This window comes from Cherax quadricarinatus, chromosome 55, assembly GCF_038502225.1.
Source record: "Cherax quadricarinatus isolate ZL_2023a chromosome 55, ASM3850222v1, whole genome shotgun sequence".
NCBI lineage: Eukaryota > Metazoa > Arthropoda > Malacostraca > Decapoda > Parastacidae > Cherax > Cherax quadricarinatus.
Genome location: NC_091346.1, coordinates 18,341,654 through 18,413,742, shown reverse-complemented (window position 1 = coordinate 18,413,742; position 72,089 = coordinate 18,341,654). Strand labels below are relative to the sequence as shown.

At 42.7% G+C, this 72,089-nt stretch overlaps 1 protein-coding gene across 1 annotated transcript; it reads left to right on the top strand.

Moving 5' to 3' along the window:
• The first annotated feature begins 29,282 nt into the window (after nt 1-29,282).
• On the top strand, nt 29,283-64,122 carry LOC128698923 (uncharacterized). Its single transcript, XM_053791334.2, has 7 exons — nt 29,283-29,376; nt 42,896-42,955; nt 53,064-53,123; nt 61,335-61,435; nt 61,582-61,708; nt 62,254-62,366; nt 63,103-64,122. Exons 1-7 carry the CDS (start codon nt 29,350-29,352, stop codon nt 63,203-63,205), a joined length of 591 nt encoding a protein of 196 aa, XP_053647309.1. The 5' UTR covers nt 29,283-29,349; the 3' UTR covers nt 63,206-64,122.
• The last annotated feature ends 7,967 nt before the right edge of the window (nt 64,123-72,089 follow it).

The following is a 72,089-nucleotide window of genomic DNA, read 5'->3' as shown; positions in this document are numbered from 1 at the left end:
CTAGCACGTTAAGAGACCATACAATAAGTGTCAGGGGCCCGAGACTGTTCAACTGCCTCCCAGCACACATAAGGGGGATTACCAACAGACCCCTGGCAGTCTTCAAGCTGGCACTGGACAAGAACCTAAAGTCAGTTCCTGACTCAGCCGGGCTGTGGCTCGTACGTTGGTTTGCGTGCAGCCAGCAGCAACAGCCTGGTTGATCAGGCTCTGATCCACCAGGAGGCCTGGTCACAGACCGGGCCGCGGGGGCGTTGACCCCTGGAACTCTCTCCAGGTAAACTCCAAGTGTATATATATATATATATATATATATATATATATATATATATATATATATATATATATATATATATACAAAAAGATACACACGGCGTATATACACTGACAATATCCTCTTGATGTATAATACACGTTTCATGTATATACTCTCGCTATACTGCCGTGTACTATCAAACTGTGTTCGAGGATATGTCGCAACCATGAAGAAAAACAATATATATATATCGTATACTCGATACAACTTAACAGTACGTGTGTCATCACCCACCAATGTTGTAACTTCCTCTTGCTTTTCGTCTAAAACATTTCGTTATATCAGTTTTTAAAATAATAATGTTTGGAAATATTACCATAGTAATGTACCAAAATTATAAAGTAGTCAAGCTTGTATCGTGTAAATAGAAGAAAGCCATAATGATGTCGAGAAGCGTAGCAAAACTTATTACGCACTTTTAGTGTATATATATATATATATATATATATATATATATATATATATATATATATATATATATATATATATATATATATATATATATATATATATATAATTTTTTTTACTACTAATAATTTTTAAATAAATACAAATACTTCATATATATTATTACATAATATGGTACAGAAGATTTAAGAGATACATTGTTGATATAAAGGTGGCATATACGGTACATGTTGTTACGTGTGTATCACCGATTATAAGGCGAAAATCTCATCCAGCTCCTCAGAGCTGGGGCGTGTGCCCAAAATACAGCAGGCATTACCCCTTTGAACAGCCGCACTGAGCCGCTGGAACAGAAAACTAGCTGTCCTGGGATCCCTAGTTACCCTGATGAGTCTTTTTCCCAGCTCCTTAAGGAATTTAGATGCACTCTTTCCCCATGAGCCAAGGGTCTCTGAGCCTATGGGAACAAACATATAATGATGGGCAAGTTCTCCATATTTTCTAGACTTTTGGGACTCCCTAAAGCTGGCAGCTGCCCCTCCTTCCTCCCTGGTGTATTGGAGATAGGTATCAGCCAAGGTAGATGCACATGTATAGTCCCACACCACCTGCTTCCCATCTGTCCAGGCTTGAAGGGTGATACCATCTGGACGCTTCTGGCTGCCATCAGATCTGCATAGTTGGGGTGGCTTCCTTACTGCTGGGCATCCAGCTATTGTGAGGCTCCTCTTGATAATGTTATTAACCTCCTCATGTCTTGCAATCTTTCCCTCGGATTTACGGCACACAAGACCATGGTACCCGAATCGGTCTGTTGCTTCACTGCCACAAATACACCTGTGTTCAGCGAGAATAGGGGCGGCAAGTCGAAGGGCAACACCGATGCGGATGGTCTGTGGGTCGAGACGTGTGCCAAGGCTGGAGTTGGGAACAGCCAACAGAAAGTCCCCAGCTTGAGGGGCTCTCACTGCCAGCAGGCGGGCTCTATCCTTCCCTGACACACACTGAAGCATTGTTGAGGCTATATTTTCCACTATTGGACCATCCCAGTGCGATTGTTTGTAGTTGTTGGGGGAAGCAGGTCTGGTTTCTGAGCCCGTTAGATTATCCCAGATCATTGCTCCGTCAATGAATTTTTGGTCCTGGACTCCAATCTTGTCCCTAAGATGTTCAGGGAGAATCGCTGCTACAAGCTCTCTGGATGCAATACACGAGGACAAAAAAGCAGGTAGTGCAATCTGTGATGACTTGCGGACACCAATGCCTCCTAGTCTGACTGGAAGTGTAGCTTGGTTCCACTGCCCGTCTTCTAGAGTAAGGTTAAGTACTTTCGTAAAAATCTGCCTCAGAATACTGTCATATTCGTGCAGTATAGGGTTATCATATGAAGGTGCACATCTTAGGAAATATGTTAACCTGGGCAGACTCAAGCACTTTGTGAGAAGGTACAAGGCATCGTGGGTGTCCAGATTGCCTATTCGTTGTTCCATTCTCCTTAACTCTTCCAATTTCTTCTTGAGAATTGTGTCAATGGCATTGCTTCCCAGAGGTGCTCCTAGCAAGACACTATTTGTGGGGGCAATGACTGCTGCTCCTGGTAGTTTTGATCTCACTGCATTTATCACTTGTTGACTGACTGAGATGATTTCACATTTGGATGGATTCAGGACGAGACCCATTTCCTGTCCCCGTGTCATTACCTGTGTAAGGTCATGTAGGAGGGACTCCTTTGTACCTGCTAGTGTGCCATCATCTAGGAACCAGATGTTTAGCTCGCTGGTCAGTCTGACTGTGATTTCCCTAACTGCTATACAGAAGAGAAATGGTGCAAGAGGATCTCCTTGTTGGACACCCTCCGATGATGTGATTTCATGCTCTCCAAAGAGAAGCATTGATTCCTTGCTATACCCAGCTGAAACAAAGGGGAAGAGACCAGGGAAATGTTCTTGTACTGCTGCTAATACCACGTCTCTTTTCAGGAGATTGAACGCATTCTTGAAATCTAATTTTACCACTGCATTGTCCTCAGGCAGGTTGTTGATATACGCCCTTGTTGCATGAACCGCTGCTTCACTTCTTTGAGAGACCCCAAAGCCAAGCTGGTTTGGTTGAAGCATCATGGCTGCCTGTGCACGAATACTTCGGACAGCAGCTTTGGATACGAGGCGGCGTAACGTGTTGCGTACTGCAACTGGCCGAATTCCTCCATCCTTCTTTTTAAGTGCACAAAGTGTTGCACCAAAAAAGAAAGGTCTAATTTCATCAGGAATCAGACCAGCCAAGGAATTGTTGACGAACCTTGTGATCTCTGAAAGCAGTGTCTCTGCAATTTCCCCAATAACTGGATTAACCATTTCCTTTAAATGCTGTGGCCTTATTCCAGTGTAACCCCCAGCAGAGCCAGATGGGAACGACATTATTGCTTTGTAAATGTCTGAGTCTTCCACAATCAATGGTTCCATAGTGGGGACAGAGGTGTTGGAACTGTTGGTGCCACTGGTTTCCCTGGCAGAGTGCTTTCCTCTAAGTGCTTCAGCCGTGTCAGCATCCCTGGGAGCAACTGTATCTTCAATGGTAATAATTCTGATTGCCCCCACTGTGTTGCCCTCTTCAATTTTCTTGCTCACTTGGACACTGTCAGTAGAGTGAGTGGGGGTTCTGCCTCTCCCTTTTTTGTGTTGACGGGGAAGGCGAATGAGGTTATCAACTCTAGGAAAATCTCTTAAGGATTTAATTATCATTGAGGCTAGCCTCTTTCCCCTTCTTTCCGGCACAGCTAAGCAGACATTGCCAAAAAGTAGCAAGTTGTGCCATGCCTTGATGGTTGGTGGAGCATTTAAGATAGTGGAACCATCGTTTACTTTTTTCAGGAGGTCTGTAAGTTTCCCAGCTGCGTGTGGACGGGCTGCGTTGGGAATATGTGTGAGTGTCCTGGTACCTGTTGCTTTAATTGCTTCCAAGAGATTGTCTGATGAGATGAAATCTGTTGGAGAGGGTTCAGGTGCCTGAGGTGGCTCTGGATCATCACTTTCCACAGGAGGACATCCTGAACCAGGGCAACTACCGTGTTTGCGGAGGAAACCATTAGAGTTGAGACAACGAAGCTGTAAGCATGACCGACACTTGCCTCTCCTAGTATTGCCAGCCGTGCCATTTCCCTGGCTGCTTGCTTCCTCCTGGTTGGCATCCATCTGCTAGACTAGACAATAGGAGTGGAATATGACATGCTGGGTAGAAGTAGAAGTTTTATTGTTTTATTGAAATTGCTGTTAACGGTTTCTAGGGGACTTTTTTCTAAGTTTAGAATAGGTTTCAGTATCATCTAAGAGATTATTCATTTTTTGTTGGTAATCATTTACTTTCATAATTACTATTGCAATAGTAATTATGAAAGTAAATGATTACCAACAAAAAATGAATAATCTCTTAGATGATACTGAAACCTATTCTAAACTTAGAAAAAATCCCCTAGAAACCGTTAACAGCAATTTCAATACAACAATAAAACTTCTACTGAAAGGCAAAGATGAATTAGTCAAACAATTTACTTCCACTAATCCATCTTTACCTTACATGTATGGACTAATAAAAACACACAAACCAGGGAATCCAGTCAGACCAATTATTAGCTCCACAGGATCAGTTTCATATAAATTATCCAAATGGCTTGTTGATATTTTGAGTCCTATTGTTGGCAAAATTTCTAACTTTAGTGTTAAAAACAACAGATTTAGTTGATAAATTAAGCTCCTTGACTGACTTAAATGATTTTAACATGGTTAGTTTTGATGTTATTTCCTTGTTTACGAAAGTTCCTGTTGATGATTTATTAAGTTTCTTATCTGAAGAACTCGTTAATTATGATTTACCATTGCCAGTTCCTACTATCATTAAACTTATTAAACTTTGCATTGTTGATGCAAAATTTGTATTTAATATTAAGTTTTACACTCAGAAGTTTGGTATGGCAATGGGAAATCCTCTTTCACCTGTTCTTAGTAACCTATACATAGAATTTTTTGAAACAAGGTTGCTTAACACAATCCTCCCTAATAGAGCTAAATGGTTCAGATATGTTGATGATATTTTGTGTCTTATGCCCCAAAATGTAGATATACACCATTTCCTTGGCAAATTAAATAGCTTAGCCCATTATATAAACTTTACTGTTGAGTTTGAAGAAAATAACTCATTGCCTTTTCTAGATGTTTTAATTATTAAGGGTAATAATGAATTCAAATTTAAAATTTACAGAAAACCTACAAATAACTGTTCCTATGTCCACTATTATTCTTCGCATCAAGATAGAGTTAAACTGTCTGTTTTCTCATCAATGTTTTTGAGAGCTTTACGAATTTGTAGTCCAGAGTTCATAGATGAGGAAATATCCAAAATTTATGAAATAGGTAATGATTTGAAATACCCAAGAAACGTAATTGATGAATCTTTTAAAGTTGCTAAAAATACTTTTTACAATCCAAAAAGGGACAACCAGCCTTATTCAACTAAAAATATGTTGGTTCTCCCTCACCATGAAAACTTGGTTGATATGCCTTATCTTCTTAAGACTTTTAATATTAAAGTTGTATTCAAAAACCTTGATACAGTAAAAAAAACTTTTGATAAAGAATTCCCCCCAAAATGTTGATGGATGTGTCTATAAGATTCCTTGTAAAATTTGCGATTAAGTTTATTACGGTCAAACTGGTAAAAATCTCGAACTAAGATTAAAAGAACATAAATATAGCATTAGAACTGGACAAGATTCCAAAGCTCTATTTATTCATGTAAGAGATTTTAACCATCCAATTGATTTTCAAAAAGTTGAGAAAGTTGTATCAAGCAAGTCCATGGTCGACAGGAATATAATTGAATCTTGTTTCATAAAAAGCAGTTCTGACAATAATATGAATATTTCCTTTGGTTTATATAAATTAGATCCATTTATAATTAACAGAATTTGGGAAAAATTTAATAATACATTGGACAAATAATAATTTTTAAAATTCTTATTTCTTGGGTAGAATAGTTTGTTGGTGGGTTATGTGAAGGACCTGTCTAGTTGGGCCTGCGGGCCTGCTGCAGTGTTCCCTTTCTTATGAGTCGTGCATCAGGTGTTTTCTTTGTTGTGGGATCTGATAGTGAGGTGTGGGTTAGACCCTTATATATACCTTCCTTTGATGCTCTACTTTCATTGTTCCTTGATAATGTGAGTAGTCACGAAAGTGCTTGGAATTTCTCTAGTCTTTCACAGTGGTTGTTTTGCATATTCTAAAATCACCTGTTTACTGTGATCTTATTGCATATATATATATATATATATATATATATATATATATATATATATATATATATATATATATATATATATATATAAGTAGTTAAATTTTCTACAGAGTGGCTCCTTCCGGTTTAGGGCCTTCTACAGGGTGGCTCCTTCCGGTTTAGGGCCTTCCACTGGGCGGTGTATCCGGTCTAGGACCAGGAGCTGGAGGGTCACCTTTCCACACCTCGGTGTTACTTCCGGTTTTGACCATGACCTCGCCCTCGAGACTACCTCACCCTTGACCCCCCCCCCCAACCAATACCCCCGCCACGACCCCCCCCCCCTTCGCGACCTCGCGCCGTCGCCCGCCGCCCGCGCGCCCGCGCGCCCGCCCGCGCGCCCCGCCCGCCCGCGCGCCCGCCCGCGCGCCCGCCCGCGCCCTTCGCCCGCCCGCGCCTTCTGCTGCGCCTTCTGCAGCGTCGTCCGGATCGCCCCCCGCGCCTCGAATTTTTTTTTCTTATGATCTCCTTGGATCCAGGTTTTTGGATTCTCCCCTATGGGGTTTTCGAAATCGAAATCAAATTCTCCATCTCCTTGGATCAAGTTTTTTTGGGTACCCCTCTCACTTTCACCCCCACCCCAAAATTTCTCGATAATACAAGTTTTGGATTCCCCCCTATGGGGGTTTCGAAATTCTCCATCTCCTCGGATCCCCCTCCCACTTTCACCCCCCATGGGGTTTTCAAATTCTCCATCTCCTCGGATCAAAGTCTCCATCTCCTTGGATCAAATTTTTGGATTACCCCTCCCACTTTCACCCCAAATTTTCTCGACAATACCATGACTCCATCTCCTCAGATCAAATTTTTAAGGTTCCCCCTCCCACTTTCACCCCCCCCAATCCCAAAAATTTCTCGATAATACAAGTTTTTGGATTCCCCCCCTATGGGGGTTTTGAATTTCTTATGATCACCTTGGATCAAATTTTTGGATTACCCCTCCCACTTTCACCCCCACCCCAAAATTTCTCGATAATACCAAGTTTTTGGATTCCCTCCTATGGGGTTTTCGAAATTTCCTCGGATCAAAGTTTTTGGAATCCCCCCTCTGGGGGTAAGCATTCAAAATAGACTCCTCCTATGGGGGCATGCTTACTACAGGTCTAAACATCTTCCCCTTATTATTTTAAAATGAACTAAAAGTTTCCTCTCATTAAGTCAAATGAACTAAAAGTTTCCTCTCATTAAGTTAAATGAACTAAAAAAAAGCGTTTACTCGGCGGTCAGTGACGTCACGCGCACACAGGTTGAATCAGGTCGCCCCTATGTCAGTGACGTCACGTGATGACCGCGCACACAGGTTGAATCTTGTCTACCCTTTTACCCACCCTCCCAAACCCTCACACTCCAACCAACACCTCACAATTTTCACTCATAACCCCCAATTTTTCTCGTTTTAACCCTTTTAGTTCATTAAAGTTAATAAGGGGACACATGCATCAGAAAGTCACCACATCGCTTACATCCACTTTCGTTAAATTCACTACTCACAATTTTACATATTACGAAGTTAAATACGCACTTTTACTTTGAACATCTTCAAAACACTCTCATAAATCATTTGAATACTCACAAAAAATACCTTTATACATTTCCAAACAACACTGAAATACTCCAAAATCATCATTCGAACACCCCCAAATCATCTCTGAATACTCCCAGAACACCTTCATAAGTACTCTTGCACATCATTTGAACACCTTCATAAGTACTCTCATAATCATTTGTACACCTTCAAAAAACACCTTTGAATACTCACATAAACACCCTTGAACACCTTCAAAACACCTTTGAATAACCTCAAAACACCTTCGAACACCTTCAAAACACCCTTGAACACCTTCAAAACACCCTTGAACACCTTCAAAAACAACATTTGAACACACTCAAAAACACCTTTGAACATTTCCAAAACACTATTTGAGTACTCCCAAATAAGATTTGACATCTCTAATTTATCTGCACTTACACATTTCATTAAATTACAACTCATCCCCTCAGTCTCCAGACTAGGCATTTTCTCGTTTTTACCCTTTTAGTTCATTAAAGTTATTAAGGGGACACAATACATCAGAAAAAAGTCACAAAAACTAACTCAAACACTTTACTTTGAACACCCCCAAAGTACTCTCATAATCATTTGAATACTCACATAAACACCCTTGAACACCTTCAAAACACCTTTGAATATCGTTTTAAACTAATTTCATCACAACCCACTTATATCATCTTTTTTCGGTAACTCTAATTCGACTACACTACCCTCATCAATTACCAACAAATTTTACTCGTTTTAACTAATGTCATCACTGTAACCAAGATTTTCACAAAAAAAAAAAAAAAAAAAAAAATAAAAAAAAAAAAAAACTCTATGACACCTAACACACACGCACACACACACCCCACAACACCCACAATTTTTCTCGTTTTAACCCTTTTAGTTCATTAAAGTTAATAAGGGGACACATGCATCTGAAAGTCACCACATCGCTTACATCCACTTTCGTTAAATTCACTACTCACAATTTTACATATTACGAAGTTAAATACGCACTTTTACTTTGAACATCTTCAAAACACTCTCATAAATCATTTGAATACTCACAAAAAATACCTTTATACATTTCCAAACATCACTGAAATACTCCAAAAACATCATTCGAACACCCCCAAATCACCTCTGAATACTCCCAGAACACCTTTATAAGTACTCTTGCACATCATTTGAACACCTTCATAAGTACTCTCATAATCATTTGTACACCTTCAAAAAACACCTTTGAATACTCACATAAACACCCTTGAACACCTTCAAAACACCTTTGAATAACCTCAAAACACCTTTGAACACCTTCAAAACACCCTTGAACACCCTTGATCACCTTCAAAAAAAACAACATTTGAACATTTCCAAAACACTATTTTGAGTACTCCCAATTACACCACTGATTACTACTAAAACACCGCTGAATTCAATCAAAACACCCTTCAACACCTTCAAACACCCTGAACACCTTCAAAACACTCTTGAACACTTTTCAAAAACACCTTTGAACATTTCCAATCAACACTGAAACACTTCCAAAAACACCATTTGAGTACTCCCAATTACACCACTGATTACTACTAAAACACCGCTGAATTCAATCAAAACACCCTTCAACACCTTCAAACACCCTTGAACACACTCAAAACACCCTTCAACACCTTCAAAACACCTTTGAACACCTTCAAAACACCTTTGAACACATTCAAAACACTCTCATAATCATTTGAACACACTCAAAACACCTTTGAATAACCTCAAAACACCTTCGAACACCTTCAAAACACCCTTGAACACCCTTGATCACCTTCAAAAAAACAACATTTGAACACACTCAAAACACCTTTGAACACCTTTGAACATTTCCAAACAACACTGAAACACTTCCAAAAACACCATTTGAGTACTCCCAAATACACCACTGAATACTAAAACACCACTGAATACACTCAAAACACCACCAAAATCACCATAAACTAAGATCAACACCCACATCCCACAACACCCACAACCCACAACACCCACAATTTTTTCTCGTTTTATCTAATTTCATCAGAAAGTCACAACACCCACACCCCCCATTTTTTTCTCGTTTTAACCCTTTTAGTTCATTAAAGTTAATAAGGGCACACACTACATCAGAAAAAGTCCCAACAACAACCCACTTATAACATTTTTTTTTTCGGTATCTCTAGTTCGACAACAACACCCACAACACCCACATCCCACAACACCCATGAACATTTCCAAAACACTATTTGAGTACTCCCAATTACACCACTGATTACTACTAAAACACCGCTGAATTCAATCAAAACACCCTTCAACACCTTCAAACACCCTTCAACACCTTCAAACACCCTTGAACACCTTCAAAACACTCTTGAACACTTTTCAAAAACACCTTTGAACATTTCCAATCAACACTGAAACACTTCCAAAAAACACCATTTGAGTACTCCCAATTACACCACTGATTACTACTAAAACACCATTGAATTCAATCAAAACACCCTTCAACACCTTCAAACACCCTTGAACACACTCAAAACACCCTTCAACACCTTCAAAACACCTTTGAACACCTTCAAAACACCTTTGAACACATTCAAAACACTCTCATAATCATTTGAACACACTCAAAACACCTTTGAATAACCTCAAAACACCTTCGAACACCTTCAAAACACCCTTGAACACCCTTGATCACCTTCAAAAAAAACAACATTTGAACACACTCAAAACACCTTAGAACACCTTTGAACATTTCCAAACAACACTGAAACACTTCCAAAAACACCATTTGAGTACTCCCAAATACACCACTGAATACTAAAACACCACTGAATACACTCAAAACACCACCAAAATCACCATAAACTAAGATCAACACCCACATCCCACAACACCCACAACCCACAACACCCACAATTTTTTCTCGTTTTATCTAATTTCATCAGAAAGTCACAACACCCACACCCCCCATTTTTTCTCGTTTTAACCCTTTTAGTTCATTAAAGTTTAATAAGGGGCCACACTACATCAGAAAAAGTCACAAAAACAACCCACTTATAACGTCTTTTCGGTATCTCTAGTTCGACAACAACACCCACATCCCACATCACCCACATCCCACATCCCCCACACACACACACAGACACACACACACACATCCCTAACCTAGCCTAACCTAACCTAACTTATCCTAACATAACCTAACCTAACCTAACCTAACCTAACCTAACCTAACTTATCCTAACCTAGCCTAACCTAACCTAACCTTACCTAAATTATCCTAACCTAACCTAACCTAGCCTAACCTAACCTAACTTAACCTAACCTAACCTAACCTAACCGAACCTACCCTAACCTAACCTTACCTAACCTAACCTAGCCTAACCTAACCTAACTTAACCTAACCCAACCTAACCTAACCTAACCTAGCCTAACCTAACTTAACCTAACCTAACCTAACCTACCCTAACCTAACCTAACCTAACCTATCTTAACCTTACCTAACCTAACCTAGCCGAACCTATCCTAACCTAACCTAAAATATATTGGAACACTTCCAAAATACATTAGAGTACTCCAGAATTACTTTGAACGACTCCATTTTTGGATATTTCCAAATTAGTTTTGAAAACTTTATCGTAAAATCGAACATTATTTTCTTGTTGGTAAAACACACTCAATGGTAGAAATATTTACTCGATTTCCGAATAGAAGCACTGTCCTCGCTCTGAGAGACTCATTGTGGGTCACCCCAACACATGGTGTAATGCGCTTCACACCCAAGGTAGAACATAACACCTGCGCCAACTCAGGACAGACAGGCGCCATGTAATGCGGGTAACATCCAAGGTAGAAAATCATCTCTTTCCAGACCAACTGTCTATCCTAACCTAACCTAACCTAACCTAATTCCTAACCTAACCTAACCTCACCTAACCGAACCTAACCTAACTCCATCAATCACCTCTATCCTAACCTAACCTAACCTAACCTAACCCAACCTAACTCCATCAAACACCTCTATCCTAACCTAACCTAACCTATCCTAACCTAACCTAACTCCATCAAACACCTCGAATACTACCTAACTTAACCTAACCTAACCTTACCTAACCTACCGAACCTAACCTAACCTAACCTAACCTATCCTAACCTGTCCCAACCTAACCTAACCTAACCTATCCTAACCTAACCTAACCTAACCTAACCTAACTTATCCTAAGCTAACCTATCCTAACTTATCCTAACCTAACCTATCCTAACCTAACCTAAACACTGACTAACTTTGAACCAACTCTGAACACCACTGATCTTCTTCAAAAAATGCTCTGCACATCATTTGAACACCTTCAAAAAAACACCATCAAACACCTCCGAATACTCCCAAAAAAACACTACTGATTACTACCAAATCACCACTGAATACTGCCAATCACCGTCAAAATCACCAGAAACTAAGTTTAACATCACCATCTAACATCCTTTTTATAGAAATCCCCTCAAATCACTATAACCAAGAACTCCCTCCCCATTTGGCGCATAAAAAAAAGCATGAACACAAACCTAATACGCAAACACTTAGTACATGATCACCATCAACTGAAAACATATCTTATACACACACATAATATAAGACAATCACCAACTACAATCACCCATGTTCACTTACCTCAAAATCACTAATATCACAGAAAACAATCATTTTTATAAACATTTCACACACACACACACAAAAAAAAAAATCATATTTGACAATATCTAAGCGCACTCACCTCACTACCACCAACACACGATGTCTCACCTCACAGGACCGACGAGCTCACCTCCAGTGACGTCACACTCCCATTGTGTTACTTGGTGGTTGGTAACATCACACCTAACCCCCCTTGTTTCAACCTGTTGTACCCTACATTATCTAAGAACACTATATCCAAGACGATTACCAGATTTTATGATCCCCAACACCAAGATCACAGAAAACACACATTTTTATAATTATTCACACAAAAATCACGATCACCAATTCCATATCATGTTTACCGTCATCTATCAACACTAATCACCAAGATCACCAAAAAAAATCTAAGATCATGCATCTCAAAACTACTATGATCACTGAAAACACTTATTTTTTAAACATTCGCACAAAAATAAGACATACACAAAAATACCACAACACTTCCACCAACATCTATAACATAACATGAGCACTATAACATATCACTATCACAAAAAAAATAATACACAAACACCCACATATTATACATTTCAATTGGAAATTTAAGACATGAGACATACACACCAAATCTAAGACATTCACCTCCAACTAAGACATACACATCACCCCTAAAACTTCCTTCCTTATTCATTCCGTATATCTCCTAGAGCTGTTTTAACCCCGACGGATCCATCACGACGTAGGAGCCAGAGTGTAGTAGGTGGTGTTGGAGTGGTGATGGTTCCTCTGGCTCCTACGTCGTGATGGATCCGTCGGGGTTAAAACAGCTCTAGGAGATATACGGAATGAATAAGGAAGGAAGTTTTAGGGGTGATGTGTATGTCTTAGTTGGAGGTGAATGTCTTAGATTTGGTGTGTATGTCTCATGTCTTAAATTTCCAATTGAAATGTATAATATGTGGGTGTTTGTGTATTATTTTTTTTGTGATAGTGATATGTTATAGTGCTCATGTTATGTTATAGATGTTGGTGGAAGTGTTGTGGTATTTTTGTGTATGTCTTATTTTTGTGCGAATGTTTAAAAAATAAGTGTTTTCAGTGATCATAGTAGTTTTGAGATGCATGATCTTAGATTTTTTTTGGTGATCTTGGTGATTAGTGTTGATAGATGACGGTAAACATGATATGGAATTGGTGATCGTGATTTTTGTGTGAATAATTATAAAAATGTGTGTTTTCTGTGATCTTGGTGTTGGGGATCATAAAATCTGGTAATCGTCTTGGATATAGTGTTCTTAGATAATGTAGGGTACAACAGGTTGAAACAAGGGGGGTTAGGTGTGATGTTACCAACCACCAAGTAACACAATGGGAGTGTGACGTCACTGGAGGTGAGCTCGTCGGTCCTGTGAGGTGAGACATCGTGTGTTGGTGGTAGTGAGGTGAGTGCGCTTAGATATTGTCAAATATGATTTTTTTTTTGTGTGTGTGTGTGTGTGAAATGTTTATAAAAATGATTGTTTTCTGTGATATTAGTGATTTTGAGGTAAGTGAACATGGGTGATTGTAGTTGGTGATTGTCTTATATTATGTGTGTGTATAAGATATGTTTTCAGTTGATGGTGATCATGTACTAAGTGTTTGCGTATTAGGTTTGTGTTCATGCTTTTTTTTATGCGCCAAATGGGGAGGGAGTTCTTGGTTATAGTGATTTGAGGGGATTTCTATAAAAAGGATGTTAGATGGTGATGTTAAACTTAGTTTCTGGTGATTTTGACGGTGATTGGCAGTATTCAGTGGTGATTTGGTAGTAATCAGTAGTGTTTTTTTGGGAGTATTCGGAGGTGTTTGATGGTGTTTTTTTGAAGGTGTTCAAATGATGTGCAGAGCATTTTTTGAAGAAGATCAGTGGTGTTCAGAGTTGGTTCAAAGTTAGTCAGTGTTTAGGTTAGGTTAGGATAGGTTAGGTTAGGATAAGTTAGGATAGGTTAGCTTAGGATAAGTTAGGTTAGGTTAGGTTAGGTTAGGTTAGGATAGGTTAGGTTAGGTTAGGTTGGGACAGGTTAGGATAGGTTAGGTTAGGTTAGGTTAGGTTCGGTAGGTTAGGTAAGGTTAGGTTAGGTTAAGTTAGGTAGTATTCGAGGTGTTTGATGGAGTTAGGTTAGGTTAGGATAGGTTAGGTTAGGTTAGGATAGAGGTGTTTGATGGAGTTAGGTTGGGTTAGGTTAGGTTAGGTTAGGTTAGGATAGAGGTGATTGATGGAGTTAGGTTAGGTTCGGTTAGGTGAGGTTAGGTTAGGTTAGGAATTAGGTTAGGTTAGGTTAGGTTAGGATAGACAGTTGGTCTGGAAAGAGATGATTTTCTACCTTGGATGTTACCCGCATTACATGGCGCCTGTCTGTCCTGAGTTGACGCAGGTGTTATGTTCTACCTTGGGTGTGAAGCGCATTACACCATGTGTTGGGGTGACCCACAATGAGTCTCTCAGAGCGAGGACAGTGCTTCTATTCGGAAATCGAGTAAATATTTCTACCATTGAGTGTGTTTTACCAACAAGAAAATAATGTTCGATTTTACGATAAAGTTTTCAAAACTAATTTGGAAATATCCAAAAATGGAGTCGTTCAAAGTAATTCTGGAGTACTCTAATGTATTTTGGAAGTGTTCCAATATATTTTAGGTTAGGTTAGGATAGGTTCGGCTAGGTTAGGTTAGGTAAGGTTAAGATAGGTTAGGTTAGGTTAGGTTAGGGTAGGTTAGGTTAGGTTAGGTTAAGTTAGGTTAGGCTAGGTTAGGTTAGGTTAGGTTGGGTTAGGTTAAGTTAGGTTAGGTTAGGTTAGGCTAGGTTAGGTTAGGTAAGGTTAGGTTAGGGTAGGTTCGGTTAGGTTAGGTTAGGTTAGGTTAAGTTAGGTTAGGTTAGGCTAGGTTAGGTTAGGTTAGGATAATTTAGGTAAGGTTAGGTTAGGTTAGGCTAGGTTAGGATAAGTTAGGTTAGGTTAGGTTAGGTTAGGTTAGGTTAGGTTATGTTAGGATAAGTTAGGTTAGGTTAGGCTAGGTTAGGGATGTGTGTGTGTGTGTCTGTGTGTGTGTGTGGGGGATGTGGGATGTGGGTGATGTGGGATGTGGGTGTTGTTGTCGAACTAGAGATACCGAAAAGACGTTATAAGTGGGTTGTTTTTGTGACTTTTTCTGATGTAGTGTGGCCCCTTATTAACTTTAATGAACTAAAAGGGTTAAAACGAGAAAAAAATGGGGGGTGTGGGTGTTGTGACTTTCTGATGAAATTAGATAAAACGAGAAAAAATTGTGGGTGTTGTGGGTTGTGGGTGTTGTGGGATGTGGGTGTTGATCTTAGTTTATGGTGATTTTGGTGGTGTTTTGAGTGTATTCAGTGGTGTTTTAGTATTCAGTGGTGTATTTGGGAGTACTCAAATGGTGTTTTTGGAAGTGTTTCAGTGTTGTTTGGAAATGTTCAAAGGTGTTCAAAGGTGTTTTGAGTGTGTTCAAATGTTGTTTTTTTTTTTTGAAGGTGATCAAGGGTGTTCAAGGGTGTTTTGAAGGTGTTCGAAGGTGTTTTGAGGTTATTCAAAGGTGTTTTGAGTGTGTTCAAATGATTATGAGAGTGTTTTGAATGTGTTCAAAGGTGTTTTGAAGGTGTTCAAAGGTGTTTTGAAGGTGTTGAAGGGTGTTTTGAGTGTGTTCAAGGGTGTTTGAAGGTGTTGAAGGGTGTTTTGATTGAATTCAGCGGTGTTTTAGTAGTAATCAGTGGTGTAATTGGGAGTACTCAAATGGTGTTTTTGGAAGTGTTTCAGTGTTGATTGGAAATGTTCAAAGGTGTTTTTGAAAAGTGTTCAAGAGTGTTTTGAAGGTGTTCAAGGGTGTTTGAAGGTGTTGAAGGGTGTTTGAAGGTGTTGAAGGGTGTTTTGATTGAATTCAGCGGTGTTTTAGTAGTAATCAGTGGTGTAATTGGGAGTACTCAAATAGTGTTTTGGAAATGTTCATGGGTGTTGTGGGATGTGGGTGTTGTGGGTGTTGTTGTCGAACTAGAGATACCGAAAAAAAAAATGTTATAAGTGGGTTGTTGTTGGGACTTTTTCTGATGTAGTGTGTCCCCTTATTAACTTTAATGAACTAAAAGGGTTAAAACGAGAAAAAAATGGGGGGTGTGGGTGTTGTGACTTTCTGATGAAATTAGATAAAACGAGAAAAAATTGTGGGTGTTGTGGGTTGTGGGTGTTGTGGGATGTGGGTGTTGATCTTAGTTTATGGTGATTTTGGTGGTGTTTTGAGTGTATTCAGTGGTGTTTTAGTATTCAGTGGTGTATTTGGGAGTACTCAAATGGTGTTTTTGGAAGTGTTTCAGTGTTGTTTGGAAATGTTCAAAGGTGTTCAAAGGTGTTTTGAGTGTGTTCAAATGTTGTTTTTTTGAAGGTGATCAAGGGTGTTCAAGGGTGTTTTGAAGGTGTTGAAGGGTGTTTTGAGGTTATTCAAAGTGTGTTCAAATGATTATGAGAGTGTTTTGAATGTGTTCAAAGGTGTTTTGAAGGTGTTCAAAGGTGTTTTGAAGGTGTTCAAAGGTGTTTTGAGGTTATTCAAGGGTGTTTTGAAGGTGTTGAAGGGTGTTTTGATTGAATTCAGCGGTGTTTTAGTAGTATTCAGTGGTGTAATTGGGAGTACTCAAATGGTGTTTTTGGAAGTGTTTCAGTGTTGATTGGAAATGTTCAAAGGTGTTTTTGAAAAGTGTTCAAGAGTGTTTTGAAGGTGTTCAAGGGTGTTTGAAGGTGTTGAAGGGTGTTTTGATTGAATTCAGCGGTGTTTTAGTAGTAATCAGTGGTGTAATTGGGAGTACTCAAATGGTGTGTTTGGAAGTGTTTCAGTGTTGTTTGGAAATGTTCAAAGGTGTTCAAAGGTGTTTTGAGTGTGTTCAAATGTTGTTTTTTTGAAGGTGATCAAGGGTGTTCAAGGGTGTTTTGAAGGTGTTCGAAGGTGTTTTGAGGTTATTCAAAGGTGTTTTGAGTGTGTTCAAATGATTATGAGAGTGTTTTGAATGTGTTCAAAGGTGTTTTGAAGGTGTTCAAAGGTGTTTTGAAGGTGTTGAAGGGTGTTTTGAGTGTGTTCAAGGGTGTTTGAAGGTGTTGAAGGGTGTTTTGATTGAATTCAGCGGTGTTTTAGTAGTAATCAGTGGTGTAATTGGGAGTACTCAAATGGTGTTTTTGGAAGTGTTTCAGTGTTGATTGGAAATGTTCAAAGGTGTTTTTGAAAAGTGTTCAAGAGTGTTTTGAAGGTGTTCAAGGGTGTTTGAAGGTGTTGAAGGGTGTTTTGATTGAATTCAGCGGTGTTTTAGTAGTAATCAGTGGTGTAATTGGGAGTACTCAAATAGTGTTTTGGAAATGTTCATGGGTGTTGTGGGATGTGGGTGTTGTTGTCGAACTAGAGATACCGAAAAAAAAATGTTATAAGTGGGTTGTTGTTGGGACTTTTTCTGATGTAGTGTGTCCCCTTATTAACTTTAATGAACTAAAAGGGTTAAAACGAGAAAAAAATGGGGGGGTGTGGGTGTTGTGACTTTCTGATGAAATTAGATAAAACGAGAAAAAATTGTGGGTGTTGTGGGTTGTGGGTGTTGTGGGATGTGGGTGTTGATCTTAGTTTATGGTGATTTTGGTGGTGTTTTGAGTGTATTCAGTGGTGTTTTAGTATTCAGTGGTGTATTTGGGAGTACTCAAATGGTGTTTTTGGAAGTGTTTCAGTGTTGTTTGGAAATGTTCAAAGGTGTTCAAAGGTGTTTTGAGTGTGTTCAAATGTTGTTTTTTGAAGGTGTTCAAAGGTGTTCAAAGGTGTTTTGAAGGTGTTGAAGGGTGTTTTGATTGAATTCAGCGGTGTTTTAGTAGTATTCAGTGGTGTAATTGGGAGTACTCAAATTGTGTTTTTTTGGAAGTGTTTCAGTGTTGATTGGAAATGTTCAAAGGTGTTTTTGAAGGTGTTCAAAGGTGTTTTGAAGGTGTTGAAGGGTGTTTTTGGAAATGTTCAAAGGTGTTTTGAAGGTGTTGAAGGGTGTTTTGATTGAATTCAGCGGTGTTTTAGTAGTATTCAGTGGTGTAATTGGGAGTACTCAAATTGTGTTTTTTGGAAGTGTTTCAGTGTTGATTGGAAATGTTCAAAGGTGATTTTGAAGGTGTTCAAGAGTGATTTGAAGGTGTTGTGGGATGTGGGTTTGAAGGTGTTGAAGGGTGTTTTGATTGAATTCAGTGGTGTTTTAGTAGTAATCAGTGGTGTATTTGGGAGTACTCAAATGGTGTTTTTGGAAGTGTTTCAGTGTTGTTTGGAAATGTTCAAAGGTGTTCAAAGGTGTTTTGAGTGTGTTCAAATGTTGTTTTTTTTTTGAAGGTGTTCAAAGGTGTTCAAAGGTGTTTTGAAGGTGTTGAAGGGTGTTTTGATTGAATTCAGCGGTGTTTTAGTAGTATTCAGTGGTGTAATTGGGAGTACTCAAATTGTGTTTTTTTGGAAGTGTTTCAGTGTTGATTGGAAATGTTCAAAGGTGTTTTTGAAGGTGTCAAAGGTGTTTTGAAGGTGTTCAAAGGTGTTTTGAAGGTGTTGAAGGGTGTTTTGATTGAATTCAGCGGTGTTTTAGTAGTATTCAGTGGTGTAATTGGGAGTACTCAAATTGTGTTTTTTGGAAGTGTTTCAGTGTTGATTGGAAATGTTCAAAGGTGATTTTGAAGGTGTTCAAGAGTGTTTTGAAGGTGTTCAAGGGTGTTTGAAGGTGTTGAAGGGTGTTTTGATTGAATTCAGTGGTGTTTTAGTAGTAATCAGTGGTGTAATTGGGAGTACTCAAATAGTGTTTTGGAAATGTTCGTGGGTGTTGTGGGATGTGGGTGTTGTTGTCGAACTAGAGATACCGAAAAAAGATGTTATAAGTGGGTTGTTGTTGGGACTTTTTCTGTAGTGTGTCCCCTTATTAACTTTAAGAACTAAAACGAGAAAAAATTGTGGGTTGTGGATGTTGTTGTTGTGACTTTCTGATGTACTGTGTCCCCTTATTAACTTTAATGAACTAAAAGGGTTAAAACGAGAAAAATTGTGGGTGTTGTGGGGTGTGTGTGTGCGTGTGTGTTAGGTGTCATAGAGTTTTTTTTTTTTTTTTTTTGTGAAAATCTTGGTTACAGTGATGACATTAGTTAAAACGAGTAAAATTTGTTGGTAATTGATGAGGGTAGTGTAGTCGAATTAGAGTTACCGAAAAAAGATGATATAAGTGGGTTGTGATGAAATTAGTTTAAAACGATATTCAAAGGTGTTTTGAAGGTGTTCAAGGGTGTTTATGTGAGTATTCAAATGATTATGAGAGTACTTTGGGGGTGTTCAAAGTAAAGTGTTTGAGTTAGTTTTTGTGACTTTTTTTCTGATGTATTGTGTCCCCTTAATAACTTTAATGAACTAAAAGGGTAAAAACGAGAAAATGCCTAGTCTGGAGACTGAGGGATGAGTTGTAATTTAATGAAATGTGTAAGTGCAGATAAATTAGAGATGTCAAATCTTATTTGGGAGTACTCAAATAGTGTTTTGGAAATGTTCAAAGGTGTTTTGAGTGTGTTCAAATGTTGTTTTTGAAGGTGATCAAGGGTGTTCAAGGGTGTTTTGAAGGTGTTCAAAGGTGTTTTGAGGTTATTCAAAGGTGTTTTGAAGGTGTTCAAGGGTGTTTATGTGAGTATTCAAAGGTGTTTTTTGAAGGTGTACAAATGATGTGCAAGAGTACTTATGAAGGTGTTCTGGGAGTATTCAGAGGTGATTTGGGGGTGTTCGAATGATGTTTTTGGAGTATTTCAGTGTTGTTTGGAAATGTATAAAGGTATTTTTTGTGAGTATTCAAATGATTTATGAGAGTGTTTTGAAGATGTTCAAAGTAAAAGTGCGTATTTAACTTCGTAATATGTAAAATTGTGAGTAGTGAATTTAACGAAAGTGGATGTAAGCGATGTGGTGACTTTCTGATGCATGTGTCCCCTTATTAACTTTAATGAACTAAAAGGGTTAAAACGAGAAAAATTGGGGGTTATGAGTGAAAATTGTGAGGTGTTGGTTGGAGTGTGAGGGTTTGGGAGGGTGGGTAAAAGGGTAGACAAGATTCAACCTGTGTGCGCGGTCATCACGTGACGTCACTGACATAGGGGGCGACCTGATTCAACCTGTGTGCGCGTGACGTCACTGACCGCCGAGTAAACGCTTTTTTTAGTTCATTTAACTTAATGAGAGGAAACTTTTAGTTCATTTGACTTAATGAGAGGAAACTTTTAGTTCATTTTAAAATAATAAGGGGAAGATGTTTAGACCTGTAGTAAGCATGCCCCCATAGGAGGAGTCTATTTTGAATGCTTACCCCCAGAGGGGGGATTCCAAAAACTTTGATCCGAGGAATTTCGAAAACCCCATAGGAGGGAATCCAAAAACTTGGTATTATCGAGAAAAATTTGAGGTTGGGGGTTGGGTGAAAGTGGGAGGGGTAATCCAAAAATTTGATCCAAGGTGATCATAAGAAATTCAAAACCCCCATAGGGGGGGAATCCAAAAACTTGTATTATCGAGAAATTTTTGGGATTGGGGGGGTGAAAGTGGGAGGGGGAACCTTAAAAATTTGATCCGAGGAGATGGAGTCATGGTATTGTCGAGAAAATTTGGGGTGAAAGTGGGAGGGGTAATCCAAAAATTTGATCCAAGGAGATGGAGAATTTCGAAAACCCCATAGGGGGGATCCAAAAAACTTGATCCGAGGAGATGGAGTCATGGTATTGTCGAGGAGATCCGAGGAGAGACTTTCGAAACCCCCATAGGGGGGAGTATCCAAAACTTGTATTATCGAGAAAATTTGGGGTGAAAGGAGGGGTACCCAAAAAAAACTTGATCCAAGGAGATGGAGAATTTCGAAAACCCCCATAGGGGGGAATGCAAAAACTTGTAATATCGAGAAATTTTGGGATGGGGGTGAAAGGAGGGGTACCCAAAAAATTTGATCTGAGGAGATGGAGAATTTCGAAAAACCCCATAGGGGGGAATCCAAAAACCTTGATCCGAGGAGATGGAGAGCACAAGAAAATGAAATTCAAAAAAAATTCGAAACCCCATAGGGGGGAATCCAAAAACCTGGATCCAAGGAGATCATAAAAAAAAAAAATTCGAGGCGCGGGGGCGATCCGGACGACGCTGCAGAAGGCGCAGCAGAAGGCGCGGGCGGGGCTCGCGAAGGGCGCGGGCGGGCGCGCGGGGGCGCGCGCGGCGGGGCGCGAAGGGCGCGGGCGCGCGGGCGCGCGGGCGGGCGCGCGGGCGGGCGGGCGGGGCGGGGTCGCGAAGGGGGGGGCGTGGGCGGGGGTATTGGTTGGGGGGTCAAGGGTGAGGTAGTCTCGAGGGCGAGGTCATGGTCAAAACCGGAAGTAACACCTAGGTGTGAAAAGGTGACCCTCCAGCTGCTGGTCCTAGACCGGTTACCTCGCTCTGTAGAAGGCCTAAACCGGAAGTTCCTCCCCCTGTAGAAGGCCCAAACCGGAAGGGACCGCTCAGTGGAAAGCCCAAACCGGAAGTTCCTCCCCCTGTAGAAAAGTTCACTACTTATATATATATATATAATATAGGGATGTACCACCTCTGGAACTTGTCTGAGGACCCTCGTCATCAGAGAAAAGAATAAACTTACTTCAGGGAAAACATGACTCACGAAATCGTAACGAGACGTTTGCAAACAAACCATACCACGGGTGGGGTTAGAACCCGCGATCAGACTCTCTGATCGCAGGTTCTAACCCCACCCGTGGTATGGTTTAGTTCTTTTTTCCGGGAAAACTCGAGATTCTCCCCGGTGCGTTTGAATATTTTCTTCTGCCTATGTAAACTTTATTTATAAACAAAATACATTAACAAAGATACAATAGAAATGAGAACACAAATAACATCTCAGAGCCTTCATCTGAAAATCTTCATCCATAATCTGTGTCCTAGGCAAGTTTCCTTACCTAGCAAGGTTCGCTGTTAGTGAACACAGTGTCTACCTCTCGGGAGGTAAATAAGCGAGAGGTTAGTGAACACAGTGTCTACCTCTCGGGAGGTAAATAAGCGAGACGTTAGTGAACACAGTGACTATCTCTCGGGAGGTAAATAAGCGAGACGTTAAATCTTTTAACCTCAGTTCAACTCTCCACTTTCCTTTCAATTAAAACTCCTCGCAGCTAGAATATATTTTTGCCAGACTTCGTCAGTGAGTTAATTGTTTTGCTCGTGTTCAGACCAAGTTTGAGACCAAAATAATCCCATTATAACTTTACAGAAAATTGCTCGGAAAATAGGACTTAGTGTGTTTATGACGTAATTTTTTTGTAGTGATCATAAAAAAATGACTTTATAGGTAATCAGTTCTTAGTTATTTATATAGATCACTTGGGAAAAGTATCAATTAACTCTCTCTCTCTCTCTCTCTCTCTCTCTCTCTCTCTAAGAATCTTGATCTACTAAAAGGTGCATGGTGGAGCGATAATACGTATTAATGCGTTTTTCCCTGAGTTAGACACAGAATATAAAAGAAAATTAATATAATAAAAAAAAAAATGAAGGCTTGTAGGGCTGGTTAACCATGGGTTAGAATCCTGTCCCATCCCTGGGTTATTAATAAGTGAAGATCTAAATCCTTAGGAATCATACAGCGCCTTGGGAATGACAAGTGTATTGCACATATGCACGAAATAAATAAATAAAAAAAAAATTATATATGTATATATGTCGTGCCGAATAGGCAGAACTTGCGATCTTGGCTTAAATAGCAACGCTTATCTTGCCATATAGGACAAGTGAAAATTTGTGTATGCAATAATTTCCCCAAAATCATTCTGAACCTAACGAAAAAAATATATTTCATTGTGTTTGTTTAGTATTAAATTATTGTAAACGTATTTAAAATTATTCAGTTGGGTTAGGATAAAATAAATTACTCTTGTTATAATAAGGTTAGGTAAGTTTTCTAAGATTCTTTTGGTGCAAAATTAAAATTTTTATGTTAACATTAATGAAAAAAATATATCTTTAAACATATAAGAGAAAATCTCAGAAAGGATTTAATTTTAAATGAGTTCTTGCTAATTGACCAGTTTTACATATTCGGCACGACATATTTTGCATTTATGTTGATATAAAAATAAATGATTTTGTACCAAAAGAACCTGAGAAAACTTTCTTATTATAACAAGAAATTAAAATTATCATAATCTAACTAAATATAGTTTAGATAAGTTTACAATAATTTAATAATAAACAAACACAATGAAATATATATACATGTATATATTTTTTTTCATTAGATTCGGAATGATTTTCGCGAAATTGTTGCATTTACAAATTTTCGCTTGCCTTATTCGGCAAGAAGAGCGTTGCTATTTAAGCCAAAATCGCAAGTTGCACACACACACACACACATACAACACACCCCACACACAACACAACACACACAACACACCCCACACAACACACACAACACAACACACACAACACAACACACACAACACAACACACACTACACACACAACACAACACACCCCACTCACAGCACACACCCCACTCACAGCACACACCCCACTCACAGCAAACACCCCACTCACAGCAAACACCCCACTCACAGCAAACACCCCACTCACAGCACACACCCCACTCACAGCACACACCCCACTCACAGTACACACCCCACTCACAGCACACACCCCACTCACAGCACACACCCCACTCACAGCACACACCCCACTCACAGCACACACCCCACTCACAGCACACACCCCACTCACAGCACACACCCCACTCACAGCAAACACCCCACTCACAGCACACACCCCACTCACAGCACACACCCCACTCACAGCAAACACCCCACTCACAGCAAACACCCCACTCACAGCACACACCCCACTCACAGCAAACACCCCACTCACAGCACACACCCCACTCACAGCACACACCCCACTCACAGCACACACCCCACTCACAGCACACACCCCACTCACAGCACACACCCCACTCACAGCACACACCCCACTCACAGCACACACCCCACTCACAGCACACACCCCACTCACAACACACACCCCACTCACAGCAAACACCCCACTCACAGCAAACACCCCACTCACAGCACACACCCCACTCACAGCACACACCCCACTCACAGCACACACCCCACTCACAGCACACACCCCACTCACATGTGTACACAGCCCACTCAGATATGCACACAGCCCACTCACATGCACACACACCCCACTCACTAGCACATACACCCCACTCACAACACACACCCCACTCACAACACACACCCCACTCACAGCACACACCCCACTCACAGCACACACCCCACTCACAGCACACACCCCACTCACAGCACACACCCCACTCACAGCACACACCCCACTCACAGCACACACCCCACTCACAGCACACACCCCACTCACAGCACACACCCCACTCACAGCACACACCCCACACACAGCACACACCCCACACACAACACACACCCCACACACAACACACACCCCACACACAACACACACCCCACACACAACACACACCCCACTCACAACACACACCCCACTCACAACACACACCCCACTCACAACACACACCCCACTCACAACACACCCCACTCACAACACACCCCACTCACAGCACACACCCCACTAACAGCACACACCCCACACACAACACAGACACCACACACAGCACACACCCCACTCACAACACACACCCCACTCACAGCACACACCCCACTCACAGCACACACCCCACTCACAGCACACACCCCACTCACAGCACACACCCCACTCACAGCACACACCCCACTCACAGCACACACCCCACTCACAGCACACACCCCACTCACAGCACACACCCCACTCACAGCACACACCCCACTCACAGCACACACCCCACACACAGCACACACCCCACACACAGCACACACCCAGCACACACCCCACACACAGCACACACCCCACACACATACACACGCATGCACATACAACAGGCCTAGTGTCTAATCGACATGTGCCTAGGACCAAATGGTAACTAACTAACACACACACACACACACACACACACATACAAAGGTATGACGAAGCTCAGGGAGCAGAGAGAGAGAGAGAGAGAGAGAGAGAGAGAGAGAGAGAGAGAGAGAGAGAGAGAGAGAGAGGACCTAGTAGCGATCAGTGGGTACAATTAGGCGAGTACAATTAAGCGAGTACATATATAGCCTCGTAGTAAAGGATAAGAAACAATTCCTGAGACAACCGGGCGAATTGCAAAGATTTTATTTCTACTGACACATTGAAAATGAGAAAATTCATGAGAACATAAGACCCTCTTTCCCTGAGATGAACTTGTGTTGTTAAGGTTCAGTATTTACTCTCTGGATTGCAGAAATGAGGCTTTGTTGAGTAGATTTTTTAATTCACCTGTAACTTCGACTGTTTTAGTTTGTAAACGTTATGCATAAATCCCGTTGAAATTCGATCACTGACTTTTTGAATTATCTGCTTTTGGAACAGGTTATCACAATATATGGATATTAGAAAACTTAAAGTGATCAAATTAAAGACGAATTGCGGGGGATCACATTTAATGCACGGCTTCAAGAGCAGATACGATGAGGTAAAAGACTGTTTATCAGCAATGCCGATCAAAAAAAAAAAAATCGTTTACCTGGAGTTTACCTGGAGAGAGTTCCGGGGGTCAACGCCCCCGCGGCCCGGTCTGTGGCCAGGCCTCATGGTGGATCACGGTCTGATCAACCAGGCAGTTACTGCGTAGGCTTGATCAAAAGCCAAATCTTTATCCCTCACATACACGAAGTGTAGAGTACAGCTGGGTGAAAACACACACACACACACACACACACACACACACACACACACACACACACACACACACACATCCTGTTTTATCTTCATGGTGAAGGTCACAAGACCTGCCATCGCACAGTCGAAGAGACAGAGGTCTTGGATCTCATGGTCTGACCTTTCCCAGCGACGCATTAGGACGCTTCCAACTCCGGCTTCACTCTTGAGGCCGGATGTTTGTCCCTGGTGCTTTCTTTTTATACTCTCTGGCTGTACTTTGTGCTTTGTTGGAAGGGTCAGTATTTTGAGAAACTTCCCGTGGCACTTCACTTTTCTTTACGTGCCGAACTTGGCATCAAAACTGTTATTCTGTGCAACAATTTTCTTAAAATAATTTAACATCTGATTTTACGGGTTAAAAGCTGTTATTTAACCTCAGTGCGATACCTGACCTTACCCAAGGTACCCTAACATTATTTCTGAGATGCGACCCACAACAGTCGTGACTAGGGACCTACCGTATTTTCCGGCATATAAGGCGCATGACAGAAGTATCGTAACGGTAAACGAGTAATCACATTTAAGGGCTAATTACCCTCTTACTTTAGGCGAAAGCGTAACCCAGAGTCTACCCTTGACCCTGACCTTGCGCATATAAAGAGCTGGGTGATTTACCAAGTCTTTTTGTGGGGAAAAAGAAGCGCCTTATATGCCGGAAAATACTGCTAGGTGAACAGGGGTAACTAGCGTAAAGAAAAATGCCCAACGTTTTCATTAATCCCTAGTCCTAAACCTAACAAACAACGGCACAAACGTTTTACCGAAACAGAAATGGATAGCTGAGGGCGAAAACCCTTAAATATACTTGAAGCCACCCCTTACTGCGGGCAAAACGTCCCTAAACAAAGTTTTATTCCAGGCAGAAAAGAAAAAAGAACGCAGAAACGTTTCCAGATCCGGATGTTATGAGACTGACAGCTAAGATTATCTTGGGGTTTCTCCACTCATATGCTGATAATATATAAATATTTACGCTTTACGTCAAATGCTAAACTCAAATAAGTAAGCTCAAGGAATAGTGAGAACTCGACCCTCCTTCCGTATGTATGTATATATATATATATATATATATATATATATATATATATATATATATATATATATATATTCTTTTTACCACATTGGTCTTCTCTCACCATGGTAAGGTGACCACCCAAAAAAAAAAAAAAAAAGAAAAATTCACGTGTTTAGAAATGAACAACGAGAAAATGTAAGCAATTCTGAACAGGACTCGAACCTCTGGTTCAAGAAACCTCAGACTGAAGAATGGTATGGTTATACCGACAAGGTGTGGGACAAGATACTTATGTACGGTTCAGGACATTTATTATAGGACACGTTTCGCCCCAATGCTAAGATTATTAACCTAAAACACTGACCACCATGGTAGAAGGGTCACAATTACACATCAACCAGAAACTGTTTAGTGAAAATGATAGAGAATACATAAAAAGGACATAAGAGAATGAAACTTATGACGACGTTTCGGTCCAGATCGGATCATTAAGTCGTCCAGGTGGGACCGAAACGTCGTCGTAAGTTTCTTTCTCCAATGTGCGGGTTATTTGCGTATTGTCCCAATCATGGTATTTTGTGTTTTTGTTATTTATGTTAGAAAAGGCCACAACTGCGACCCAATTACGAATTATCATTTTTTTAAGGATCCCGCATGGGAGCAGCAGCAGCAAGTTAAAGCTCTAGCTCTTGTGCTATCAATGTGCTGATTCACAATTTTTAAGACACGGAAGGATCACAAAAATAATTAATGATAATAACAATAATAATAATAATAATAATTCACTAATTACATATCTGCTAAAGGCTTCTCCACAGAAACTCATGATTGGGTCACAGTAATCATTATAATCAAAACTGAGCGCTAAACCCACAGGGTCATACAGCAATTGGGTCATAGCAATGATCCTGACTGTGTTAATTTAATTTTAAATCGTTATACCAAAAAATATACCATAGTTTCAAAGTTCTTAGTATATACAGCATCTCAGGTGCCACTAACTTGAGAGAGAGAGAGAGAGAGAGAGAGAGAGAGAGAGAGAGAGAGAGAGAGAGAGAGAGAGAGAGAGAGACTCTTACCTTGTCAATAAAGCTAGAGATCCTAAACCTAACCTTGTCAAACCCTGTGTAAAGAGAGAGAGAGAAAAAAACAAAGAGAAAATTATTGTTATTATAAGGAAGCTCTTAACACTCAGGGGCTATACAGTACCTGGAGGATGAAAGGAGATAACGTTTGACACAAGGAAAGTGAGATTAGCTCCAGTTTCTTGGATTAAAAGCCCTCCACCAGCATGAAGACACCCAATATTAGGAGAAAATATATATATATATATATATATATATATATATATATATATATATATATATATATATATATATATATATATATATATATATATATATATATATAATATAAATTTTCAAAATATTTTATGCACCTGTATGTTGTATTAAAAAAATAAAAATTTCGGTATAAATAACGAATTCCTAATAATTATAAATTCTTTAGTTGTTTTGGAAGTGAGAATGATTGGCTTTTTTTTCATAGTGGGTGATTTTTTTTTTCTCCTGACACCAGAGGAACATTTTCCGTCTCTTCCATTTTTCCATTTTTGTTTTCAAATCCGAAATTCACGTGAATATTTTACGAGAATAAATCTGTAAATTCCTAGACTGAGTAGAGAGAATTTCTTCTTTGTTAATGCAAAACAGTACAGCCAAAAAAAATGTTTTTTGGGGAATATGAAACAGTGCATAGCTAATAAAAAATAAATGTTTTTTAACGCTACACACGTCAGCTTGTTACAGAGCAGTGACAGTTGTGCAAGAACACGATACAGAAACAGGAAGCGAAGAAGGGAGACGTTTCGGATCTAGCTTTAGTATTATTAATAACGTTTCGCCTGTGAAGAGTTTGATCAATCCATGGCAAGATAAAGCACTACACTGAGCGAAACATCGCCTCAAAACTGCTCTACTTGTGCCTTCTCATCATTTTCGTCAGTAAGTAATCCAGATGAACAGGAAGGGGGTGTGTGGCATCCCGTGTAGCAGCATGGTATATAAACCATAGCAAGGACCCTTGGTTCTCTGTCTTCCTTGCTGCCCATCATCATCAACACACTCCACGATGAATACTTTCATCCTTCTTCTGGCTGTGAGTATCTTGGTATCAGATTTTTTTACACTTCACATACAACTGAATAACTAACTTGACGAGATGGTAATGATGTGTCAGCTGTGGCGTTAATTCTCCACCAGAATTAAAGTCAAAGAAACTATATTTCTTCAAGCAAGTCACTATATTTCTTACTAAGGATAATTTTCTTTTACTGGCAGATTTACGGTAGTGCAGTGGGAAATCCACTGGGCCTAATCCTTTTTATTTTTTTTTAAATACTTTGAATCCTAATTATTAACATTGATTTTACTTCCTGATCAAATATATATATGTAGAGGATGACTTTTCCGTTTGTTCAGAATGACAATATTTTCAGATCTTCTTGGGTAAATAAAATCTTTTTTAATATTCACAAATTCACGTCATGGCCAGCAAGTGGAAATATTTGTAATATCGTCTACGTGTGTGTGAGAGAGCCATTTAATTTTTATAGATAAAATATGCACTATTTTCAGAGATCAGCATTACCAACAGCAAATTAATTTAGCAGCCTATGAATATACAGACGGGTGGGCGGTCCGACGCTCTACCGTTCTGTTTATTCACTTAGTTGCTTATCACAACTTAAACTTGAGTTAATAGCTTATTTTGCTGCCGGAAAATATTTTTATGCACTTTAGACTCCTATGTGAATAATTCAGTAAATACTTCGTTGTAACCTATTATGGGAAGCTGTAATATAATATCTTCTTTATTTCTACAAGTACATGTACAAAGTATACAGACCATAGTTGACATCAATAACATGCTACTTTACTGAAAGCCGCTTATTATGCAGAGTATTTCGGGCCAATTAGGTCAATTTTGTCCCAAGATGCGACCCACACCAGTCGACTAACACCCATTTGTTAGAGAGATGAGATTGATGCAGCTTACTGATACAATAACACCAATAGATTAGAGGTCAAAAGATAAATCAAGAATAATGCTGAGAAAAGCAGTGTGCTTTCCTCTCTGCGATTAGGGTCAGGAACGTGTGAAAAAAAAATAGGCAAAAGTTTGAATAACATCGTGTATAAGCACATGTTAGAATAGATAATGAAGGAATGAAGGAAGTGATGTGTTCTTGTGTTCACGTCACTGCGACCACAATATAGATTTTTGGAATTTGTACTCTAAATGTGTTCCTGCGTGCACGTCACTGCGACCACAATATAGATTTTTGGAATTTGTACTCTAAATGTGTTCCTGCGTGCACGTCACTGCGACCACAATATAGATTTTTGGAATTTGTACTCTAAATGTGTTCCTGCGTGCACGTCACTGCGACCACAATATAGATTTTTGGAATTTGTACTCTAAATGTGTTCCTGCGTGCACGTCACTGCGACCACAATATAGATTTTTGGAATTTGTACTCTAAATATAATAATTACGTAAAGCAAAGGAAGGTAGAATTAAACTTAGTGTCAGCTCCAAACTTTCATAAACGTATTTCTCGTCCAAGTTACTGGATAACTTAGTATTATGCTTGAATGTAAAAAGCTTGTGAGAAAGGTAACAACTCGGCTGTTTCCCAACAAGGTATCTTAGCCCAGAGGAAGAAACATTTACTGTTAATAAGTCAGTTGCTGTCTTCCCAGAACTACACAGATACCACAATGTCAATGACCCACTAAACCGGAGCAACTCAACCTGAGTGTACTTCCCACCTGAGTGGACTTCCCACCTGAGTACACTTCCCACCTGAGTGTACTTCCCACCTGAGTGTACTTCCCACCTGAGTGTACTTCCCACCTGAGTGGACTTCCCACCTGAGTGGACTTCCCACCTGAGTGGACTTCCCACCTGAGTACACTTCCCACCTGAGTGTACTTCCCACCTGAGTGTACTTCCCACCTGAGTGTACTTCCCACCTGAGTGTACTTCCCACCTGAGTGTACTTCCCACCTGAGTATACTTCCCACCTGAGTATACTTCCCACCTGAGTACACTTCCCACCTGAGTACACTTCCCACCTGAGTGTACTTCCCACCTGAGTGTACTTCCCACCTGAGTATACTTCCCACGTGAGTGTACTTCCCACCTGAGTACTTCCCACCTGAGTGTACTTCCCACCTGAGTGTACTTCCCACCTGAGTATACTTCCCACCTGAGTGTACTTCCCACGTGAGTGTACTTCCCACCTGAGTACACTTTCCACCTGAGTACACTTCCCACCTGAGTGTACTTCCCACCTGAGTGTACTTCCCACCTGAGTGTACTTCCCACCTGAGTACTTCCCACCTGAGTGTACTTCCCACCTGAGTGTACTTCCCACCTGAGTGTACTTCCCACCTGAGTATACTTTCCACCTCCAGTATACAAATTCAGATAAACACTTTCCCTGAATCCCTTCATCTATCTTGTTCACACTCCAACACATCAGTTAGTTTAATATCAATTATGGGCCCCATACCCATCCTGTGGGTGGTAGTCAAAAGATTACAGAGGTACATAATGGGTCCAGGGACTGGGCCCCAAAGTTTTGATAATTGAACAAGTTACAAGGGTAATGAACTCCACGAACAGCACGTCATATACCATTAACCACGTTTCTGCGCTCAACACGCATGCCTGCGGGATGCTCAACACGCATGCCTGCGGGATGCTCAACACGCATGCCTGCGGGATGCTCAACACGCATGCCTGCGGGATGCTCAAATCCTTACCTCTTGTTAAACCTCCTCTTGATCATTTAAGAATGAGACACTTGTGTAACATTCCGGAATCTTTATTGAGGAAACGTTTCGCCAGTCAGTGGTTTCATTCTTCACAGCTGCTTATGTTCCTTTCTATTAGCTGACTTAGGATCGAGCCTCCATCATTCTTTGAGCTGAATGATCTTCACGGGTTTACCGCTTCGCGTAAATAAAATAACGGTTTTCTCTCATACGGAAGAGAGGCGAACATTCGGGTTAACTTAAGAGAGTTCTGACACATACCCTTTTGTAGTTATTATTATTATTATAATCAAAAAGAAGCGCTAAGCCACAAGGGCTATACAGCGCTGCAGGGTAGGGAAGGAAGCAAGGGAATTGGATGGCAGAAGGGAGGGGGGATGATCAGCAGGTTACAGAAAACAGCGGGGCAGGGGATAGTACGGGGGTAGAGGGTAGCAAGAGATACAAGTAGAAAGGGCTGAAAGTATCAGAATTTGTGAAGTAAGTCAGTCGTTGTCAAAAAGTCAATGAGAGAGTCCGGATGAAAGGTGGGTCCATCAGCGAGAAGGGAAGGCAAAGAGAGAGCAGCGGGGCGAAGACGACGACAGAGGTAAATTCTGCGTGCTCGTTGATAAAGTGGGCAGTCCAACAGAATGTGGCTGACTGATAATGGAGCTTGGCAATTCTCACAGAGAGGAGCAAGACGCCTCTCCATGAGATATCCATGAGTAAGACGAGTATGGCCAATGCGAAGACGGGAGAGAGTAGTCTCCCAACCTCGACACTGGTGATAAGAAGACGGCCAGTAACCTATACTCGGTTTAATAGACTGAAGTTTGTTGCCGAGCATAGTAGACCAACGTTGTTGCCAACGGGTGTGAAGGTGGGAAGATATTACAGCAAAATAGTCCGTACATGGAATACCTCTATAAGAAACTGGTAGGTCATGTACTGCTGACCGCGCAGCAGTGTCTGCCTGTTCATTGCCCTGTACGTCAACATGACCAGGGACCCAACAAAAAACAATATCTTTATGCTTAGTAAAGATGCGGCGTAGCCAAAGTTGGATACGGAGGACTAAGGGGTGAGGTGTATCAAATTTTTGTATAGCCTGTAAAGCACTAAGGGAGTCTGAGACAACCACAAATGATGACACAGGCATAGATGCAATACGGATAAGTGCTGTAAGGATGGCATATAATTCAGCAGTAAAAATACTAGCTGAAGATAGTAAATGCCCTTGTACGACGCTGTCCGGAAACACTGCTGCGAATCCTACGCCGTCAGAAGACTTAGAGCCATCTGTGTACACAGCAATGGCATGAGAATGAGAGTGAAAGTGGTCAAGAAAAAGAGAGCGGGAAGCGACCGTAGACAGTTGGGCTTTCGAGCAAGGGAGGGAGAAAGAACAGACTCGAACAGCTGGAACTTCCCAGGGGGGTAGGGAAAAGTGAGATGCTACATGTACATAGAAAGGTGGTAGTTGAAGAGAAGACAAGAGCGAATGAAGGCGAAGAGAGAAGGGACGGAGTAAGCAGGGGCGGCGAACAAATAAAGAATGTCTACTAATATCAGTGACCATTCTATAAATGGAAGGATTGCGGAGATCATGAGAGCGTACATAGTAGCGCAGGCAATGGGCATCACGGCGATCGGATAAGGATGGAACGTTCGCTTCTGCATAGAGGCTTTCGACAGGGGAAGAGCGAAAAGCACCAAGGCATAAACGTAATCCTTGGTGATGAATGGGGTTAAGGCTAGAGAGAGTAGCAGGAGATGCCGCTGAATAGATCTGGTCACCATAATCAAGTTTCGATAAAATAAGGGTGGAATGTAGGTGAAGGAGGGTTCGACGATCAGCTCCCCACGAAAGATGAGCAAGGGTTTTAAGAAGGTTCAGCCGGCTGTGACAAGTTGCCTTCAGAGAGGTAATGTGAGGTTTCCAGGATAACCTACGATCAAAGAGGAGGCCCAGAAACTTGACTGTATCACGTTCAGGGATACGTGAGCCATAGAGGTACAAAGGATGATTAGAGATGACAGAGCGTCTAGTGAAAGTGATTTGGTGGGTTTTAGTGCTGGAAAATTTAAACCCATGTGTGGTGGCCCAATTGGACACACGGTCGACTGCATGCTGGAGAGAAACTGTAAGGAGGTGACAGTCAGCGCCTGCACAGGCAATAGCGAAGTCATCAACATAGAGTGATGACCAAATATTTGATGGAAGACTAGAGGCCAAATCATTAATAGCAAGGAGAAAAAGTGTTGTGCTCAGAACACATCCCTGGGGGACACCTTCAGCTTGGATAAAGTCCGGGGAGAGCACATTATTAACCCGAACACGGAAATGCCTGTCAGTTAAAAAGTTCTTAAGGAAGGATGGTAGATTGCCTCGAAGGCCTAAGGAGTGGGCTTGGGCTAAAATATTATACCTCCAAGTTGTGTCATATGCCTTCTCAAGGTCAAAAAATATGGCAATAACTGAGTGGTTATTCGCAAAGGCATTACGAACATACGTATCCAAGCGCAGTAAGGGGTCTATGGTAGAACGTCCCTTACGAAAGCCATATTGACGAGTGGAGAGACTGTTGTGTGTCTCTAAATACCACACTAAACGTCTATTTACTAGACGTTCCATTACTTTGCAAACTGCACTGGTAAGAGCAATGGGACGATAGTGGGAGGTTTCATGTCCCGTAGTGCCTGGTTTGCGGAAAGGGAGAACAATGGCAGATTTCCACAGCTGTGGAAGAACTCCTTGTGACCAAATAAGATTGTAAAGGCGTAATAGGACTGCAAGGGCTGACTGATGTAAATGTTGTAGCATACGAATATGAATGTCGTCGGGCCCAGCTGCCGATGATCGACAAGCTGAGAGTGTTGCCTCCAGTTCTTGAAGTGTAAAAGGCACATTATACTGTTCTTCTCTGAGAGAAGAAAAGTCCAAGGGTGCTAACTCTCTGGCAGACTTTGAGGAAAGAAATGAGGGGCATAGATGGAGTCCCTGAGAAATACGGACCAGATGATTGCCAATTTCATTGGCAACATCTAGTGGGTTTGCTATATCAACACCGGCAACCCGCAGAACAGGAGCCGGGTCAGGAGAATATTTACCACTCAGTTTTCGTACTTTTTTCCAGACTGCACTCATAGAGGAAGCAGAGGTGATGGTGGAGACATAATCTCGCCAGCAAGTGCGTTTAGCGTCACGGATGACACGGCGAGCGATCGCACGCTTCTGTTTAAAATCAAGGAGTCGCTCTGTGGTTCTATTGTACCGGTACCTGCCCCATGCAGCGCGTTTCAAACGTACTGCACGAGCACAAGCAGGAGACCACCAAGGCACGCATTTCTGAGAATGCCTGCCCGAAGTTTGGGGTATAGAATGAGAAGCTGCAGTGAAAACGGAGGACGAGAAGAGGTGTAAAAGCTCATCGATGGAGGACGAAGAAGGAACCTCTTTAAAAACAGTCAGGTGTGAGTAAAGGTTCCAATTTGCCCGATTAAATTGCCAGCGTGGGGTGCGAAGAGGTGGCGAATATGAAGGGGAAGTAAGAATGATTGGGAAATGATCACTGTCATGTAAGTCCGGGAGAACAGACCAAGTAAAGTCTAATGCGGTGGAGGAAGAGCAAACTGAGAGATCGATGCAAGAGAGAGTATGAGTCCGAGGATCAAAATGGGTGTGAGTACCTGTATTTAAAACATGGAGGGGGTGGGTGGCAAGAAAAGCCTCTAACTGAATTCCTCGGGAATCACAGTGAGACCCTCCCCAGAAGAAATGGTGGGCATTAAAATCACCAAGTAACAGAATCGGTGGCGGTAATGACGAAACAAGGAAGGCAAAATCCGGAATAGATAATGCCCGAGAAGGAGAGAGATATAAAGAACAGAGCGTATACCACCTATGTAAGTGGATACGGGCTGCTGTGTAATGCAGCGAAGTATGAACAAATAGCTGATGGTACGGAATATCAGTGCGGAGAAGAAGGGCACTTTCATTAAAGGTCCCATCAGGAAAAGGATCTGAAGAATACAATAAATTATAGCCTGAGATGTGAGAAATAACAGCAGAGTGTAATTTTGGTTCCTGTAAGCAAACACCAACAGGGGCAAACTGGGAGAGTAACATCTGAAGCTCACCCCGATTACCCCTGAGGCCACGTATATTCCACTGTAAAAAGGCCATGATTGGCAATGATAAAGATACTTGAAATCCGCAGGTAAGGGTTCCTACGGACTAGGAGGGTTAGAAAAGTCCACATGCGGAGGCAGTGGAAAATGTTCAAGCAGCGAAGGAACGGTGCGCTGTGAAGAAAGGAGTTGCGCAGATGGAGCAGAGGAGAGAGAAAGAGCGGAAGGTGGATCAGTGTCCATTGATGGTTTGGTCTCTGCAATATATTCAGAGATTGCTTCAAGTGTTTCGGAATTCAGAGATGTCGTATGGGAGACAATATTGGGAATGGTAGGGGGAGGATGAGTAAAGATTGGAACTGTATTGGACTGTACCAAGGTAGGGGGGGGCGAAAGGGTGGAGGGAACTGGAGAAGCGTGGCAGGGGACAGAAGAGACAGGAACCTGGGAGGTGGCAGAAGAGGAAGAAACTTGGGAGGGAACAGGGGAGGAAGGTACATTACGAGGAGGAGGGTGAACCTCTGCACTTGTAACTGAGCCAGTGAGAGGGGAAGAACTAGGGACAGAGACAGGGAGGGTAAAATGAGGAGGTGGAAGATGGGTAGGAGGTGTTACCGGACCTTTTTTTGACTTTTGAGAAGTAGAGGGACGATTGGGAAGAGGTGTCGTACGAGGTCTCGTCGATACTGAGGCTTGTAAGAGAGAACTCGAAGAAGCGAGATTAGACTGAGGCGTTGAAGTAGGGACGTCTGAGCCGAGGACAGCAAAAGGATTAGATACAGGAGTGATTATGGGAGAGGTAACCACAGAGGTGGGTGTAGAAGATGGGATACCAGAAGTGGGGGGACGTTTTGAAACACGGGAATAAGAAACACGTGGGAGTCTCCCTTGGAGGCGGAGATGAGAAACTGCCATGGCATAAGGGAGACCTTCTGTCTCTTTGAGGTAACGGATTTCCCGCTCGTTTAAATAGACCTGACAACGGCGAGAGTACGAAGGGTGAGCCTCATGACAGTTAAGGCAAGAGGGAGATCGATTGCAAGACGTATTAGAATGGTCATCGGCACCACAGACTGGGCATTCGGCGATAGATCTGCAATATTTCGCTGGATGGCCAAATCGCCAGCAATTTCTACACTGTTGTGGTGTAGGGATCACCTTTCGAACTTGTAACCGATGTCCTGCTATATAAACTGAGGATGGGAGTTCTCGGCTGTCAAAAGTTAAACGAGCCACATTGCTAGGGTATCGTCTCCGCCCACGGGCAGGAAGAACGTAAGTGTCTACCTTGAGGATTGGGAGATCTTGGAGTTCCAGCTGTTCTAGAATGTCGGTGCCACATGTCTGGAAATTTTGTTGAACTATGGTATGGGGCAGAATAACGGTACCACTACAAGAATTGAGGGAATGATGTTTTTCAAGGGCGACAGGAACAGTATCTATATGGGAAAGACGAGAGAGCTCACGAGCCTGGGTAGCATTCTGTACGGTAATGATGCGCGTACCGCTCTTAAGAGCATGAAAAGAAATATCTTTACCAACATGGCGTAGGAGTGCCTTGCCAATACTATGGTCAGAAAGATAGGCAGTAGAGGAAGTTGGTCGTAAAGTGAAGAATTTAGTCCACTGTTCAGTCTGAAACTGAGCGTGGAAAGGTAGTGAAGGACGTGTCGATCTTTTCTGAGAAGAACGAGAAGGTGAAGGTGGAGAAGTATCATCAGCAGGTAATTGTCGTTGACGTTTAGGCGTGGGACCAGAGTTGGTCCGACGTGGAACGGGTCGGCGATTTGAAAATTGCCGCACCGTAGAGGGAGAGGCCGGAAGCATAGTCAGAGGAGAGCGAAGGTCTGATAAATCGAAGGAGTCAGTCGAGGCCTCAGTACCTGAAGCAGGTGAGGAAGCAGCACCGGCAATAGGTACAGAGGCATGAGGAATGTCTGAAGAGTGGTCCAAAGACGAGGCGGGGTCAGAACGGGGTGCGGTATCAAGAAGGGGCCCGGGGGTACCAGGTTCATGGACTAGGGCTGCCATGGTTAGGTTACTTCTTTCTTTTTGTTTTTAAGAAAAAAAAGAAAGAAGAAAAGAAAATAAAAATAAAAAAAAGAAAAAAAAAGGGGGGACCGGGGAGGGATAGTTCCTAGGAGGAATGAAAGGGCCAGAAATCTCCCTCCGCGCCCAAGAGGACTCGACACCGCTAGTAGCGCAGATGCAGCATGGAACCCGTGCCATACCCTACCCTTCATGCCAGTAAACCAGCAATCTGGGATAGCAACCTCACATCTGCCGAGCTACCTCGGTGGACAAAAGAGAGGGCGGCCGGATATCCGCCACAAAGCATACCTCCTTCAGCCACCACCCCCGGAATCCGAAAGGTGGCTTCCAGAGATACACCCGTCGCCCAAAAGACACCCAAAGCTACTCCGGGATACCGGAGAGGGATCGGGACATCCCTAGGCAATCCAGATTCCACGGCAAACTACGCCACCGCCAAGAAACCTCAACGGAATGGGATCGACCCCGGTGTCCTTTCCTCTACCTAGGAACTAGTGTGCCTGTGGGAGAAATCCCAAAGGACAAAAAGAGGAAGGGCAAAAGGGAGGAGTGGGGAGGAGGAGGAGGAAAGGAAAAAGGGGAGGATGGGGAGGATGGGATAGGGGAGGGGAGATTGGGGGGTAATTAGGTTCGGTCTGAGGAAGAAGACCGATAGGTCTAATTCCTCGGACCAAGAGCCTCTTCACCACGCCAAGGAGCCCCCCTTGAAGAGGTTTTGTAGTTATAACCTTAATTTTTAAAGGGGTGGAGGGGTAAGCCAGCTGAAGGGCTCGGTCTGATGACCAAGAGCTCCAGCTGTGGGTTATCACAGAACTAAGACCCGCGTCAGAAAACACTTGTCCTGTTTCCTGATAAATCTTATCTAACATAACCTAACTTTTGACGTCTCCAGACTAAATATAGATGTTTATTTTACGCTTCTCACGAATAAACAAGTTTTTTTAATAAAACGCAAAATATTTCCATGTTCGGCTTGGCGTAGGTTTTTTTTTCAGTAATAACAGTGTCTAGCAATTCGTAATTATTTGAGAAAGTTTATTTAAAAACTCAGTAAAAAAAAAAATCGCCCTAATCGTTTTTCCTTCCATTTTGCTGAGATCAACACAAATTCCATTTTGCAAGAAGAGAATTTGAGATTCTTTTAGTAGTAATTACTGGAACTTTTCCTGCACCCGTCACGGTCATCAAGAAAATGAACTTTATATTTTTCCCCTCTCTCTGAGCATAGAAATATCATCTTAAAGTGCCATTTTGCTCAAAAGTATATTTTTTAGGGGCACTGATTACCAAGTTTACGTTAAATCATCTGGTCTTGAAAACGAATATCGGTAAATTTGATTTTTGTCAAGATTTTACTACGCAACAAATTCCTCATTATATTTTATAACAATTTCATATTTTGCCTTTGATCACCGTCTCCCACTTACCTAAATTATGAAGGATAATACGCTACGAAATTTGGTATGTTCAAGCGACACGTTGTATATATTCTCAAGGGTATACCTCTCCTGATGTGCGCCCATAGCAGCAGCATTGCATAAACAAAAGTAATGTATATTATAGAATATATAACACAGTATAGACGATCATAGGCGTTCCCTGTGATCGTATCTGCTTGGATCTCCTCTTTTCTGCAATATTGCAAGCTCCTGATTTGCTGATTGCAACACGAAAGGCTTAAAGCTATTATTGAATTTACCCCCGTGCTTATTTTGTATAATATATTGTATGTATTATTTTTTTTATTATCACACTGGCCGATTCCCACCAAGGCAGGGTGGCCCGAAAAAGAAAAACTTTCACCATCATTCACTCCATCACTGTCTTGCCAGAAGGGTGCTTTACACTACAGTTTTTAAACTGCAACATTAACACCCCTCCTTCAGAGTGCAGGCACTGTACTTCCCATCTCCAGGACTCAAGTCCGGCCTGCCGGTTTCCCTGAATCCCTTCATAAATGTTACTTTGCTCACACTCCAACAGCACGTCAAGTATTAAAAACCATTTGTCTCCATTCACTCCTATCAAACACGCTCACGCATGCCTGCTGGAAGTCCAAGCCCCTCGCACACAAAACCTCCTTTACCCCCTCCCTCCAACCCTTCCTAGGCCGACCCCTACCCCGCCTTCCTTCCACTACAGACTGATACACTCTTGAAGTCATTCTGTTTCGCTCCATTCTCTCTACATGTCCGAACCACCTCAACAACCCTTCCTCAGCCCTCTGGACAACAGTTTTGGTAATCCCGCACCTCCTCCTAACTTCCAAACTACGAATTCTCTGCATTATATTCACACCACACATTGCCCTCAGACACGACATCTCCACTGCCTCCAGCCTTCTCCTCGCTGCAACATTCATCACCCACGCTTCACACCCATATAAGAGCGTTGGTAAAACTATACTCTCATACATTCCCCTCTTTGCCTCCAAGGACAAAGTTCTTTGTCTCCACAGACTCCTAAGTGCACCACTCACTCTTTTTCCCTCATCAATTCTATGATTCACCTCATCTTTCATAGACCCATCCGCTGACACGTCCACTCCCAAATATCTGAATACGTTCACCTCCTCCATACTCTCTCCCTCCAATCTGATATTCAATCTTTCATCACCTAATCTTTTTGTTATCCTCATAACCTTACTCTTTCCTGTATTCACCTTTAATTTTCTTCTTTTGCACACCCTACCAAATTCATCCACCAATCTCTGCAACTTCTCTTCAGAATCTCCCAAGAGCACAGTGTCATCAGCAAAGAGCAGCTGTGACAACTCCCACTTTGTGTGTGATTCTTTATCTTTTAACTCCACGCCTCTTGCCAAGACCCTCGCATTTACTTCTCTTACAACCCCATCTATAAATATATTAAACAACCACGGTGACATCACACATCCTTGTCTAAGGCCTACTTTTACTGGGAAATAATTTCCCTCTTTCCTACATACTCTAACTTGAGCCTCACTATCCTCGTAAAAACTCTTCACTGCTTTCAGTAACCTACCTCCTACACCATACACTTGCAACATCTGCCACATTGCCCCCCTATCCACCCTGTCATACGCCTTTTCCAAATCCATAAATGCCACAAAGACCTCTTTAGCCTTATCTAAATACTGTTCACTTATATGTTTCACTGTAAACACCTGGTCCACACACCCACTACCTTTCCTAAAGCCTCCTTGTTCATCTGCTATCCTATTCTCCGTCTTACTCTTAATTCTTTCAATTATAACTCTACCATACACTTTACCAGGTACACTCAACAGACTTATCCCCCTATAATTTTTGCACTCTCTTTTGTCCCCTTTGCCTTTATACAAAGGAACTATGCATGCTCTCTGCCAATCCCTAGGTACCTTACCCTCTTCCATACATTTATTAAATAATTGCACCAACCACTCCAAAACTATATCCCCACCTGCTTTTAACATTTCTATCTTTATCCCATCAATCCCGGCTGCCTTACCCCCTTTCATTTTACCTACTGCCTCACGAACTTCCCCCACACTCACAACTGGCTCTTCCTCACTCCTACAAGATGTTATTCCTCCTTGCCCTATACACGAAATCACAGCTTCCCTATCTTCATCAACATTTAACAATTCCTCAAAATATTCCCTCCATCTTCCCAATACCTCTAACTCTCCATTTAATAACTCTCCTCTCCTATTTTTAACTGACAAATCCATTTGTTCTCTAGGCTTTCTTAACTTGTTAATCTCATTCCAAAACTTTTTCTTATTTTCAACAAAATTTGTTGATAACATCTCACCCACTCTCTCATTTGCTCTCTTTTTACATTGCTTCACCACTCTCTTAACTTCTCTCTTTTTCTCCATATACTCTTCCCTCCTTGCATCACTTCTACTTTGTAAAAACTTCTCATATGCTAACTTTTTCTCCCTTACTACTCTCTTTACATCATCATTCCACCAATCGCTCCTCTTCCCTCCTGCACCCACTGTATTGTATGTATATATATATATATATATATATATATATATATATATATATATATATATATATATATATATATATATATACACATATATATTGGAGTTTACCTGGAGAGAGTTTCGGGGGTCAACGCCCCAGCTGCCCGGTCTGTAACCAGGCCTTCTGGTGGATCAGAGCCTGATCAACCAGGCTGTTACTGCTGGCTGCACGCAATCCAACGTACGAGCCACAGCCCGGCTGGTCAGGTACTGACTTTAGGTGTTTGTCCAGTGCCAGCTTGAAGACAGTCAGGGGTCTATTGGTAATCCCCCTTATGCATGCTTAACAATATTATTAACAATTCTTAACAATTCGCAAAAGGGCGACATTATTTACAAACATTATTTCTCGGATTCGAAGTTGCACGATCCGCATCAAAACACGCAGTACATTAGCCACTCAGCCAGAGGCTAAATTACTGGGCACTCTGATGCACTGTATGTAGGTTCGACTCCTGCTGTGAGATAATGTTCGTCTACGATGAACTCATTTATGAGACAATGTCGAATACATATTTCTTTTATGTAAATGAACTATCAAGTCTATGACCCTCTCATATACATATTCAACAGTGCACAGTGTCGTACAGCGTTAATGCTTCTCCATATACTTTAAAATATGTAATATTTTCTTTCATTATTATTCATATTACTATTTCCATTTTTACAGGTTGGTGCAGCCTCAGCCCAGTCTGTTATCAGTCCTCCATCACGAAATTGCCGTGAGCTGGTGAGTAACCTTAATCGTGAGTTTGCATATATATATATATATATATATATATAAACACGCTAAGATAACAGGGATATCTTGCTACTCCTACTTACACTTTGGTCACACTTCACAGACACGCACATGCATATATATATATACATACATCTAGGTTTTTCTCCTTTTTCTAAATAGCTCTTGTTCTTTTTTATTTCTTCTATTGTCCATGGGGAAGTGGAAAAGAATCTTTCCTCCGTAAGCCATGCGTGTCGTATGAGGCGACTAAAATGCCGGGAGCAATGGGCTAGTAACCCCTTCTCCTGTATACAATTACTAAAAAAGAGAAGAAGAAAAACTTTATAAAACTGGGTTGCTTAAATGTGCGTGGATGCAGTGCGGATGACAAGAAACAGATGATTGCTGATGTTATGAATGAAAAGAAGTTGGATGTCCTGGCCCTAAGCGAAACAAAGCTGAAGGGGGTAGGAGAGTTTCAGTGGGGGGAAATAAATGGGATTAAATCTGGAGTATCTGAGAGAGTTAGAGCAAAGGAAGGGGTAGCAGTAATGTTAAATGATCAGTTATGGAAGGAGAAAAGAGAATATGAATGTGTAAATTCAAGAATTATGTGGATTAAAGTAAAGGTTGGATGCGAGAAGTGGGTCATAATAAGCGTGTATGCACCTGGAGAAGAGAGGAATGCAGAGGAGAGAGAGAGATTTTGGGAGATGTTAAGTGAATGTATAGGAGCCTTTGAACCAAGTGAGAGAGTAATTGTGGTAGGGGACTTGAATGCTAAAGTAGGAGAAACTTTTAGAGAGGGTGTGGTAGGTAAGTTTGGGGTGCCAGGTGTAAATGATAATGGGAGCCCTTTGATTGAACTTTGTATAGAAAGGGGTTTAGTTATAGGTAATACATATTTTAAGAAAAAGAGGATAAATAAGTATACACGATATGATGTAGGGCGAAATGACAGTAGTTTGTTGGATTATGTATTGGTAGATAAAAGACTGTTGAGTAGACTTCAGGATGTACATGTTTATAGAGGGGCCACAGATATATCAGATCACTTTCTAGTTGTAGCTACACTGAGAGTAAAAGGTAGATGGGATACAAGGAGAATAGAAGCATCAGGGAAGAGAGAGGTGAAGGTTTATAAACTAAAAGAGGAGGCAGTTAGGGTAAGATATAAACAGCTATTGGAGGATAGATGGGCTAATGAGAGCATAGGCAATGGGGTCGAAGAGGTATGGGGTAGGTTTAAAAATGTAGTGTTAGAGTGTTCAGCAGAAGTTTGTGGTTACAGGAAAGTGGGTGCAGGAGGGAAGAGGAGCGATTGGTGGAATGATGATGTAAAGAGAGTAGTAAGGGAGAAAAAGTTAGCATATGAGAAGTTTTTACAAAGTAGAAGTGATGCAAGGAGGGAAGAGTATATGGAGAAAAAGAGAGAAGTTAAGAGAGTGGTGAAGCAATGTAAAAAGAGAGCAATGAGAGAGTGGGTGAGATGTTATCAACAAATTTTGTTGAAAATAAGAAAAAGTTTTGGAGTGAGATTAACAAGTTAAGAAAGCCTAGAGAACAAATGGATTTGTCAGTTAAAAATAGGAGAGGAGAGTTATTAAATGGAGAGTTAGAGGTATTGGGAAGATGGAAGGAATATTTTGAGGAATTGTTAAATGTTGATGAAGATAGGGAAGCTGTGATTTCGTGTATAGGGCAAGGAGGAATAACATCTTGTAGGAGTGAGGAAGAGCCAGTTGTGAGTGTGGGGGAAGTTCGTGAGGCAGTAGGTAAAATGAAAGGGGGTAAGGCAGCCGGGATTGATGGGATAAAGATAGAAATGTTAAAAGCAGGTGGGGATATAGTTTTGGAGTGGTTGGTGCAATTATTTAATAAATGTATGGAAGAGGGTAAGGTACCTAGGGATTGGCAGAGAGCATGCATAGTTCCTTTGTATAAAGGCAAAGGGGATAAAAGAGAGTGCAAAAATTATAGGGGGATAAGTCTGTTGAGTGTACCTGGTAAAGTGTATGGTAGAGTTATAATTGAAAGAATTAAGAGTAAGACGGAGAATAGGATAGCAGATGAACAAGGAGGCTTTAGGAAAGGTAGGGGGTGTGTGGACCAGGTGTTTACAGTGAAACATATAAGTGAACAGTATTTAGATAAGGCTAAAGAGGTCTTTGTGGCATTTATGGATTTGGAAAAGGCGTATGACAGGGTGGATAGGGGGGCAATGTGGCAGATGTTGCAAGTGTATGGTGTAGGAGGTAGGTTACTGAAAGCAGTGAAGAGTTTTTACGAGGATAGTGAGGCTCAAGTTAGAGTATGTAGGAAAGAGGGAAATTTTTTCCCAGTAAAAGTAGGCCTTAGACAAGGATGTGTGATGTCACCGTGGTTGTTTAATATATTTATAGATGGGGTTGTAAGAGAAGTAAATGCGAGGGTCTTGGCAAGAGGCGTGGAGTTAAAAGATAAAGAATCACACACAAAGTGGGAGTTGTCACAGCTGCTCTTTGCTGATGACACTGTGCTCTTGGGAGATTCTGAAGAGAAGTTGCAGAGATTGGTGGATGAATTTGGTAGGGTGTGCAAAAGAAGAAAATTAAAGGTGAATACAGGAAAGAGTAAGGTTATGAGGATAACAAAAAGATTAGGTGATGAAAGATTGAATATCAGATTGGAGGGAGAGAGTATGGAGGAGGTGAACGTATTCAGATATTTGGGAGTGGACGTGTCAGCGGATGGGTCTATGAAAGATGAGGTGAATCATAGAATTGATGAGGGAAAAAGAGTGAGTGGTGCACTTAGGAGTCTGTGGAGACAAAGAACTTTGTCCTTGGAGGCAAAGAGGGGAATGTATGAGAGTATAGTTTTACCAACGCTCTTATATGGGTGTGAAGCGTGGGTGATGAATGTTGCAGCGAGGAGAAGGCTGGAGGCAGTGGAGATGTCATGTCTGAGAGCAATGTGTGGTGTGAATATAATGCAGAGAATTCGTAGTTTGGAAGTTAGGAGGAGGTGCGGGATTACCAAAACTGTTGTCCAGAGGGCTGAGGAAGGGTTGTTGAGGTGGTTCGGACATGTAGAGAGAATGGAGCGAAACAGAATGACTTCAAGAGTATATCAGTCTGTAGTGGAAGGAAGGCGGGGTAGGGGTCGGCCTAGGAAGGGTTGGAGGGAGGGGGTAAAGGAGGTTTTGTGTGCGAGGGGCTTGGACTTCCAGCAGGCATGCGTGAGCGTGTTTGATAGGAGTGAATGGAGACAAATGGTTTTTAATACTTGACGTGCTGTTGGAGTGTGAGCAAAGTAACATTTATGAAGGGATTCAGGGAAACCGGCAGGCCGGACTTGAGTCCTGGAGATGGGAAGTACAGTGCCTGCACTCTGAAGGAGGGGTGTTAATGTTGCAGTTTAAAAACTGTAGTGTAAAGCACCCTTCTGGCAAGACAGTGATGGAGTGAATGATGGTGAAAGTTTTTCTTTTTCGGGCCACCCTGCCTTGGTGGGAATCGGCCGGTGTGATAATAAAAATAAAAAATATATATATATATACCTGGAGGTTACCTGGAGGTTATTCCGGGGATCAACGCCTCCGCGGCCCGGTCCACGACCAGGCCTCCCGATGGATCAGGGCCTGATCAACTAGGTTGTTACTGCTGGCCGCACGCAGTCCGACGTACGAGCCACAGCCTGGCTGATCCGGCACCGACTTTAGGTATCTGTCCAGCTCTCTCTTGAAGGCAGCCAGGGGTTTATTGGCAATTCCCCTAATGCTTGATGGGAGGCTGTTGAACAGTTTTGGGCCCCGGACACTTATGGTGTTTTCTCTTAGTGTACCAATGGCGCCCCTACTTTTTATTGGTGGCATTTTGCATCGCCTGCCCAGTCTTTTACTTTCGTCGGCCGTCTCCCACCGAGGCAGGGTGACCCAAAACAAGAAAGAAAATCCCAAAAAGAAAATACTTTCATCATCATTCAACACTTTCACCTCACTCACACATTATCACTGTTTTTGCAGAGGTGCTCAGAATACAACAGTTTAGAAGCATATACGTATAAAGATACACAACATATCCCTCCAAACTGCCAATATCCCAAACCCCTCCTTTAAAGTGCAGGCATTGTACTTCCCATTTCCAGGACTCAAGTCCGACTATATGAACATAACCGGTTTCCTTGAATCCCTTCACTAAATATTACCCTGCTCACACTCCAACAGATCGTCAGGTCCCAAGTATCATTCGCCTCCATTCACTCCTATCTAACACGCTCATGCACGCTTGCTGGAAGTCCAAGCCCCTAGCCCACAAAACCTCCTTTACCCCCTCTTTCCAACCCTTTCGAGGACGACCCCTACCCCTCCTTCCTTCCCCTATAGATTTATATGCTTTCCATGTCATTCTACTTTGATCCATTCTCTCTAAATGACCAAACCGCCTCAACAACCCCTCTTCTGCCCTCTGACTAATGCTTTTATTAACTCCATACCTTCTCCTAATTTCCACACTCCGAATTTTCTGCATAATATTTACACCACACATTGCCCTTAGACAGAACATCTCCACTGCCTCCAACCGTCTCCTCGCTGCTGCATTTACCACCCAAGCTTCACATCCATATAAGAGTGTTGGTACTACTATACTTTCATATATATATATATATATATATATATATATATATATATATATATATAATGTGTGTGTGTGTGTATGCGTGTGTGTGTGTGTGTATGTGTGTGTGTGTATGTGTGTGTGTATGTATGTGTGTGTGTGTGTGTGTGTGTGTGTATGTGTGTGTATGTGTGTGTGTATGTGTGTGTGTATGTGTGTGTGTGTATGTGTGTGTATGTGTGTGTGTATGTGTGTGTGTATGTGTGTGTATGTGTGTGTGTGTATGTGTGTGTATGTGTGTGTGTGTATGTGTGTGTGTGTTGCCCAATAGGTAACGTTGGTCAATTAGCAAGAACTCATTTAAAATTAAATCTTTTTTATAATTTTCTCATATGCATTTAGAGATACATTTTTTTATTTATGTTAATGTAAATATTAGTAATTTTGTACCAAAAGAGCCTTAGAAAACTTACCTAACCTTATTATAACAAGCGCAGTTTAATTTAGCCTAATCCAACTAGCATTTTAGATAAGTTTACAATAATTTAATAAAAAAGAAACAAATACATTTTTTTCGTTAAGTTCAGAATGACGTACGATATTACTGAAAACACAAATTCTCGCTCTGCCCTATTCGGCAAGAAAAGCGTTACTATTTAAGCCAAAATCGCAAGTATTACCTGTTCGGCACGACATATATATATTTTTTTTATTTTTATTATCACACTGGCCGATTCCCACCAAGGCAGGGTGGCCCGAAAAAGAAAAACTTTCACCATCATTCACTCCATCACTGTCTTGCCAGAAGGGTGCTTTACACTACAGTTTTTAAACTGCAACATTAACACCCCTCCTTCAGAGTGCAGGCACTGTACTTCCCATCTCCAGGACTCAAATCCGGCCTGCCGGTTTCCCTGAACCCCTTCATAAATGTTACTTTGCTCACACTCCAACGGCACGTCAAGTATTAAAAACCATTTGTCTCCATTCACTCCTATCAAACACGCTCACGCATGCCTGCTGGAAGTCCAAGCCCCTCGCACACAAAACCTCCTTTACCCCCTCCCTCCAACCTTTCCTAGGCCGACCCCTACCCCGCCTTCCTTCCACTACAGACTGATACACTCTTGAAGTTATTCTGTTTCGCTCCATTCTCTCTACATGTCCGAACCACCTCAACAACCCTTCCTCAGCCCTCTGGACAACAGTTTTGGTAATCCCGCACCTCCTCCTAACTTCCAAACTACGAGTTCTCTGCATTATATTCACACCACACATTGCTCTCAGACATGACATCTCCACTGCCTCCAGCCTTCTCCTCGCTGCAACATTCATCACCCATGCTTCACACCCATATAAGAGCGTTGGTAAAACTATACTCTCATACATTCCCCTCTTTGCCTCCAAGGACAAAGTTCTTTGTCTCCACAGACTCCTAAGTGCACCACTCACTCTTTTCCCCTCATCAATTCTATGATTCACCTCATCTTTCATAGACCCATCCGCTGACACATACACTCCCAAATATCTGAATACATTCACCTCCTCCATACTCTCTTCCTCCAATCTGATATCCAATCTTTCATCACCTAATCTTTTTGTTATCCACATAACCTTACTCTTTCCTGTATTCACTTTCAATTTTCTTCTTTTGCACACCCTACCAAATTCATCCACCAATCTCTGCAACTTCTCTTCAGAATCTCCCAAGAGCACAGTGTCATCAGCAAAGAGCAACTGTGACAACTCCCACTTTTTGTGCGATTCTTTATCTTTTAACTCCACGCCTCTTGCCAAGACCCTCGCATTTACTTCTCTTACAACCCCATCTATAAATATATTAAACAACCACGGTGACATCACACATCCTTGTCTAAGGCCTACTTTTATTGGGAAATAATTTCCCTCTTTCCTACATACTCTAACTTGAGCCTCACTATCCCCGTAAAAACTCTTCACTGCTTTCAGTAACCTACCTCCTACACCATACACCATATATATATATTATATAAAGGCCTACTGCCTCGCATAGGCCAGTAGGCCTGTTGCAGTGTTCCTTCTTTCTTATGTTCTTATGAGACAGAGACGGAGAGAGAGGGATGGGGAGAGAGACAGAGAGGGAGAGAAAGACAAAGATTTATATACAGTACTTAGGGGACAACTGTTACGGACTAGTTTGACCTTTTCATTGCTTCATTTTATTGTCACGTTGTGATGTGTCAACAAGGAAGTGTGTGTGTGTGTGTACTCACCTAATTGTACTCACCTAATTGTGGTTGCAGGGGTCGAAACTCAGCTCCTGGCCCCGCCTCTTCGCTGATCGCTACTGGATCCTCTCTCTCTCTGCTTCCTGAGCTTTGTCATACTTCTTAAAACTATGTATGGTTCCTGCCTCCACTACTTCACTTGCTAGGCTATTCCACTTGCTGACAACTCTATGACTGAAGAAATACTTCCTAACGTCCCTGTGACTCGTCTGAGTCTTCAGCTTCCAGTTGTGACCCCTTGTCCCTGTGTCCCCTCTCTGGAACATCCTATCTCTGTCCACCTTGTCTATTCCCCGCAGTATCTTGTATGTCGTTATCATGTCTCCCCTGACCCTTCTGTCCTCCAGTGTCGTCAGTCCGATTTCCCTTAACCTTTCCTCGTACGACATTCCCTTGAGCTCTGGGACTAGCCTTGTTGCAAACCTTTGTACTTTCTCTAACTTCTTGACGTGCTTGACCAGGTGTGGGTTCCAGACTGGTGCTGCATACTCCAGTATGGGCCTAACATACACAGTGTACAGTGTCTTGAACGATTCCTTATTAAGGTATCGGAACGCTATTCTCAGGTTTGCCAGGCGCCCGTATGCTGCAGCGGTTATTTTGTTGATATGTGCCTCCGGTGATGTGCTCGGTGTTATGGGCACCCCAAGGTCTTTCTCCCTGAGTGAGGTCTGTAGTCTTTGTCCACCTAGCCTATACTCTGTCTGTGGTCTTCTTTGCCCCTCCCCAATCTTCATGACTTTGCATTTGGCTGGATTGAATTCGAGAAGCCAGTTGCTGGACCACATGTCCAGCCTGTCCAGGTCTCTTTGCAGTCCTGCCTCATCCTCGTCCGATTTAATTCTTCTCATCAACTTCACGTCATCTGCGAACAGGGACACTTCAGAGTCTATTCCTTCCATCATGTCGTTCACATATATCAAAAATAGCACTGGTCCTAGAACTGACCCCTGTGGGACCCCGCTCGTAACAGGCGCCCACTGTCATACCTCTTCACGTACCATGACTCGTTGCTGCCTCCCTGTCAGGTATCCCCTTATCCATTGCAGTGCCCTCCCTTTTACGTGCGCCTGATCCTCCAGCTTCTGCACTAATCTCTTGTGGGGAACTGTGTCAAAGGCCTTCCTGCAGTCTAGGAAAACGCAATCTACCCACCCCTCTCTCTCGTGTCTTACTTCTGTTACCTTGTCATAAAACTCCAGGAGGTTTGTGATACAAGATTTGCCTTCCATGAACCCATGCTGGTTTTCATTTATAATCTTGTTCCTTTCCAGGTGTTCGACCACTCTCCTCCTGATAATCTTCTCCATGACTTTGCACACAATACATGTCAGAGACACAGGTCTGTAGTTTAGTGCCTCGTTTCTGTTTCCTTTCTTAAATATGGGGACTACATTAGCTGTCTTCCATTTCTCAGGTAGTTGCCCAGTTTCAAGGGATGTGTTGAAGATTGTGGTTAGAGGCACACACAGCATCTCTGCTCCTTCTCTAAGGACCCATGGGGAGATGTTGTCCGGTCCCATCGCCTTTGAGGTGTCAAGGTCACTTAAGAGCTTCTTCACCTCCTCCTCAGTTGTTCGTATGTCATCCAACACTTGTTGGTATATTCCCTCTTGATGTTCCCTTCTGTGCTGTCTTCCCACAGCCCTTCCTGTCTCTACTGTGAAAACTTCCTTAAATCTCCTGTTCAGCTCCTCACATACCTCCTGATCATTTCTTGTGAGTTCTCCACCTTCTGTCCTTAATCTGATCACCTGGTCTTTGACTGTTGTCTTCCTCCTGATGTGGCTATACAACAGTTTCGGGTCAGTCTTGATTCTCGATGCTATGTCATTTTCATACTGTCGCTGGGCCTCCCTCCTTACCTGTGCGTACTCATTCCTGGCTCTGCGACTGATCTCCCTATTTTCTTGTGTTCTCTGCCTTCTGTACTTTTTCCATTCTCTATTGCATTTTGTTTTTGCCTCCTTACACCGTCGGGTAAACCAGGGGCTCGTTCTGATCTTCCCGTTGTTACTGTTGCCCTTGGGAATAAACCTTTCCACTGCCTCCTTGCATTTTGTTGTTACATATTCCATCATTTCATTTGTGTGTGTGTGTGTGTGTGTGTGTGTGTGTGTGTGTGTGTTCTATAATGTGTTGATGTTGAGTGCCAGAGAGCGGCGCTGCTTAAGATAATATCTTTATTTACTACAAGTACAGGTACAAGGTATACAGACCATACCTGACATCAGTGACATACTACTGTATAGAAAACCCTTTGTTATGCAGAGCATTTCGGGCAAATAAGGTCCTTGTCTCGGGATTCGAGCCACACCAGTCGACCAACACCCAGGTACCCATTTTACTGATGGGTGAACATAGACAACCGATGTAAAGAAACACGCGCAATGTTTCTACCCGCGTTGGGAATCGAACACTGACACTCGCCGTGTGCAGCAAGAACTTTAGCCACCAGGCCACGGTTTTCCTGACATTGATGCCCCGTTTTGTGTAGCTCGTTATTTCTGAAGACTAATGTTTACGTAATCCGTAATGAAAGAAGCCTTCAATGGTTACCAGTTCCCTGGGAACTGTGTGGCCCATGTGGATTTAGCGATTTCCCATGAATATAATAATTTCGTTTTGCCATACTGCATTTGTGAGTACGTGTATGTGTATAATGTGTGTCAGGACTCAGGACAAGGGTTTCCCGACGCGGGTTTTAGTTACATGACCAGCAACTGGGGATTTTGATCCTCTGACCGAGACCTTCCTATGGCTCACCCTTCCACCCCTTTAAAAACTGAGTTTGTCTCACTCTGAGTATATTCAACGTAAAGACTTGAATACTTTATAACTCTGAATTAGATCAAGCAGTGTCTGCTGCCTTCAGGGGATAAGTTCAAAGTTTTTTGAGTGAATCCTCGTTGTGTTTATTTCTTAATGAAGGCATAAAGTTAGTTCCTCTCTCTCCCTCATCTTTTATGTAACGTGGGCGTCAACACAAGGCATATTAAAGGTGCATTTAGACACTGATTGCTATGAAATCTAACCTTCATTTTATTGTCACGTTGTGATGTGTCAACAAGGAAGTGTGTGTGTGTGTGTGTGTGTGTGTGTGTGTGTGTGTGTGTGTGTGTGTGTGTGTGTGTGTGTGTGTGTTAATCCGGCGCTCTACTAAACTGAATTGCAATTTTCACAATATTTTCATGAATGTTTTAACAATATTTATATTGTAGATTTCATTAAGTATTGTTTGTGTTACAGGGAGCGATGGACGACGGACCCAAGACAGACGAGGCACTTCCTGAGTATCCTTCAGGCGAGGTGAGTCCCTTTCGTGTTGGTAAATTAGACACATGCAACACTTGGGTATATTTACTGTGGAAACGTTTCGCCACACAGTGGCTTCATCAACAAAGAAGAATGGTGAAGAACAGGAGGAGTTTTAAGGTAATCAGTCCTTCAGTCTGGAGTCGATGTTATCAGTCCATCAATGAAGATAGATTGACTGATTATGATTACATCGACTCCAGACTGAGGGACTAATTGCGTCGGACTCTAATCTTCACCATTCTTTTTTCTTGATGAAGCCACTGTTTGGCGAAACGTCAAGAAATTATAGCTATCGTTCCCTTTCCTCGGATTATTATTATTATTATTATTATTATTATTATAATCAAAAAGAAGCGCTAAGCCACAAGGGCTATACAGCGCTGCAGGGTAGGAAAGGAAGCGAGGGTACTGGGCGGCAGAAGGGGGGAATGCCATCAGTAGGTTACAGAAAACAGCGGGGCAGGGGATAGTGCAGGGTAGAGGGTAGCAAGAGATCGAGGTAGAAAGGGCTGAAGGTATCATCAGAGTTTGTGAAGTAAGTCAGTTGTCAAAAAGTCAATGAGAGTGTCCGGATGAAAGGTGGGTCCATCAGCGAGAAGGGAAGGTAAAGAGAGAGCAGCGGAGCGAAGACGACGTTAGAGGTAAATTCTGCGTGCTCGCTGATAAAGTGGGCAGTCTAACAGAATGTGGCTGACAGATAATGGAACCCGACAATTCTCACAGAGAGGAGCAGGGCGCCTCTCCATGAGATATCCATGAGTAAGACGAGTATGGCCAATGTGGAGACGGGAGAGAGTAGTCTCCCAACCTCGGCACTGGTGACAAGAAGACGGCCAGTAACCTATACTCGGTTTAATAGATTGAAGTTTGTTACCGAGTAGAGTAGACAAACGTTGTGAACAATAAAATGGTATAAAATACCGACAGGTTGTTAGGTAAGACACATATGCAACAGTTAGGTATCTTTATTTCGAAACGTTTCGCCTACACAGTAGGCTTCTTCAGTCGAATACAGAAAAGTTGATAGAAGCAGAAGAGACTTGAAGACGATGTAATCAGTCCATCACCCTTGAAGTTTTGAGGTGGTCAGTCCCTCAGTCTGGAGAAGAGTATTGTTCCATAGTCTGAAACAATATGGAGTTGAAGTGATAGGATGGAGCCTTATATAGCGCCAGGAGGTGAAACGTAGGTCACTAGTAGAGGTAAGAATGTAGACGTTGAGAGGTCAGGTCCCTCTCAAATCCAGCCATTCTCACTAGTAGAGGTTGTCGAAGTTGATCTCAAGTCTGTACCAAGATACCCTTGTGTTGCAGTGTCTGACGGAGTGAACAATAAAATGGTATAAAATACCGACAGGTTGTAAGGTAAGACACATATGCAACAGGTATCTTTATTTCGAAACGTTTCGCCTGCACAGTAGGCTTCTTCAGTCGAGTACAGTCTCTCCTGCTTCTATCAACTTTTCTGTACTCGACTGAAGAAGCCTACTGTGTAGGCGAAACGTTTCGAAATAAAGATACCTAACTGTTGCATATGTGTCTTACCTAGACCAACGTTGTTGCCAACGGGTGTGAAGGTGGGTAGCTATTGCAGCAAAATAGTCCGTAAATGGAACACCTCTATATGAAACTGGTAGGTCATGTACTGCTGACCGCACAGCAGTGTCTGCATGTTCATTGCCCTGTACGTCAACATGACCAGGGACCCAACAAAAAACAATATCTTCATGCTTGGTAGAGATGCGGCATAGCCAAAGCTGGATACGGAGGACTAAGGGGTGAGGTGTAACAAATTTCTGTATAGCCTGTAAAGCACTAAGGGAGTCTGAGACAACCACAAATGATGACACAGGCATAGATGCAATACGGATAAGTGCTGTAAGGATGGCATACAATTCAGCAGTAAAGATACTAGCCGAAGATAGTAAATGCCCTTGTACGACGCTGTCCGGAAACACTGCTGCGAATCCTATGCCGTCAGAAGACTTAGAGCCATCTGTGTACACTGCAATGGCATGAGAATGAAAGTGGAAGTGGTCAAGAAAAATAGAGCGGGAAGCTACCGTAGACAGTTGCGCTTTCGAGCAAGGGAGTGAGAAAGAACAGACTCGAACAGCTGGAACTTCCCAGGGGGGTAGGGAAAAGTGAGATGCTACATGAACATAGAAAGGTGGAAACTGAAGAGAAGACAAGAGCGAATGTAGGCGAAGAGAGAAGGGACGGAGCAAACAGGGGCGGCGAACAAATGAAGAATGTCTACTAATATCGGTGACCATTCTATAAATGGAAGGATTGCAGAGATCATGAGAGCGTACATAGTAGCGAAGGCAATGGGCATCACGGCGATCGGATAAGGATGGAACGTTCACTTCTGCATAGAGGCTCTCAATAGGGGAAGAGCGAAAAGCACCAAGGCATAAACGTAATCCTTGGTGATGAATAGGGTTGAGGCTAGATAGAGTAGCAGGAGAGGCAACTGAATAGATCTGGTCACCATAGTCAAGTTTCGATAAAATGAGAGTGGAATGTAGGCGAAGGAGAGTTCGACGATCAGCTCCCCATGAAAGATGAGCAAGGGTTTTAAGAAGATTCAGCCGGCTGTGACAAGTTGTCTTCAGAGAGGTAATGTGAGGTTTCCAGGATAACCTACGGTCAAAGAGGAGGCCTAGAAACCTGACTATCACGTTCAGGGATACGGGTGCCATAGAGGTATAAAGGATGATCGGAGATGACAGAGCGTCTAGTGAAAGTAATTTGGTGAGTTTTGGTACTGGAAAATTTAAACCCATGTGTGGTGACCCAACTGGAAACACGGTCGACCGCATGCTGGAGAGAAACTGTAATGAGGCGAGTCAGCGCCTGCACAGGCAATAGCGAAGTCATCAACATAGAGTGATGACCAAATATTGGATGGAAGACTAGAGGCAAAATCATTTATAGCAAGGAGAAAAAGTGTTGTGCTCAGAACACATCCCTGAGGGACACCTTCAGCTTGGATAAAGTCCGGGGAGAGCACATTATTAACCTGAACACGGAAATGTCTGTCAGTTAAAAAGTTCTTAAGGAAGGATGGTAGATTGCCTCGAAGGCCTAAGGAGTGGGCTTGGGCCAAAATATTATACCTCCAAGTTGTGTCATATGCCTTCTCAAGGTCAAAAAATATGGCAATAACTGAGTGGTTATTCGCAAAGGCATTACAAACATACGTATCCAAGCGCAGTAAGGGGTCTATGGTAGAGCAACCCTTACGAAAGCCATATTGACGAGTGGAGAGACTGTTGTGTCTCTAAATACCACACTAAACGTCTATTTACCAGGCGTTCCATCACTTTGCAAACTGCACTGGTAAGAGCAATGGGACGATAGTGGGAGGTTTCATGTCCCGTAGTACTCGGTTTGCGGAAAGGGTGAACAATGGCAGATTTCCACAGCTGTGGAAGAACTCCTTGTGACCAAATAAGATTGAAAAGGCGTACTAGGACTGCAAGGGCTGACTGATGTAAATGTTGTAGCATACGAATATGAATGTCGTCGGGGCCAGCTGCCGATGATCGGCAAGCTGAGAGTGTTGCCTCAAGTTCCTGAAGTGTAAAAGGCACATTATACTGTTCTTCTCTGAGAGAAGAAAAGTCCAAGGGTGCTAACTCTCTGGCAGACTTTGAGGAAAGAAACGAGGGGCATAGATGGAGCCCCTGAGAAATACGGACTAGATGATTGCCAGTTTCATTGGCAACATCTAGTGGGTTTGCTATATCAACACCGGCAACCCGCAGAACAGGAGCCAGGTCAGGAGAATATTTACCACTCAGTTTTCGTACTTTTTTTTCCAGACTGCACTCATAGAGGAAGCAGAGGTGATGGTGGAGACAATCTCGCCAGCAAGTGCGTTTAGCGTCACGGATGACACTGCGAGCGATCGCACGCTTCTGCTTAAAATCAAGAAGTCTCTCCGTGGTTCTATTGTACCGGTATCTGCCCCACGCAGCGTGTTTCAAACGTACTGCACTAGCACAAGCAGGAGACCACCAAGGCACGCATTTCTGAGAATGCCTGCCCGAAGTTTGGGGTACAGAATGAGAAGCTGCGGTTAAAACGGAGGACGAGAAGAGGTGTAAAAGCTCATCAATGGAGGACAAAGAAGGAACCTCACTAAAAACAGTTAGTTGTGAGTAAAGGTTTCAATTTGCCTGATCAAATTGCCAGCGTGGGTTACAAAAAGGTGGTGAATATGAAGGGGAAGTAAGAATGATTGGGAAATGATCGCTGTCATGTAAATCCGGGAGAACAGACCAGGTGAAGTCTAATGCGGCAGAGGAAGAGCAGACTGAGAGATCGATGCAAGAGAGAGTATGAGTCCGAGGATCAAAATGGGTGCGAGTACCTGTATTTAAAATATGGAAGGGGTGGGTAGCAAGAAAAGCCTCTAACTGAATGACACGGGAATCACAGTGAGACCCCCCCCCAGAGGAAATGATGGGCATTAAAATCGCCAAGTAACAGAAGTGGTGGCGGTAATGGCGAAACAAGAAAGGCAATATCCGGGATAGATAATGCCCGAGAAGGAGAGAGATACAAAGAACAGAGTGTATACCACCTATGCAAGTGGATACGGGCTGCTGTGTAATGCAGCGAAGTACGAACAAATAGCTGATGGTACGGAATATCAGTGCGGAGAAGAAGGGCACTTTCATTAAAGGTCCCATCAGGAAAAGGATCTGAAGAATACAATAAATTATAGCCTGAGATGGGATAGATAACGGCAGAGTAATTTTGGTTCCTGTAAGCAAACACCAACAGGGGAAAACTGGGAGAGCAACATCTGAAGCTCACCCCGATTACCCCTGAGGCCGCGAATATTCCACTGTAAATAGGCCATGATTGGCAATGATAAAGATACCTGAAATCCGCAGGTAAAGGTACCTACGGACTAGAAGGGTTAGAAAAGTCCACATGCGGTAGCAAAGGAAAACGTTCAAGTAGTGAAGGAACGGTGCATTGTGAAGAAAGGAGTTGTGCAGATGGAGAAGAGGAAAGAGAAGGAACAGAGGGTGGATCAGTGTCCATTGATGGTTTGGTCTCTGCAATATATTCAGAGATTGCTTCAAGTGTTTCGGAGTTCAGTGACGTCGTATGGGAGACAATATTGGAGATGGAAGGAGGAGTAGTTTGAGTAAAGATCGGAGCTGTAATGGACTGTACCAAGGTAGGGGAGTGCGAAAGGATGGAGGGAACTGGAGAAGTGTGGGAGGGGACAGAAGAGGAAGAAACTTGGGAGGGGACAGGGGAGGAAGGCACAGTACGAGGAGGAGGATGAACCTCCACACTTGTAACGGAGCCAGTGAAAGGAAAGACCTAGGTACAGAGACCGGGAAGGGAAAATGTGGAGGTGGATGAAGGGAAGGAGGGGTTAAAGGAGATTTGTTGGACCTCTGAGAAGTAGAGGGACGATTGGGAGGTGTCGTACGAGGTCTTGTCGATACCGGGGTTTGTGAGGGAGAACACGAAGAACTGAGGACAGACTGAGGTGTTGAAGTAGGGACGTCTGAGCCCAGGACAGCAAAAGAATTAGTTACAGGAGTGACTATGGGACTGGCAACCACAGAGGAGGCTGCAGAAGATGGGACCCCAGAAGTGGGGAGACGTTTTGAAACACGAGAATAAGAAACACGAGAATAAGAAACACGAGAATAAGAAACACGAGAATAAGAAACACGAGGTAGTCTCCCTTGGAGGCGGAGATGAGAAACTGCCATAGCATAAGGGAGACCTTCTGCCTCTTTGAGGCAACGAATTTCCCGCTCATTTAAGTAGACCTGGCAACAGCGAGAGTATGAAGGGTGAGCCTCATGACAATTAAGGCAAGAGGGAGGTCGACTGCAAGATGTATTAGAATGGTCATCGGCACCACAGACTGGGCATTCGGCTATAGATCTGCAATATTTTGCTGGGTGGCCAAATCGCCAGCAATTCTTACACTGTTGCGGTGTAGGGATCACCTTCCGAACCTGTAACCGATGTCCTGCTACATAAACAGAGGATGGGAGCTCACGGCTGTCAAAAGTTAAACGAGCCACATTGCAAGGGTATCGTCTTCGCCTGCGGGCAGAAAGAACATAAGTGTCTACCTTGAGACTTGGGAGATCTTGGAGTTCCAGCTGTTCGAGAATGTCATTGCCACACGTCTAGAAATTCTGTTGGACTATGGTATGGTGAAGAATAACAGTACCACTACAAGAATTGAGGGAATGATGTTTTTCGATAGTGATAGGAATAGTATCGATATGTGAAAGTAGAGAAAGATCATGAGCTTGGGTAGAATTCTGGATTGTGATGATGTGCATACCACTCTTAAGAGCGTGAAAAGAAATATCTCTACCAACGTGGCATAGGAGCGCTTTGCCAATACTATGGTCAGAAAGATAGGCAATAGAAGAAGTCGGTCGTAAAGTAAAGAATTTAGTCCATAGTTTGGTCCGAAACTGAGTGTGGAGAGGGAGTGCATGACATGTCGGTCTTTTCCGAATAGAATGGGAAGGTAACGAAGTAACATCGTCTGGAGATTGTCGTTGGCATTTAGAAGTGGGACCAGAGTCGGACCGACGTGAGACGGGCTGGCGATTCGAAAATCGTCGCACCATAGAGGGAGAGGCCGGAAGCATAGTCAAAGGAGAGTGGAGGTCAGACAAATCGAAGGAGTCAGTGGAAGCCCCGGTACCTGAAGCGGGTGAGGAAACAGCACCAGCAAGAGGTACAAGGGCCTTGGGAGTGTCCAAAGAGTGGCCAAAAGATGAGGCAAGGTCAGAACAGGGTGCGGTAAAAATAAGGGGCCCGGGGGTAGCGGGGTCATGGATTTGGGACCCCATGGTTAGGTTACTTCTTTCTTTTTGTTTTTAAGAAAAAAAAAGAAAGAAAAGAAAATAAAAATAAAAAAAAGAATAAAAAAAGGGGGGACCGGGGAGGGATAGTTCCTAGGAGGAATGAAAGGGCCAGAAATCTCCCTCCGCACCCAAGAGGACCTCAGCACCGCAAGTAGCGCAGATGCAGCATGGAACCCGTGCCATACCCTACCCTTCATGCCAGTAAACCAGCAATCCGGGATAGCAACCTCACATCTGCCTAGCTACCTGGTGGACAAAAGAGAGCGGCCGGATATCCGCCACAAAGCATACCTCCTTCGGCCACCACCCCCGGAATCCGAAAGGTGGCTTCCAGAGATGCACCCGTCGCCCGAAAGACACCCAAAGCCACCCTCCGGGATACCGGAGAGGGATCGGGACATCCCCAGGCGATCCAGATCCCACGGCAAACTACGCCACCGCCAAGAACCTCAACGGAATGGGATGGACCCTGGTACCCTTCCCCCTACCTATGAATTAGTGTGCCTGTGGGAAAAATCCCAAAGGCCAAAAAGAGGAAGGGCAAAAGGGAGGGGTGGGGAGGAGGAGGAGGAAAGGAAAAAGGGGAGGATGGGATAGGGAAGGGGGGATTGGGGGGTAATTAGGTTCGGTCTGAGGAAGGAGACCGACAGGCCTAATTCCTCAGACCAAGAGACTCACCACGCCAAGGAGCCCCCCTTGAAGAGGTCCTCGGATTATACCCGAAAATTACTTCCCATTCCCCAGGTTCTGCATGTGGCCTCCTAAGGGTTTAGCATGTCCCCGTGATAACAAAAATAATTGCCTTTTAATTTGTAGCTCACGAAATTAGTTTTGTCGTAGTTTCACTACACAACATATCTTCGTATTTCTCTTAGGGGTACTTGTTTCGTCAAGAGAAACGCGAAAGAATTCTCCTGATGTATTTTGGTCATTTGACCGAAGCCTTCTGCTGGCTTTCCTATATTGCTGGCTAAATCTCACATTATACCATCTGTACTTAATTATCATGTTCTTATTTTTTTTTCCAGTCTCTTCATAGTACCCATATATTAAAAAAATATGTTTCCCAGCATTGACATGTTTCTCTTCCTTCCTGGTATATAAATCCAACACCACTGACATGTTTCTCTTCCTTTCTGGTATATAAATTCAACACCATTGACATGTTTCTCTTCCTTCCTGGTATATAAATTAAGCACCATTCACATATTTCACTTCCTGGTATCTAAATCTAACACCATCCTCCATGCATGTCTATACTGTAGCAGCCATTAACCTGTAAATTTGCATGCAAAATCAAAATCTGAAAGAAAGTCTTCTTGTAGGTGATGCTGGTGAGAGCGCATGTTCCCCACGTAGAGAAAGGCACGTTTGAGTTCTATCTCTGTCCTCGAACGAACCCAACCGACGAGGAATGTCTCGTGAGGTGAGAAAACGTACCCTTTTTGGTTGTTAGAAATCCTGGCACGGCTTGGATATTGTGGAACGTTGTAAGGCGTGAATGTTGCAAAAAAAAAAAAAAAACTGCATTTTTTTTGTGTTTTGGTAACCCTTTCGTGATAACATGTACAGGTGGCCCTTGGATATCTCTGGAGTGGAGGGACGTCAGTACCAGATGACAAGGTCTATCAAAGGAGGAGAGTACGAGATACCTGTAGTGTTACCTAATGGTGTTACCTGTGACTCCTGCACCCTCCAGGTCAGTCCACGTCGGCTTGTGTAGTGACTAAACAATCACAAATAACGATGGTAGCTAAATGGACAGATGCAACTGCGATATTTTATAATCTGTATTTGTTTACCTAACATTTTGTCGGTAATTCTGCCATTACAAATAACTATAGGGAATACAGTTTTTTTTTCTTTGGTAATGGAAGTGTAGAGCACCGGAGCATATTCTCTACCAATACGCTCCACAAGTTCCTGCTAACCTTCATAAATCCTCCCCTAAACATATCGAGATCAGTGATCTAATATAATTTCACTCGAGAACAAAAATATAGCTATAAAAATAGAAGGTAATACTGTTGATGTACTCAGCATCTCGAAGCTTAATTAACTAAGTGTTGTATCTTCCTTTCTTTCGTATTCTTTATTCTTCATCTTATTATTATTAATATTCAACATGACCGACCTCCTCTTCCATTTTAATCTCCGTGCTGGGGCCGCTACTGATGGTGCTATTTCTATCGCTACTGCTGACGGTGGTGATGGTGCTGACGGTTATGACTTCACTACACACAGTGGACACTGGTGACAGAGCAGTGTGCCCCTGAGGATGCCGAGGAAGGGAGAGATCCTGACTGCTCCGTTCAGAGAACCACACTCTGCTCCGACATCTCCATCGTCGAGACAAAGTGAGATTTGCTCAGAATCAGTCTTGGGTAAAAATGTTATATTTACAACCTTAATTTTTAAATGAGGCGGACCAGCGAGCCAGTGGAAAGCCTCTGTCAGATGACCAAAAGCTCCAGCAGCAGCGGGTCATCTAAGACCCACGTCAGTGGAGACAATTATCCAGTTTTCCGACAAATCTTACCTAACGTAACCCGTCTTGAACGCAGAGACTGAGGTGTGTGATGTGCATCATTCCATAATGTACCATTTCCGTACTCAATGTTTGTCCATCAAAATGCCTATACGAGCATGTCCGTAAAACAAATATTCACGTATCCAGCTGAATACAAACAACATACCACAGAATGTAGTAGAGAGAACAATGCTGCACAAAGAGTTTGTATTTGGCCAACTTTTCGCTTATCAAGATAATAGATGACTTTATATAAAGCTCCATACAGGGCGAAACGTTGTCAAAATAAATACTTGTTCTGCATGGCTATCCTCGTAGCTTCAAGTATCCAGAATGACCCATATACCTCTTGTCAGCGTGCAGAATATTTATAACATTAATTAAAACTTTTCGAGATGAAAAGTTATTTAGGTACAGTTCAGGGCATTTATTAAAGGAAACGTTTAGCCACTATAATTCCCCTTCGTTTTATTCCTGTTTACTTCCCCCTGTTAATAACAACGATGCCACTAGTCCCTCTTAATAAAAGCCTCGCAATAATTTTTTCCTACACACTTTTCCAGACGCCGTCAGAAGAGAGGCTGGGACTTCCTGCAAGGTGTCTTCGGAAAGGCCATAGAAGGAGCTGCCAGAACCATTGGTAACTGTAGGAGAGACAACTTTTAGATCCTCCAAGACACTCTACAACTGGAGAACTAAGCCGTATTCTGGCCTCTGTTTTTTTTTTCTCTCTCTCTCGCTCACTTTGTTGACAATAGTCCAAGACGACTTGAAATAATGTTAGAGGCTTTCTCTCCCAAGTGAGAATTTGAGATATATATTATTATTTTATATATATGTAGTGCCGAATAGGCAGAACTTGCGATCTTGGTTAAATAGCAACGTTCGTCTTGCCATAGAGGACAATTGAAAATTTGTGTATGCAATAATTTCGCCAAAGTCATTCTGAACCTAACGAAAAAAATATATTTCACTGTGTTTGTTTAATATTAAATTATTGTAAACAAATCTAAAATATATTTAGTTGGGTTAGGCTAAAATAAATTGTTCTTGTTATGATAAGGTTAGGTATGTTTTCTAAGATTCTTTTGGAACAAAATTAAAATTTTTTACATTAACATTAATGAAAAAAATATATCTTCAAACGTATAAGAGAAAATTTTAGAAAGGACTTAATTTTAAGTGAGTTCTTGCTAATTGACCAGTTTTACATATTCGGCACGACATTATATATATATATATATATATATATATATATATATATATATATATATATATATATATATATATATATATATATATATATATATATATATATCACAGATTTAATCCAATATTAAATATATTAAAGTTGACCAATGATATAGCAGAATTTAGCTAAAAAAAAATTGTGTTAATTTTAGGGAAGTTAGGTGAGGTTTCTAAGTTCGTTTTGGTTCAAAAATAAAAATCATTATATCATTGTTAATTAAAAAAAGATAGCAATTGGTCTGAAAAAAAATGGAAAAATTTAAGTATCAAGGAAATTCGGATTATTTAATACAACACATATTTGTACAATAAAGGTCGAAATAAATACTAAATCGAATTTTTAATGACATTAATGATTAACTGTTAAAAGTTTTAGTTGAAAAGTAAAAACGAACTTAGTGAAGAAAATCTATATTTTGTTTCATTAAGAATTAGTCCTGGGCAATGAAGCCTAATTAATTTGAAAGTTAGAAAAGAGTAAGTGATAATTCTGTTCGATCTGCCTAGGCTACCTTCATATTTATTCTTCACTGGTCTGTTTCTGTTCTATGTCCTCTGATTCTCATCTCCTCTGCCTTTTCTTTTTATGGATGCCCATCCATCTCTCTCTCTCCAGCGAATACCAATTATTTCGTTAACACCGGCCACATAAAAGATATGCTTCTCCCCCAGGATGCCACACAACAGTCGACTATCACCCAGGTACTGCTAGGTGAAGAGAAAGTCAGGTACAAGGAGGCCAACAAAGTACCTAACTACTTGTACTCGCCTATTTATACTATTTGTGGTTTTAGGGGTCGAGTCAGAGCTCCTGGCCCCGCCTCCTCACTGGCCGCTATTCGGTCTCTCTTCCTGCTCCATGAGCTTTATCATACCTCTTCTTTATACTGCCTCCACTACATCACTTCCCAGACTATTCCACTTCCTGACAACTCTGACTGAATATATACTTCCTAACATCCCTGTGATTCATCTGAGTCTTCAACTTCAAACTGTGACCCCTTGTTGCTGTGTCCCATCTCTGGAACATTCTGTCTCTGTCCACCTTGTCAATACCTCTCAGTATTTTATATGCCGTCATCATATCCCCCCTATCTCTCCTGTCCTCCAGTGTCGTCAGGTCGATTTCCCTTAACCTCGCCTCGTAAGACATAACCCTTAGCTCCGGGACTAGTCTCGTTGTAAACCTTAGCACTTCCTCTAGTTTCCATACGTGCTTGGCTAAGTGTAGGTTCCAGACCGGTGCTGCATACTCAAATATAGGCCTAATGTACACAGTGTACAAGGTCCTGAACGATTCCTTATTGAGATGTCGGAATGCCTAGATTTGCTAGACGCCCATGTGTTGCAGCAGTTATCTAGTTGATGTGCGCCTCGTATGTGCCCTGTGTTATACTCACCCCAAGATCTTTGTGTGTGTGTACTCACCTAATTGTACTCGCCTAATTGTGGTTGCAGGGGTCGAAACTCAGCTCCTGGCCCCGCCTCTTCACTGATCGCTGGATCCTCTCTCTCTCTGCTTCCTGAGCTTTGTCATACCTCTTCTTAAAACTATGTATGGTTCCTGCCTCCACTACTTCACTTGCTAGGCTATTCCACTTGCTGACAACTCTATGACTGAAGAAATACTTCCTAACGTCCCTGTGACTCGTCTGAGTCTTCAGCTTCCAGTTGTGACCCCTTGTCCCTGTGTCCCCTCTCTGGAACATCCTATCTCTGTCCACCTTGTCTATTCCCCGCAGTATCTTGTATGTCGTTATCATGTCTCCCCTGATCCTTCTGTCCTCCAGTGTCGTCAGTCCGATTTCCCTTAACCTTTCCTCGTACGACATTCCCTTGAGCTCTGGGACTAGCCTTGTTGCAAACCTTTGTACTTTCTCTAACTTCTTGACGTGCTTGACCAGGTGTGGGTTCCAGACTGGTGCTGCATACTCCAGTATGGGCCTAACATACACAGTGTACAGTGTCTTGAACGATTCCTTATTAAGGTATCGGAACGCTATTCTCAGGTTTGCCAGGCGCCCGTATGCTGCAGCGGTTATTTGGTTGATGTGTGCCTCCGGTGATGTGCTCGGTGTTATGGTCACCCCAAGGTCTTTCTCCCTGAGTGAGTTCTGTAGTCTTTGTCCACCTAGCCTATACTCTGTCTGCGGTCTTCTTTGCCCCTCCCCAATCTTCATGACTTTGCATTTGGCTGGATTGAATTCGAGAAGCCAGTTGCTGGATCACATGTCCAGCCTGTCCTGGTCTCTTTGCAGTCCTGCCTCATCCTCGTCCGATTTAATTCTCCTCATCAACTTCACGTCATCTGCGAACAGGGACACTTCAGAGTCTATTCCTTCCATCATGTCGTTCACATATATCAAAAATAGCACTGGTTCTAGAACTGACCCCTGTGGGACCCCGCTCGTAACAGGCGCCCACTGTCATACCTCTTCACGTACCATGACTCGTTGCTGCCTCCCTGTCAGGTATTCCCTTATCCATTGCAGTGCCCTCCCTTTTACGTGCGCCTGATCCTCCAGCTTCTGCACTAATCTCTTGTGGGGAACTGTGTCAAAGGCCTTCCTGCAGTCTAGGAAAACGCAATCTACCCACCCCTCTCTCTCGTGTCTTACTTCTGTTACCTTGTCATAAAACTCCAGGAGGTTTGTGATACAAGATTTGCCTTCCATGAACCCATGCTGGTTTTCATTTATAATCTTGTTCCTTTCCAGGTGTTCGACCACTCTCCTCCTGATAATCTTCTCCATGACTTTGCACACAATACATGTCAGAGACACAGGTCTGTAGTTTAGTGCCTCGTTTCTGTTTCCTTTCTTAAATATGGGGACTACATTAGCTGTCTTCCATTTCTCAGGTAGTTGCCCAGTTTCAAGGGATGTGTTGAAGATTGTGGTTAGAGGCACGCACAGCATCTCTGCTCCTTCTCTAAGGACCCATGGGGAGATGGGTCACTTAAGAGCTTCTTCACCTCCTCCTCAGTTGTTCGTATGTCATCCAACACTTGTTGGTATATTCCCTCTTGATGTTTCCTTCTGTGCTGTCTTCCCACAGCCCTTCCTGTCTCTACTGTAAAAACTTCCTTAAATCTCCTGTTCAGCTCCTCACATACCTCCTGATCATTTCTTGTGAGTTCTCCACCTTCTGTCCTTAATCTGATCACCTGGTCTTTGACTGTTGTCTTCCTCCTGATGTGGCTATACAACAGTTTCGGGTCAGTCTTGATTCTCGATGCTATGTCATTTTCATACTGTCGCTGGGCCTCCCTCCTTACCTGTGCGTACTCATTCCTGGCTCTGCGACTGATCTCCCTATTTTCGTGTGTTCTCTGCCTTCTGTACTTTTTCCATTCTCTATTGCATTTTGTTTTTGCCTCCTTACACCGTCGGGTAAACCAGGGGCTCGTTCTGGTCTTCCCGTTGTTGCTGTTGCCCTTGGGAATAAACCTTTCCACTGCCTCCTTGCATTTTGTTGTTACATATTCCATCATTTCATTTACTGGCTTTCCTGCCAGTTCTCTGTCCCACTGGACCTCCCGCAGGAAGTTCTTCAACCCTATGTAGTCCCCTCTTTTATAGTCAGGCTTTTCCCATTCAACTCCTGTTATTCTCTCCACTTGCAGCTCTACTATGTATTCAAAGCACAGAACCACGTGGTCGCTAGCTCCTAGGGGACTCTCATACTTGATGTCCTCAATATCTGAGCTGCCCAGGGTGAACACATGGTCCAATCTTGCTGGTTCATCCTCCCCTCTCACTCTGGTAGTGTCCTTAACATGTTGGTGCATGAGGTTTTCCAGCACCACGTCCAACATCCTGGCTCTCCATGTTTTGGGACCCCCATGTGGCTCCAGGTTTTCCCAGTCAATCTCCCTGTGGTTGAAATCCCCCATAACCAGCAACTTTGCTCTGCTGGAGTGAGCTCTTCTTGCCACCTCTGCAAGTGTGTCCACCATTGCTCTGTTGCTCTTCATATTCCTCTCTTGGCCTCCTGCAGTTCTGTGGTGGATTATACATCACTGCAATGACCACTTTGTGTTCCCCAGACTGAAGTGTACCTGCTATGTAGTCTCTTTCTCCCGTCTCATCTATTCCTTCCATTTTCTCGAATTTCCATCTGTTTTTTACGAGCAGAGCAACCCCACCTCCCCCCCTGCCCCTTCTATCTTTCCTCATGATCTGGTATCCTGGTGGGAAGATTGCATCTGTTATTGTCTCCATGAGTTTTGTTTCTGTAACTGCTATGATGTCTGGGGACTTCTCATTGGTTCTTTCTTGCCATTCCTCATGTTTATTCGTTAATCCATCTGCATTTGTGTACCAAACCTTTAACTTCTGTTCTAATACTGTAACTGTGGTTTGGGGGGTGGAAACAGAGGGATCGGTGTGTGATGGTTGGTTTGGATTGTTCAGTTGCCTTGGGAGTGTCGTGGCTGGAGTCCTTCTGCAGGTGTTTCTGGGGGGTGTGCTTGTCCTTCAATTTGATCCTGGATTATTCTGCTCTCCTTTTTCATTTCCTCCCATTTCTCCTTTCGTTTTTGAACTCTCTCTTTCATTGTCTTCCTTTCGTCCTGTGTTCTGTCTCGATCGAGGTACACACTCCGGAACTCCTGCTTGCCTCTCAGCCGTGCTTTCTCCTGCAGGATCATGGTTCGGGTTGATTCTGCCTTGAAAATTACTTTGAGAGGCCGATTCCTTTTCTTTGTGAACCACCCAATTCTCCGAAAATTTGCCACCTGGGTCATGTCCCCCTCACCTATCACCTTCATGATATCTTCAATTGCTCTTTTCTCCTCCTGCTTTCTTTCATCATAAGTTTCCCCTTTAGCTTCGTCTAGCCCATAGACAAACACGGATCTTTCCCTTTCCACCTCCCACTGTGACTCCCATTGCATCCTCTGATGTGTTTTAGTTCCTTCCCGTGGAGTGTTCCTTCCTTCAGTCCCTTCCCTAGTTATTGCCCCTATGCTTCTTGGTTTATCCTTCCTGCTCACCTGCTCCTGGCCCCCACAGGTATCTGGTAAGGTCCTTGTACATGTCCTAGTTCCTTCAATGTCTTCCAACCTCTCATTCTGTCCTAGTGTGCTCCCTGTCTTTGTTTTGGCCCCATGTGGGTTTGACAGGACCTCTGCATACAGTTTAGTTTCCATGCTTCCTTCAGACCTGTTGTCTGTGTTTGATGTAGCCATTGCCGATGCTACTTCTGTAATATCTTTGTCTCTGTGCTGTTTCAGATGTCTCAGCTCCTCTTCTAATCTCTCTATCTTGATTTCTGCTGCTGTGGCCTGTTGCTTCCACCTTCTGCATTCTGCTGCTAACCTCTCTTCCATCTTCCTTTCCAGCTCATCTAGTCTCCTTCCCTAGTCTTCCTCCCTTTTTTTGAGCTCTACCTCCCATTCCTCCCTCCCAGATTCGTCCTTGGAGCCCCTTGTCCTCATCCTGGTTAGGGGGAGGGGAATAGATGGTTAGGAGAGGGGATGGATGGTTGTGGGGGAGGGGGAGGATGGTTATTGGAGATGTAGAGATAGTTGGGGGAGGGGGTTAGATGGTTTGAGGGAGAGAGGGGATGGATGGTTATGGGGGAGGGGGAGGATGGTTATTGGAGGGAGGGAGGTAGTTGGGGGGGTTAGACGGTTTGGGGAGGGGTTAGGTGGTTTGGGGGAGGGGTAGGTGGCTAAGGTGAGGTGGTTAGGGAAGGGGGAGAGGTGGTTAGGGGAGGGGGGGTACGTGTTTGTGTCAAGTGTTTGTGTCAAATGGTGGAGGGTGTGTGTGTGTATGTGCATGTGTGTGTGCGTGTGGTGTGTGTGGTGTGTGTGTGTGGTGTGTGTGTGGTGTGTGTGTGGTGTGTGTGTGTGGTGTGTGTGTGGTGTGTGTGTGGTGTGTGTGTGGTGTGTGTGTGTGTGTGTGTGGTGTGTGGTTGTGTGTGTGGTGCGTGTGTGGTGTGTGTGTGTGGTGTATGTGTGGTGTGTGTGGTGTGTGTGTGTGGTGTGTGTATGTGTGGTGTGTGTGGTGTGTGTGGTGTGTGTGTGTGTGTGTGTGTGTGTGTGTGTGTGTGTGTGTGTGTGTGTGTGTGTGTGTGTGTCTACCCTTGTGTGTGTGTGCTTGTGTGTGAGGGAGGGAGGGTTAGGGGGGGTAGGTTGTGTGGTTGAAAGATCCGTCGTGTAGGCACAAATTTTGTCTCATTTATCTTTCCCAATTATCTACTCTCTCCACTTATTGCCCTTTCTGGATTTTACGTATTAATTGTTGCTGGTTATTATCATTTTCCTTGTTCACATTGAGAGAGGACTTCCTAGCTTCCTAAGTATTCTTACTGCTAATAACTTCCGGTAGTAACACTGCCTGTGTGCGTGTGTGAGTGTGTGTGTGAGTGTGTGAGTGTGTGAGTGTGTGAGTGTGTGAGTGTGTGAGTGTGTGAGTGTGTGTGTGTGTGAGAGAGAGAGAATCTTGTGCGGTGTAATGACTGGCCGCAACTTCTTGTGACCTGACACAACCCTCCTGGGACCTACCCTAGCACCGTCTTACAATGTTGCCCTTAAAAGCCTGTCCCACCTACCTTCTCACACTCGTCAACACTATATTCTCTGTCAATGCTATTTCTATTCTAATTCTGGTAATAACTTGCAGGAGTGAGTGACCAGTATCAAACAGTATGCAAGGCCAGCCAGGGCCGTCAACATGCAAACCACAAATAGGCGAATAAACTTGCTGTGACAGTTGCCAGCTGCTGATGACGAAGTCGTCGTCGTAGGCCTTAAATCCCTATTTTGGAGATCCTTCACCCGTGATGATTATAACCATATATTCTCATACATCCCGCTTCCTCACGCGATTTCACTCTTCACTGATGATAGTATACACTTCACATTATATACACTTCACTTTATATGTATAATGGCACACAACTTGTCGTGACGTCACTTCTTCAGGCCTACCGCTACCAATGTGGCACCAGCGCCTAAGACCCCCAACGGTTTGCGCTTTGAAATATTTTGATTTCAGCTTTCCTCTCACTTTCTTTAATAACTTTAATTATCACTCGTAGTATTGTTCACTGACGTTCCACTACCACTGATTACTGCTAACTGTTATTGCACGTCATACAACGCTAAGGATCTCGGAGCCTTGTTACCCACGTCTTCACCCCACGGACCCACGCTACTGTGTGTGTGTGTGTGTGTGTGTGTGTGTGTGTGTGTGTGTGTGTGTGTGTGTGTGTGTGTGTGTGTGTGTGTACTCACCTAGTTGAGGTTGCAGGGGCCGAGTCGAAGCTCCTGGCCCCGCCTCTTCACTGGCCGCTACTAAGTCACTCACCCTGAACCGTGAGCTTTATCATACCTCTGCTTAAAGCTATGTATGGATCCTGCCTCTACTACATCGCTTCCCAAACAATTCTACTTCCTGACTACTCTGTAGCTGAAGAAATACTTCCTAACATCTCTGTGATTCATCTGTGTCTTCAACTTCCACCTGTGTCCCCTTGTTACTGTATCCCATCTCTGGAACATCTTGTCTTTGTCCACCTTGTCAATTCCTCTCAGTATTTTGTATGTCGTTATCATGTCACCCCTATCTCTCCTGTTCTCGAGTGTCGTCAGGTCGAATTCCCTTAACCTCTCCTCATAGGACATACCCCTTAGCTCCGGGACTAGTCTTGTTGCAAACCTTTGCACTTTCTCTAGTTTCTTTACGTGCTTGGCTAGGTGTGGGTTCCAAACTGGTGCCGCATACTCCAATATGGGCCTAACGTACACGGTGTACAGGGTCCTGAACGATTCCTTATTAAGATGTCGGAGTGCTGTTCTGAGGTTTGCTAGGCGCCCATATGCTGCAGCAGTTATTTGGTTGATGTGTGCCTCAGGAGATGTGCCTGGTGTTATGCTCACCCCAAGATCTTTTTCCTTGAGTGAGGTTTGTAGTCTCTGGCCCCCCTAGTCTGTACTCCGTCTGCGGTCTTCTTTGTCCTTCCCCAATCTTCATGATTTTGCACTTGGTGGGGTTGAACTCTAGGAACCAATTGCTGGACCAGGTCTGCAACCTGTCCAGATCCCTTTGTAGTTCTGCCTGGTATTCGACAGAATGAATTCTTCTCATCAACCTCAGGTCATCTGCAAACAGGGACACTTCGGAGTCTATTCCTTCCGTCATGTCGTTCACAAATACCAAAAACAGCACTGGTCCTTGGACTGACCCGTGTGGGAACCCACTGGTCACAGGCGCCCACTCTCTCACCTCGCCACGTACCCTGACTCCCTGCTGTCTTCCTGACAAGTATTCCCTGATCCATTGTAGTGCCT

Excerpts from the sequence above, each read along its gene's own strand:
- LOC128698923 (XM_053791334.2), top strand. The coding sequence starts at position 29,350 with ATGAATACTTTCATCCTTCTTCTGGCT. Across the intron at positions 42,956-53,063 it reads CACGAAATTGCCGTGAGCTG|GGAGCGATGGACGACGGACC; the intron begins GTGAGTAACCTT and ends TTTGTGTTACAG. Across the intron at positions 61,709-62,253 it reads GTGACTCCTGCACCCTCCAG|TGGACACTGGTGACAGAGCA; the intron begins GTCAGTCCACGT and ends CACTACACACAG.